At 34.9% G+C, this 72,089-nt stretch overlaps 1 protein-coding gene across 1 annotated transcript; it reads left to right on the forward strand.

The window, feature by feature from the left end:
- The first annotated feature begins 19,363 nt into the window (after nucleotides 1–19,363).
- On the forward strand, nucleotides 19,364–50,109 carry MLYCD (malonyl-CoA decarboxylase). The gene is made up of 5 exons (XM_031951289.1): nucleotides 19,364–20,158; nucleotides 36,876–36,988; nucleotides 40,073–40,229; nucleotides 43,923–44,072; nucleotides 48,671–50,109. Exons 1-5 carry the CDS (start codon nucleotides 19,565–19,567, stop codon nucleotides 49,202–49,204), a joined length of 1,548 nt encoding a protein of 515 aa, XP_031807149.1. The 5' UTR covers nucleotides 19,364–19,564; the 3' UTR covers nucleotides 49,205–50,109.
- Nucleotides 50,110–72,089: the final 21,980 nt, after the last annotated feature.

The following is a 72,089-nucleotide window of genomic DNA, read 5'->3' on the forward strand; positions in this document are numbered from 1 at the left end:
CTAGGAATTATTTTCCTTTTCTATAAAATAAAGGAATTGAACTAGAATATTTCTAAGGTCCCTTACAGTTCTAAATCTTTGAACCTATAAATGTAGTCTGACCTTTAAAAAGTCAATCTAAGCAGTTATATGCATAGCAGTAAAACAGACAAGAGACAGCAAACCATCAATATGTCTTCTTTTCTCCCTATAGGAAGAACTACTTTAGGAAAACATCATCCTAAAATCATTTCCAACTGTAAGAAATAAAAGAAGCAAAATACTAAATGAAATTAAGAAAGTGATTCCAAACACCAAGCTAATATCAGGGACCTATCTGAAATGCTGTCTCTTTGAGAAGCAGAGGAATTATATGTGTGAGGTTGTCAGTAGACTCCTTTCTAAACATTAGCAGTTCTGATTGTTTCTGATTAAAGTAAAACCTGATATGCTATTACCTTCGCTGCCCTTGAATCTGCTCCTCTTCATCTTTTTTTGTTGAATGCTCTAATTTTTAGGAATGCTTATGTACATTTTCCAATTTTGTGGAGTCTTATTCTTTCATTTACCTTCCTAGGAATGGTATAGGGCAAAGGGAACAACTTGGCTGCCGTCCAGACTCATTTGGCCTCCAATAGCTTTACTGCTGGTGCTGGTGAACTTCATGATCACTTTTTTTTTTTGACATCTACTAACCTCTCTAGGAGCAGGTTATATATGGTACATAACTAAAACAATAAAAAGATTACCCTGATCCAACAATGCTATCCTGCCATATCATGATAAGAAACTGAATATTTTCTCTAACAATTGTCCAATCATGATGAATTTCAAAGACAGAAAACATGAAATACAGGATAAAATGATCACTTGAAGAAAAATGATTTGTTCTTTCTATTTTAGGAAGGACAAACTGAAGGTGAAATCACACTTCCATGTTATACTGGCAAGACAAAGTGTTTTTGACTACACATCCCATAAAGGGCCTCAGAGCATAAGATAGCTTTCCTTCAATCCCTATACCGTTTTGTTGCTACTATCACTCCTCTTCAAAAATTATGAATTCCTTTGGCTGGAAAAGAAAGAAAATGCTAGGAGGCAAAGTTAACTATAATTTTGCTATGACAGGACTTTAGAAATCCATTTTTTATAAAATTAAAATATATTCTAAATCATGAAGTTAAAGAAAGCTGGACAATATCATTTCTGATATATTTATCCACTTGGATAATGGAACTCTTTTTTAATAAATCTATATTGGAAGATTGGTAAAATTGTATAATTTAGAATAGAGAACACAGTTGAGATTTATTTTGAGAAAATTTAGATAATATCATTAGCATCGTAGATTGTGGAACTGAAATATAACTGTTGATTATTTCACAAATATATTAATTCTTTAGTAGTTTGATGAATTGTGATCTTTTTTATGGAAGGACTTATTTCTTACAATATCAGAATTTAAGTTGGAATGGACATTATAATAATCTATTCCAACCTATGCTTTCTGAAGAACCCCTCCTAACTTTAACACTTTCCAAAGAAACAGTCATCTAGCCTTAACTTGAAAAATAGTCCACCACTAAAGACTGCAACCTCTCCACTTCTTCACATATAGAATGATTTTTGTCTTTATGTTGTTATAAAACTTCTATAATTCGGGGTTCAAACTTGGAGCATTTATGTAAGATTCTTCTCTCTAATGAAAAGGATGCTGACTTGACTCTGTTACAGTGTTAGGGTCAGAGTTGGGAGAAGAGAGACATGGTTCTATTTGCTTTGTGCTTAGACAAATGATTACTCACTAATCACTCTTACTTATTTAGATAAATGATTACTTGAAGCAAGAAAGAAACAGGTCCCTCTTCTCTGAAGAGAAAGATAATAAATTTTGAAAATCAGATATGGTGTTGGAAACCCAGCTCCCCAGAAAACCTTGATTTCTAACTTACCTCCCTAGAGACTTCATGAGTTTCCCCTTTAGTGAAATCAGAAATTCTTTCTTGAACAAGCTGAAATATCTTGCTCCTCATAAAGCTCATTTACTATGTATATTGTATGGTATATTCTGATCTGTATAATCTGCCTAATTGTTTTTGCTATGTGTTTATATAAATGATTACTTATTAATCACTATTAATTATTACTGAGGTAAATACTAATTGCTATTTGTAATCACCTTTTATATTGCTATATTGGTGAAAAGCAGTGAAAGCTTTGAATATAAACTTGGGGGCATTCTTTCCTCTTTAAGGGCCAGTAACCAGGAAAACAGCTTTAACCAATGAGGGGGTGATTTCCCCGAGATTATCAATATTTATGGACAAAGATATCATTCTAATTTTATATGTCTTCTCATATAATCTACCTAGACAACTCACAAGTTATATTTTAATGGACGATCTACCCAATTTTCTAGTGGCTATTTTTAAGTATTTTCATATTTCATGGATGCCAATGTAACACTTGAGTTCTCTTGCTACATAACCAACCCATCTTTAATTTTGTCCATAGATATCCTTGAAGATGTATTTAGATGAATTCTTTCAAGCAAGCCATCCTTGGAAATATGTTGCATAACCACCACACATCTCATCATCTCATCACCTCTGCCTTGGAAGGAACTGCAATTTTCACTCTTCAGTAGAAAAATTGGCATTAAAAATAGACTTTAGTGGTAGAGAACAGGGAATCATTGGGATGGTTATCAGATCAAAGCAGCATTATAATATTGCAAATATTGTACTAAACTTGAAGTCAGAAATATCTGGGTCTGAACTTGCTTCTGATATTAATTAGTTATATATGACCATGAACAAATCATTTAATTCTCTAATTTTCCTCATCTGTAAAATAAGCACAGGAATACTTGTAGTACCAATCTTCAAATATTGTTGACAGGTAAAAAGAAATAATCTGTAAAAAATTTATCTGTAAACTTAAAAGTTTTATATATAAACATAAGCTATTATTATTATTATCATCATCATTATTATAAAAACACTGTGTTCATTATCCCAAGTGTGACCAAGATAACTTTCCTCCTACTCAATTCTAGGTCCAGCTGGTAGTCCATCTGCATTACTTGTCCAAGATAGTCATGTTAATTAATGACAAGTCCCTCTGAATATCAGCAGATATTGTTTTTTTGGTCTATTTACTTAAGTTTCCCCAAGTTCTCCTTTGTCCTTTCTTTGATACTATCTCCAGTTCATCCTGAATGTTCCCTGTTTGTACATAATGATTAGCATATTGCTTCCCCACTAGATTGTGAGTTTCTTGAGAGTAGGAATTGTTTGTTGCTTTTCTATCTTTTCTATCTATTAGCACAATGCCTAGCATATAGTAGGCATTTAATAAATGCTTATTGACTTGACTTGATTTTTTGTTTGTTTATTCCTGAATAGTCTGAAAGGCCAGTGTCTTTTGAATAACCATTATCTAACAAGTAGAGTGGAGCTGGAGTTTAATTATGTAGAATTGATGGTAAATCTGTTCTATTTCCAACCTACTTATACTCTTTCCAGTTTCATCAATAAATGCTTTCAGTATATTCAGGTTTAGTTGGTCCTCTTGCCAATTCTTTTTTATAGGCTTTGTAGACATTTAATAAATATTTTAATTAAGACTTGCCATGTGGAAATCACTAGTCATAGTGGATCATAAAATATTATAGTTGGAAGGCACCTCAGAGACCAATACCTGCAAAGAAAGCTCTACAACAACATCCCTTACAAGTTCATCATGCAGTCTTTGCTTTATCTCCAGTGAAAAGGAACTTATACTTTCAGAGGTAGGCTATAACCTTTTAGGTAACACTAAACGTAAGGAAATTTTTCCTTAAGTTGAATTGAAATTTATTTCTCTGCAATTTCCATTTATTGCTCCCACTTTTGCCCTAGAGGACAAGCAGCAGAACAAAGTCTAATCTCTCTTCTATATGACAATTCCTCAAAGTAGTGACTATGTTTTCCTTAAGCCATTTTTTCACAGTTCTTTAAAATATTCTTCTATGGCAGTGAGTGGAGACTTAAGAGTCTTTGAGTCCTTAAAGGGATGTTATAAGAGAAAGGGATTAGAGTTGTTGTGTCTTTAAGGACAGAATTAAATATAATGTGGGCAAGTTTTAGACAAGCAAATTTGTGGCACAATCTGAGGAAAATTTTTAATAATTTAAACTGTGCAAAAAGGGGAAATTTTTGATTCAAAAGAGAATTAGGATGTCTTTACTGGATGTGTTAAAGTGAAGACTGGATAATCGCTTTGTAGAATGTACTGATCACTATTTGTTTTATTAAATGGTCTTACTATGATCTCCAAGATTAAATATATAATCTACTGCTTGACTTTAAAAACTCTTCATAGCCTGGACCCTTCCAACTTTACGTCTCTTGTCATAACTTAGATCTCTTCATAAACACTGCTGTTCAGTGACAATGACTCACTAGTTGTTCCTTGTAGATAATACTCCACCTCTTAATGCTGGACATTTTCATGTCCCTCATGTATAGCATTTTCTTCCCCCTCATCTCTAATGCCTGGCTTTCCTGTTTTCCTTCAAGTCTCAGATAAAATCACATCTTCTGCAAGAAGCCTTTCACACTTCTTAATCTTAGTGCCTTCTCTTTAATATTGTCTCAATTCATCCTGCATACATCTTGTTTGCACATAACTGTTGGCACCTTGCTTTCCCTATTAGACTGAGCTTCTTAAGAGGTTTTTGCTTTTGGCAGCATTTGCCCATGTTGCATCTCATGACTGTATTGCAGCCTTGATTCTGAACACATAATATGTGCACTTTGCAGGAACACTGCTAGAAACCCCTCTGTTTGGATTCAAAATGGGATTGAATAAAAATTTCTCAGTTGAAAAGGAGTCAAAAGAGTAAAAAATTTAAGAAGGCCTGTCCTAGACAATGTTTCTAGCAGAACTAGAAATGGAATTACATTGTGCCTCACATTCAATTATAAAATAACAATAAATATATTCTCAATACTACTGAGAGGAAAGTGAATTATATATATTCAAATTATGTATTTCAGGATGCCTCCAGTCTGGCTTTATAGGGCCTTATCTCTAAAAATCACTGGTCCAGATTGAAATGGGTTGTTGTATATTGTTTTAACTACTACCAGAGAAGTATGGATATGAAGAGACTAAGACTAAGGTCATAAATTTCATGGAAACGCTTTAGTTCACCAGAAGATGGAAGAATTTGTGCCAAATGATCAGGAAAAGGTGGAACATAGAACAGGTTGTAGAGATTGGATGGTCTGAGTATCGTAGAATCACATATCTAAAGCTGGAAAAAACCTTAGATATCATTAAGTCTAATCTTTCTCTTCTCTCATTTTACTAATGAGAAAACTAAAGACTGAAGAAATAGAATGATTTACCTAAGATTCCACAGATAACAAACAGGATATTTGGAATTCAAGCCTAGCTACTCTGACTCCAACTGCAGCATTCTTTTTCCCCCCCTGAGGCAATTGGGGTTAAGTGATTTGCCCAAAGTCACACAGCTAGGAAGTGTTAAGTATCTGAGGATGGATTTGAACTCAGGTCCTCCTGACTTAAGGGCTGGTGCTCTATTCACTGTACCACCTAGCTGCCCCTAAATGCAGTATTCTTACCACTATATTATGCTGCTGCCTATATTTTGGTCAGTTAGTCAATAGTGCTTTTATTAAGCACTAAATGCTAGGAGCTGTGCTTACTTCTAAGGACGTAAAAAGAGGCAACAAACAGTCCCTTCCCTAAAGGATCTCACAGTGTAATAGGGAAGACACCAAACAAGTACATATGAACAAAGAAGATATATGCAGGACAAATTGGAAATACTTAAAAGAAAGCACTAGAAATTTAGAGGGGTGAGGAACAGTTATTTTAGGATATGGGATTTTGTTTGGAACTTCAAGGTAGCCAAGAAAGCCAGTAGGTAAAATAAGAAAGAAAAGAATTCTAGGCATGGAAGATAACTAAAGAAATGCCTAGAACTAAGAAATGAACTGTCTTGTTCATGGAACAGCAAGTAGGCCATAGTCACTGGATCTAAAATTATGTAATAGGGAGTAAGGTATAAGGAGACTGGAAAGAAAAGAAGGGCTTGGGATCCTAGAGGAAATGGGGAACTACAAGAATTTTTTGAGTAGGGGAGTGATATGGTCAAATCTGTGCTTTAGTGAAATCATCATTCTGGTTGAATGTTGGATGGACTTGAGTGAGGAAAAACTTGAGGCAGGCTTATCTACTAGCAGACCATTACAAGAGTCCATGCCTGAATTGATAAAAGCTTGTACCAGAGTGCCACCAATGTCAGACGAGAGAAAGGGTCATATTCAAGAAATGTTAATCGTGAAATTGATAGGCCTTGGCAATAGATTGGAAAGGGAGTAAGGGAAGAGGGCAGGATAAAGATAATAAGTAATCAAGGATGACATGTAGGTTGTAAGCCTGAAAGATCAGAAAGATGGTATTTTCTTCTGTAATGGAGAAGTTTGAAGGTGAGAAGGTTTAAGGGAAAAATAATAAATTCAGTGATAAACATGATGAGTTAAGATATCTACTGCACTCCCAGATCTGAAGCATATGTGAAATTGGTGTGAAGTTGGAGAGAAGTCAAGAGATTGAGACAAGAAAGGTAGATTTGAGAATTATAAGTATTAAAATAGTAAGCTTATTAACAGACACTAAAAAGATTACTAAGTGAAGGAGTATAAAGGGGAAAAAGAAGAGAATTCAGGACAGAACCCTATTGGACACCTATCATTAAAAGGCTTGATCTAGATAAAGATCTGGCAAAGCAAAGTGAGGAGTAATTTGATAGATAGGAGAAACAATAGATAGCGGTGTCCCCAAAACCTGTCAAGATGAAATTATCAAGGAAAAAAGAAGTGATCAATAGGGTCAGTGATTACAGGGGAGTAAAGGAACATGAGAACTAAGAAAAGACTATTGGATTTGGCAATTAAGAGATCACTGGTAATTTTGGATATTAATTTTAATTAAGTTTCATGCTACCAACAGAGAGACCTCAGTAGCAAACTCAAGGACACAACATAAGCTTAAATCAGAACCCAACCCTGCACCCTGGACTCTATTCCTTCTTCCCAGTGCCAAGACTCCAGGCTGAAAAAGTTTCCTCAGGTTTTATCAGCCAACTCAGCAAAGTAAAGCTTGAGGAAGAAGTTACAATAGGGAAGGCAGCAACCTGGAAGTGGCAGAACTACTGAAATATCAGCAACAGGCCAGAGAAATGGAAAACAGAGGGAATGGAACTGGTCACCAGAATAGGATAGCGTTTTGTGTGTGTGTGTGTGTGTGTGTGTGTGTGTGTGTGTGTGTGTGAAAGAAATAGTACAATATCCAGCTGGGGCTATTTTTGCTCACCCAAAAATCACTTGGGGTAGTGACCTAGTCTGGTGAGCTATTGTTTTCCCAATGTGAATTGAGACTGAGATGCTTTAACATCCAGTCCCCGAAGAAACCACAAACAGGGGAAGGAGTAATATAAAATATAAAGGAATGGAGGTAGAGAGAGACTGAAAGTACCAGACACTTTAGGAAGAAGAAATCTCAGAGACCTTGAACATAAAGAGAAGAATATATACAAAGAACAACGACAGAAGGAACATAGAATCTCCATATCTAGTAAATGAATACATTTATTTTACCACAAAATGAAGAAAAATGATATAATACTTGATGAAACAGAGGACCCTGTGGAATTTAAAAACATGAAACCACAATATGCTGCTCCAGAATGGTTTAGAAGAGAAATCAGAATTATAAAATCAGAATGTATAGTGTGCACCGCGCGCGCGCACACATACACACACACACACACAAATAAGCAAAGGAGAAGACAGAACCTTGAATCTTCAATGGAAAATTCAGAGACAGAGAGAGACACAGAGACAGAGGCAGATAGAGAGACAGACAGAGATAGAGAAAGAAAGAAAGGGGAGATTAGGGATACGAATACATAAGAGAGAGGAACAACTTAGAAAGAAAGAAGCAAAAAACAAGAATATTAAAAGAAAATATGCTCACCATGCAAATAAAATATCCAGATCTCAAAGATCTGATGAATAGCCATACCGTAAGTATCATAAGTCTACTAGAAGCATATGCAAAGGATTAAAAAAACCCAAAAAACTTAACACCATAATAAAAAAAAAAAACAATAGAAGAGAACTGCCCAGAACTTTTGAATATAGAAAATAAAATTATAAATGAAAGATCACAGATTATCTCCAGGAAAAAAAAAAGCCCAAGGCTGCAAACTCCAAGGCACATTAGTGTTAGTTAGTTAGTTAGTTAGTTAGTAGTTAAATTTAACAATTCAATTAAAAAAGAACAAATTCTCCAAGCCATCAGGAGAAAGGCCTTCAAATAAAATGGAAGTAATATTAGAACACCACATGAATCCCACACCAACTAGTAAACAGAAAAGGGAAATAGTATATTCTAAAAAAATTAAAGCTCCAAATGCAACACAGGGTTACCATCTACAATTATGAGTTTAAATATATGGGACAAAAGATGGACATTCAAAAATAAAGAAGAATTTGAAATATTTTTAGGGGAAAAAATGGACAAAAATACATGATTAGTGGATATAAGCCTACCTTGGAAAAGTTTCTAGTAAAGTGCTCCTAAAGTTTGTCTTTGAATCTATGCTCTTCATTATTTTTATCCAATGACTAAGACTTAGAACATTTTTAGATAACAGAAATTAAGGAAAAGATAGAAAATACAATTTGAGATGTAATAGGAACAAGTGTGAATTCCTACACTTGACTTAAAAAAAAAAACATCAAGCACATAAGATTGAGGTGGCAAGGCTGGGTAATAAGAAATATTAAAAAAAAAACTCAGGGGAGTATAAACTCAATAGGAATCAAAAGTATAATATACTTGTCAAAAAGTAAAAAGTTGATTTGATTTAAAAGCTACATGAATTGAGGTATACTATCAAGAACTAGGTAACTCTACTCTTCCCTGGTTACACTACATCTGTGGAATTCTGTTCAATTCTGTTTATATATGCATATGTCTTTAGCCATAAGCAAAAGTGGTTTATTTGTTATATCCAGAATCATGTCTATCTAAACCATTAAAAATTATTAATCAAAGAGAATTAATTTTGGGTAATGGATAGATTTGGTGAGAGCTTGGGAGAAGAAAGAGATTGATTTTTTTTTATCTTACATCATCTTTGAGAGAAAACAGGTGATTCTAGACTTTCTTTGAGTCCCTGAAGAGAAAGAAAGATTTTAGGAAGAAGTCAATTTATAGAGGAGCTGTCACATCAAACATGTCTGTATCCCCAGCTTGCTATACTAGAAACTTATGGGAATTTCCTAATGGGTGAGATCTGGAATTCTCTCTTTGGTTGAGTTAAGATATTTTACTCCCAATTATTATTCAATCACTCTGTTTATCATTAGTATATGTTCTTAACAATATTACTTATAATATTTGTGTTTCTGGCTGGGATAAATAGATTTGCTATTTGCTGTATATGTTCACTGTGGAACTAACATTTGGTGGGAAGCCTTGGATATATATTTTGGGACATGCATTCTCTATCAAAGGGATAGCAATCAGGAACTTAATTTGAATTTGATTCTCTATCTGTCTAAGAAGGAGGAGGAGGAGAAAGAAAAGGAGGAAGAGGAGAAGGAGGAGAAGGAAGAAGAGAAAGAGGAGGAGAAGGAAGACAAGGAGAAGGAAGAAGAGAAGGAGGAAAAGGAAGAAGAGAAAGAGGAGGAGAAGGAAGACATGGAGAAGGAAAAAGAAGAGGAAGAAGAGGAGGAGGGGGAGGAAGAAGAAATGGGGGAAGAGGAGAAGGAGAAAGAGGAGAAGAAGGAGGAAGAGAAATGAGGAAGAAGAGGAGGAGAAAGAGGAAGGGGTGGGGGAGGAGGAGGAGAAGAAAAGTGGTTATTCTCTGGCACTGCTAACCTTCTTTCTAGCAGAAATAGTTTTTCTTGAAAAAAGAGTAGGCTAAAAAATCTGTAGTGATATTATTTCCTGCTTCTCTTTGAGCTACATCTGGTTTAGATCCACGTGTTTACACACAAACTGCTTAGGCAGTTTAAAAATTTTCAAATCCAAAAAATGAAGGCATGATAGAACTAATCTGTAAATTCCCTAGTAATAAATGATGAATTTTCTTCTCCAACAATATCTATCTAATGTGTTTCTTATTTATTTAGGGATGAGGAAAGAGATTCATATTCTGCCTCCCTAACAAAAGTATTTAAGGAAGTTATGTTGGGTAAAAATCAAATCGGATTTTAGGGATTACACAGATGAAATGAATTTCATTCTTCTTGCTTTAGCAATCACTTTACAATTATGTTTGGCTACTATAATGGTAGCCATTTTCTATAATGAGGTGTACCCCACTTGTGAACTTGAAGCATTGTAGTAATAATAGGAAGAGGAAGTTGAGAAGGAAAGAGAGGAGGAAGAAGAGGAGGAGGAGAAAGAGGCAGAGGAAGAGGAGGAGGAAAGGGAGGAGGAGGATGAGGAGGAGGAAGAGGAGGAGCAGCAGTAGCATTCTACAGCGTAAACAATAAAATTGGCTCCTGTATTGTCTTAAGCCTACAAAAAGACAGCATGTCACTATAATAATTATTTAGAGAGGTGAAATAATGTGAGCTGCACATCAGAAGAACAAGTTCTCTTTTGGCCACTAACCCAGTAAATATTTCTGTTCCTATCTCATGTAGGCAGTTTTCCTAGAAGCTGTAAGTACCCAACTTACCACCAGAGGGCACTCGACCTATGAACACCTGGGCTATATCCTAGTATGAAGCAAATGAAATCCATATTGCCTGGATACGATTATCTGGAAGGTGAAATGGAATCACAGACAGACAGACAGACAGACATACTAAATCCTCAACATTTGCCCATTTAATTTTCACAACTTCCATCATTCCCATGATTTCACTAGTAATCTCATTCTCACTTTCAAATTGGCGCCCATGTGCTATATATTTTCATTGTTTTCTTTTAAAATTCAAATTTTATATTGCAATTATGTCCCTAAAGTATTGTGAAGGTAATATTGAGATCTCACCAGTCTCAGCATCTTCCAACAGCAAGCAACTTTTCCCTTAATTTTCAGAGAGTGGTAAAGAAAGAAAGGTTTACCACAGTATAGTATACAATACAACACCATCATCTGATACAGTAGAAAATAAGATTCAGGTTAAAGTATTATAATGTACAGTATTTATGGCACCATAAATTTCATGTTATGAAAAGTAAATATTATCCAAAATCAATGTTTGTTTTTTTATTGAGATGCTAGCACAGAATTACTAACAAAAAAATGTTTTATATCTTTATTCAATTTCCAGCTCATTTTACAGATGAGAAAACTTAAACAAAGAAGGTTAAGTATCTTGCCCATGGTTACCCAGCTAGTATCTTAAGGCCAGATTGAACTCAGATCTTCCTGACTCCAAATCTATCTACTACTCTATCTACTCTATCTACTGCTCTATCTACTACTACCAAGCTGCCCAAAGTACCAATTTTACTTTGTGTTATACATTTTATGAGCTATTTCATTGTTATTATGCTAAGAAAATATTTATTATCAGAGTTAATATTTTGTATAAGAACTATATGCAGAAAACTATATTTTTAGTGTTGTCACAAGAACTTAATCCTGTATTTCCCATAGGTTCAATACATGAATATTTGTGGTTGTTTTTTTATTTTAGTGTCACTTTCTATGAATGATGCTGCTACAGAAGTTGAAAAGTAAATGTTCTCCACTAGATAATGGTCTTTTCTCTCTGGTCTCACAGGACTCATATTGTGGTTACATTGCTATTTTGAACAGAATACAAAAGGAAACAAGAATATAGTACTACTTGCCATCCTAGTTCTTCAGTTATGGTGAGATAGAATTATTCAACTACATGTATTTTCAGAGTTCAGATAAGAATAAAGGGGAAGAGTGTGTACTGGATATCACATTTGGTTCATAGGCTATGATGAGGAAATCAGGGTAACAACTATAAATTAGCAGAATTTCCCTCATTTTCATCAGCTGGCCTGAGAGTCATGGAGGTTTGGAATCAATATGGATCATCTCTGAAGCATAGATCTCTAATAGTTATAATAGATCACTAGAATCTCTGGTTATAGCAGTAAAGATGATCACTAGTAATTTTTGAAAAAAAAAAGTTTTGGTAGCTTATCATGTCAAATGTCTGATTGTAAGATCCAAGAATTGAGTAGGTTGTGAAGAACTGGAGATATCAAGTGGATTACTTTTTATAGGAGTTTGTTTGAGAATGTAATGGAATATAATATAGCATTACAGTTTGAAAGTTTGGCAGGATCAAGTAGAGGTGAGGTCAGATGGGAGATGGGGGTTTGGGGATGGCATTAGAAGTTTGAGGAAAAGGCTTAGGTCAGTTTAGGCAGAATATGATTGAGAAAGATTGAAAAGATTGTGTTGATATAGTAGATTAATTAACATTACATAATATCAATTGGTAATAGACTCAGTCAACATAATTCTGTGACTTTCTTAAGCAACAATCCCTCTCTCTTCACAGATCATCTCAATATCTGCTTAAGGTTTTGTTCAAAGCTGTGCTTGGAGGGAGGAAATTAGTATGGCATTTATGTTCCTATCTATTACCCCATAAAACTTTTCTCCTCAAAGATTTGAAGACAGCTCCTGAGTTGAAGTTACTGGTGTATAATCTTAATAATGCTAAATGTGGGTGATTTTTGTTCACTTCTCTCTGGGCTTCAGTTTCATCATCTGTAAAATAAAGAAGTGGACTAGATGATCTTTAAGGGTTCGTTCAGATTTTATGTGACAATATTCTGTAATGCTATTGTGTTTGATAATTTGGTTATTTCCTGTCCAAGTCTATCTGTTCTACTTTGCAGAGCACCATGGTTGAGGGGACATAGAAATATAATATAAATAATTCATTCTGAAGCCAAGTAAGGATCTTTGATATGTGTAAACATCACATCTTTTATTAACTTGTAAACCGTTTCCATAATACTGACAAGATTGCTACTAGAAATCCTGGAATTTGTCCTAGGATCCTCTGAAGCTATTTTTCATTATTTATGGAAGTACTGAAGAAGACAGATATTATTTAGGGTGAGTTTATAAGGAAAGGTCTCCATCTAGAAACAGTCTAAAGAGAAGGGTAGAAACTGTCCTAGATGCCCAGGGAACATTTAATGTTCACAGTGATTTCAGCAGTTAGTGAAATAAATCCAACTAAACGTGACAGTAAAAGTTAAACTTGCTACCTGTATTTGATTGATGACAAACACAAATATAAAGTTTGACTTGGGTTGGAATATGTAGTAATGGGAAGGAAGAGGTAATCAAAGTCCCACTTTGGTCATTTAGGGGGAAAAAAAGTATTTCTGAATTTATGTATAATGTTTGCCTCTGTGGACATGTCAAGTAGTACAGATTATTTTACTCTGCTCCTTGTTGTTTCTGCACTCATACAAATTCCAAAGTAGCTTATAGAATACACAACATTTAAGTATGAGTTAACACATGGATATCTTCTTTTCTCTTTCTACAAAGGAAGTCATGTTTTAGTAGAAGAAATAATTGAGTTGAAATTAAAAGACTTGGTTTCAAATGCAAGCTCTGCTACTTGGCACTTTTATGATCTTTATCAGTTCTCTTCTCTGGGTTACTAATTCCTCACTTTAATGAATTGAATGGTTTCTGAGATAATTTCTAGCAGTAAAATTTAAAGATTATATAATAAATTATGATGAAAACTTACTACAAGATGGCACTCATTTATGAAAATATGATCATGAGACTATCAATGTTTACTAAAAAGGAACAACTGAGATTAAATACAATACTTTAGTCTCATTCTATAATGAGAAAGGTTTGGTAGGTAAAATAACCTGGAAACTGAACAGGATTCTCAAAGGAAAAGGCTTGTCATATAAAGCAGGACAGGGTCAAGCAGCACCAGAGGACTAGTTGGTCTAAAGGACTACTCCAGTAGGGAAATGTAGGAGTAATAAGCAGAGATGTTAATTCTTTGCTCATTGGCTAGACCCTCTCCATGGAGATGTTTCCTTCTTAACATTGGTCAATTTTTTTTAAAAAATGAGGAATAGAAACATGTAGGAGAACCCAAGCTTCCTGGCATTCTGCCTATTAGGACCTAACTCCTTGCTACTGAGTGTGTGGTTAACCATGCCCCATTTACCATAACCTAAGCCCTGTGCACTTGTCCTGGTGGGCCAAAATAATTTGTTTTTCTTCCCCTGGTCCTAACCACAAAGACCCTGATATGACCCATTCCAATATGATTTTGGCAGGTCAAGCCAGGCCCATAAGTGTAAACAGCAGGACTATTTTAGATGGTTAAGGAATTGAGGAATGAAAGTAATAGGGAATGGAGAGGAAGGAGAGAGGGATAGGAAAGGGAAGAGGTAAGGGAGGGGAGAAGGAAGAGAAGAGAGAAGAGAAGAGAAAAGAGAAGAGAAGAGAAGAGAAGAGAAGAGAAGAGAAGAGAAGAGAAAGAAGAAAAAGAGAGAAAGAGAGAGAGAGAGAAGAGAGAGAGAGAAAGAGACGGGAAGGGAAAGAGGGAAAGAGGGAGGGAAGGAGGGAGAGAACGAGAACAGGATAATTTACACATATAGGTAGGAAAATCTGCATAGTTTCCAGATGCAGAGAATAAATACACTAGCAAATTTCAGGAGAAGAACATAAGGGAATAAGTAAACAAAATTCCATCAAGGTTTGATTAAGAGCAAGTCTAAATCCCCAAAGCCTTTAGATCAGAAATAAACAAGCAAAATGCCAGCCAGGGTGAACAGTGTTCTAGGCTAAAAGAATTCCAGGATTAGATCAAGATACTCTAAGAGATGAAATTGCTAAATTTTGTGTTGGAACTGAGATTTGTTGGTAATATTTAGAACATAACCTGAGACAAGATCCCAAGAAGAAATAAAGGGTCTAAGAAAGGATAGATAAAATTGCCCCACAGGTATCCAGCAGATGAAAGTTAACTTAATATGTATGCCACCATAATTATTCTTACTGATAATTGTGACCAATAAATATTATACTTCCATTGTATATTTTATCTTATACAGCACAGGTCATTGAACCCAACCACTATTTGAGCTCTTCAAAATTCCATCCAGCCAGAATTAGAAAAACTGAAGTGACAGGAAATCATTATTCATTTCTTTTTTTTAATAATTATAACTTTTTTATTGATAGAGCCCATGCCAGGGTATTTTTTTACAACATTATCCCTTGCATTCACTTCTGTTCTGACTTTTCCCCTCCCTCCCTCCATCTCCTCCCCCAATGGCAAGCAGTTCTATACATGTTAAATGTCACAGTATACCCTAGGTACATTATATGTGTGTAGAACTGAGCAGTTCTCTTGTTGCACAGGAGATCTATCATATCTAACTTTTCTAGTATTCTGTTTACCTCTTTGACTTCTTTCTTATTTTGTGGTTTGATTTATCTCATTCTGAGAGTGCAAGGTTGAGATCTCCTACTATTTTATAGTTTTGCTATTTCTTCTTGCAGCTCTCTTAATTTCTCTTTTAAGAATTTAGATGCTACACCACTTGGTGCATATACGTTTAATATTGATATTGCTTCATTATCTATGCTACCCTTTAGCAAGATATAGTGCCCTTTCTTATCTCTTTTAATTAGATCAATTTTTGCTTTTGCTTGATCTGAGATCAGGATGGCTACCCCTGTTTTTTTTTTTTTTTTTTTTTTTTTTTTTTTTTTGACTTCACCTAAAGCATAGTAGATTCTGCTCCAACATTTTACCTTTACTCTGTATCTCCTTGTTTCAGGTGTGTTTCCTGTAAACAACATATTGTAGGATTCTGGCTTTTAATCCATTCTGCTAACTGCTTCCTCTTTATGGGGGAGTTTACCCCATTCATATTTATGGTTAAAATTACCAATTCTGTATTACTTGCCATCTTGTTAACCCCTGTTTATGCTTTTCTCCCTTCCTTCCCCCTTACCCTCCTCCCCAGTATTAAACTTGTGAGCACCACTTGCTTCTCACAGCCCTCCCTTTTTAGTATCCCTCCCCTCACCTTAGAGTTCCTCCCCTTATTTTACTCCTTTTCCTCAAAATTTCTGTATTCCCTTCTGCTTAGGTTATTCCTTCCCTTTTCACTTTTCCCTTCTTACTTTTCAATGAGGTGGGAGAAGTTTCACCATAAATCAAATATGTCTAAAATTTTTCTGTTTAAGCCAGTTCTGATGGCAGTAAGATACACACTATGTTCATCCCCCTCCATTCTTTCTCTCAGATATAATAGGTTTCCTTTGCCTCTTCATGAGATGTAGTACCCCCACTTTACCCTTTTCTGGGTACAATTTCCTTTCCACCTCTAGTTTCTAGAACAAGGTATACATGTATTCTTTATAGCAGAAATATAGTTCCCAAGATTTCTTTTTACCTTTTTAGGTTTCTCTTGAGTTCTAGATCAAACTTTTTGTTAAGTTCTGGTTTTTTTTTTTCACCAAAAATAGGTGAAATTCACTTATTTCGTTGAATGTCCATATTCTTCCCTGGAAAAAGATGCTCATTTTGGCTGGGTAAGTTATTTTTGGTTGCATACCAAGTTCCTTAGCCTTTCGGAATATATTCTAGGCCCTTCAATCTTTTAATGTGGATGCTGCTAGGTCTTGAGTAGTCCTTATTGTGGCTCCTCTATATTTGAATTGATTTTTTCTATCAGCTTGCAGTATTTTTTCCTTCATCTGATAATTCTGGACTTTGGCCACTATATTTCTTGGTGTTTTGATTTTAGGGTCCCTTCCAGTAGGTGATCGATGAATTTTTTCAATTTCTATTTTACCCTCTGTTTCTATAACTTCTGAGCAGTTCTCTTTGATAATTTCTTGGAAAATAGTGTCCAGGCTCTTTTTTTCATCATATTTTTCAGGGAGTCCAATAATTCTCAGATTGTCTCTCCTAAGTCTATTTTCCAGGTCTGTTGTTTTCCCAAGAAGGTATTTCACATTTTTTCCATTGTTTCATTTTTTTTTTTTTTTTTTTTTTTGGTTTCCTTGACTGATTCTTGGTGTCTCCTCAAGTCATTCAATTCCATTTGTTCGATTCTGATTTTCAATGAAGTATTTTTTCTTCACTCACTTTTTTTATATCTTTTTCTAATTATCTTATTGAGTTTTTAAGTGAGTTGTTTTGTTCTATGGAATTTTTTTCCATTTTGCCAATTTTATTTTTTAAAGAGCTATTTTCTTTTTCCAGTTCACTAATTCTGTTTTTCAAGGATTTGATTTCTTTATTCCCTAGGTATTTTAAAAGGAAATCACTACTAGTTTATACATTACACATAGGATCATAGATTAAGAACTCAAAAAGATCTTATGGATTATCCATTTCCACCCACTTAAATTAGAAATGATGCCTAGGATAAATAAGGGAATTATCCAAGGTGACACTCAAGGGTTCTGAAGCCAGGATTCTGAAGCCTTGGCTTCTCTGACATTCCTTCCTTTGTACTGTTTCGATGTCAAGGATAAGTGACAAAGGGAATTCGTTATGGCCTTTTATCCTCTTAGGAGCTGGGCTACACATAACTTGAAATTGTCAAGAAATAGATACCAGGAAAACATACCAATGAGGCAGCTCAAGCAGACACGAAGTGAAAAGAGACAGCATAGTACTGGTACAGGTAGTCTTAACGTTAGGCCTTGGTATGTGGAAGCACAGTATAGTAGACAAAGTGCTAGATTTTGAGTCACTAAAAAAAAGCCTATGTTCACATTCAGGCGCTAAGACTTATCAATTGCATAATTATGATCAATAACCATGATTTTTGGTTTATGAGTTTATGTTTATGAAACTCAAATTATTAGTATTAATGCGTTTATTAAACATTAACTGCCAAGTATTTTTCTATATATTAGAAATAAAAAGACAAAAAAAGGGGAAAAACCCAATCCTTCAGAAAATACAGGCAAACATCTAAATAAATACTAAACATATGCAAAATAATGAAGATCTTGTAGAAATGAAATAATATAATCCCAAGGGACAGAGTTTGGACATGTGATTTTAAAGATAAAAGAACTTCCCAGAGAAGCAAATTCTATATTCTAACATAGTTCCACACATTCTCTGAAAAAAAAAAAAAAAAAGCAGAATCAAAAATCATGTGGTTAATTACCAAGACACAGCTAGATAGTGCAGTGGATAAACATAGGTGTAATGGGCTGAGACTTGAGTTGATGCACTGAGGTCACAAGCCCATGAGGCTAAATAGTAATTGGACTATACTCTATTAACATACATGCTTGGATAAAGAATGGCCCCCGCCCACTCTCTGTGCAAGTCCTGATGTGTTATATAGGAATTGACGATTTTGCTGGGTGGAGGCAGAGAGGCAGGAAGAGAGGCTGAGAGAGATTGCTGACGGGGTTCTATTCTGGTGGCTGCTGGTCTAGTCTAGCTAGCTTCTTGACTCAGCTGCTGACATTGCTATTGCCAATTCCCTTCTTCCTTCGATCTTTCTTCATCTCTGCTAAGAATAAAGATTGATCATATCCCCCTAACCTGAATTCCTGACTCCAACTGATTTTAAAATACCCGGTCATCACCTTTAGGTCCTGGAGTAAAAAAGATCTAAATTCAAAAATCCAGTTTCATACTTTAGCAAGTCATTTAATACTGTGTGTCTCAGTTCCTCACTTGTAAAATGAGCTGGAGAAGGAAATGGCAAACCGCTTTTAATATCTTTGCCAAGAAAATCCCAAATATAATCACAATGAATTGAACTTAACTGAGCAAGAACAAAAAGGTGCAAACTTCAAGCACAGACACCTAGATAGATTTTAAACTCTTTGAAGTCAAAGACTATCTCATTTTTGTCTGTGTATCCCCAGTATCTAGTACAGTACTTTGCACCAAGGAGGCTCTTAAAGATACTTGTAAATTGGTTGATATTATGTATCCCCTTCCACTCTTTCCTAATAGAAAGGGAGAGGGGAACAGGGGATTTAATCATTGGTTAAAAAGTTATCAGGAATTCTCCAGCTAGAGCGCTTTATTGCTCCAGCTGTAACAGTTAATAACTAACTGGATAAGTGTTGAAATTGGCGTCAGAAAGTCGAGTTCAAATGCCGATTAAAACACATACTTTGTAAACGCGGGCAACCTCTCTCTGCCCGCAGTCCCGGTCGCACCCCCTGCTGTGACCACTTCTGGCTGGGCTGGGGGCGTCGAGGCCACACCTTCCAGTTTCCAACCAGACTCGCTTCCTTTCAGCGGCAGCCTTCCACCTCTCACACACTCCCAGTCTGCCACCCGGGGACGCTCGGAGCAGTCCCAGGGCAAGTTCCCGGCGGTCCGACCTTTGGCCACACTGGGAAGGCAGCCACGCGCCTGCATCTCTGATTGGTCGCCACCGTACCCGCCCCCAAGTCCATCCAATCGGCGGGCCTGGCGGCGCTCGAGGATTCCGGAAGCACGGGGTAGTGGTGGTGGCCGTGGTCCCTAACAGCTGTCCCCGGGCGCTCGGCGCCATGAGAGGCCTGGGGCCCGGCCTGTCAGCGCAAAAATTCCTGCGGCTGCGGCTCAGGTCCAGGTTCCTGACCCGGCCACGGCCGCGACGGTTTGGGGCCCCTGGAGCCACCCTAGAGCGGGCTATGGATGAACTGCTGGGCCGCACCGTGCCGCAAGCCCCGGCCTATGAACTCCGGGAGAAGACGCCGGCCCCCGCCGAGAGTCAATGCGCGGACTTCATGCGTTTCTACGGCAGCCTGGAGGGCGCGAGCCAGCGAGCCGAGCTGCTGAGCCGCCTGGCGCGGGGCTTCGGCGTGGACCACGGACAGGTGGCGGAACATAGCGCGGGCGTGCTGCGCCTCGGGGCGGCCGTGGGGGCCGCGCCGGGCCCGCCGCCGGGTCCCGGAGTCTCCTCGTTGCCCGCGCCTGCTCCGCGAGAGCCCGGCGCCCTCCTCCACGCGGAGGATCGGCTCCGCTACGCTCTGGTCCCGCGCTACCGCGGCCTCTTCCAGCATATCAGCAAGCTGGAGGGCGGAGTGCGCTTCCTGGTCCAGCTGCGCGCAGACCTGCTAGAGGCGCAAGCCCTGAAGATAGCCGAGGGGCCGCACGTCCGGGTAAGGGAGGACGCCGGCCCCGCCCGTCCGAGCCCCGGGGGTCAGCCCCAGAGGCTGCGGAAAGGGCCACGTACCGCGCGCTGGTCCTTCCCGGACCCATGGTCCCAGCCCTTTCCCTTTATCCTTCCCCGTTTCCCCTCTAGATCCAAGATTGGGCGTACACCGCCTCCTCCCGCCCACTGATGGGAATCAATAAACTAGCGGGTTCTGTGTTTGTTTTTTTAAAGCACCTACTGTGTTGAAAGCATTTAGGCAGTGGGAATTAAGTATGAAGGCAAAAACTGACACAACCCCTCTGCAGTTACGAACCCTGATGCGTAGTGCTTTATGTGTTCCGTTAAAATATACACTTATTTCTTCGGAGATAGAACCGAAAGTGACCCAACCATGCCGTCTGGTTCACAATACAGATAAGGAAACTGAGACCTAGTGAGACTTGGGCTTCGCTATTCTTTGGGCATCAGCAGTATCTGTTATGCTCTATGTTTTGTACTGACTAACAATGGCCTGGATTGTTGATCTAGCTCAGCCACCAATAAAGGTAGGAAAGAGAAGTCAATAATAAGCATTTGTTAAGTGCCATCTCTGTGACATATTGTCCAGTCATTCGTTTTTCAGTCATGTTTGATTCTGAGCCCATTTGGGATCTTGTTGGCAGATAATTCTCCAGCTCTTTTTACATTTGAGAAAACTTGAGACAAACAATGTTAATGCCCAGAGTCACATGGATGTGGCTCTGTTTGTACTCATGTCTTCCTGACCATGGGCCTGGAGCTCCATTCATTGAGCCAGCTAGCTGTGTGACATACATGGTGCTGTACTCTACACAAAAACAGAAACTAAAACATTCTACTTTGGAGTTCATTTCTGGAAAGAAACTACATATATACATATAAGTATATATAAGTACAAGTAATCTTAAAGAGGTACTAATAGTTGGGGCATGGGCATTGAACAGCCGAAGAGTTAAGTTGAGAAGAGAGCCAGCTATGGAAAAGCCTGTGAGGAGGTAGTACATTCCAGGCCTGGAGGGAGAACCTGAGCAAAGGCCTAGAGATGTGATCTTGAACCTGAAGGACAGGTATCAAACTTGTGATTTTGTTAGAATAAAGAAATCTTTAGGAGGGAAACTTGTACCAATGCAGTTCAGTATCTTTTCTGCAACTTAAGGGTCTTATAGAGTTTCATAGAGCACTGAGAGGTTATTACCCAGTCCCATATTGATGTCAGAGGCAGGATTTTAACCAGGATTCCTGACTCTAAGGTCAGCCCTCTCCAGAACGACTATGCCAGCTGCTCCTCAAGATTCCTGATGTTTTCTCAATATTGGAGGTCCCTGTGGTGTCATAGAACAAGAGCAAAGCTTTCAGAAATGAATGCCTAGGTGTGATGGCAAGAAGGTTGTGTGACATTAGGCAGGACACTTTATCTCTCTTGGGATTAAATAGAAAGATGAAACTAGATAATTTTTAAGGACTTTTGTAACACATTATACAATACTGAACTTCAGTCTTTGGGATAGAGCCAATCTGATATAATAGAAAACTGGCTTCATATCAAGTAGATTTAGTTTCAAGTCTCATTGCTAATATATTGGCCACATGAACCTGGGTACAATATTTAATCTATCCTATCAGTGCACTAGACTAATTCTTTAAAATTAAAAGTTCATTAGAAGAGAAGTTCAAACCTACGTTTTGTAGGTTGCTTATTCAGGAGCAATGGTGGCAGCTAAATAAAAACTTGTTAATTTGAGTAACTTTGGTTTTTCTTTCTGGAAAAAGATGACACCATTGAAAACAAACAAAAACTACCCAAACAGAGCAGAGTAATTCTCTTTTAATGTCAGTTATGGAATAACCAGTTGCCTGCACCTTTTTGACCAAAGTACAATGATATTTTGTAAAAACTTTTAGCAATGTGTTTTGATATGTAGCCTATACACTCTCACCTTTGAAAATCAGTGATGTAATTGAAAAAAATATCAGATGGCAGAATCAGAACTGTTCATCTTGAATCTTTCCTCAATCATTTATTTGATGTATAACCTTAACAAGTCATATTTTCTGATCCTTAGTTTCTGCAGTAAAATGGGATATTTTCTATGTTCTTATAACAGGATAATTGAAGCAGTCAAACAAAAATGACATCTAGAAATAAAATCCAGATAAACTATTTATATTCTTATACTTGATCAGGTGCACTTGGCCATTTGTTTATTCATTTATTTATTTTCACTTGAGTGAGAAACATGCCTTCCTAATGCATCTTGATAGTGTGTGAAAATGTTTATCTGTAGCTTTTTATTTTTTTACTTTTTAATTGTCTCCATATTTTGAGTCCTATGAAATTCAGAGAAGTCTCTTATAGTTAAAGAGTGATTATCATTAAGAAGTGACAAAAATGAATGATGATTGACATATTTATACTGATAGTTGTCTTGGGTTTTATATCTGTTCTTAAGATTTAGATTCAATCTTTCAATTCTTAACTTACCTACAAGCTATGATTTCTAATTCTGCCAATATGAGTTTGTTCCTTTATACTCAGTTGAGAACTAAAATTAAAATTAAGTATTTAAAAGTCTCTAGCCTACCTTCCATTCAAAGCTATACTGTAGCAGAAAAAGGCTTAAAATACAGGTAGCTCTTTTGAACTGCATACTTCCATCAGGCCTTTCCTTGGAAGATGGATATTTTTCTGGAATCACATACAGTGTTTTAACTGAAATCATGAATCTGGGCCTCACTTTTTATTCTTTCTGGGGTTATACGTAGAGAAAGGCATATAGCATATTGCCTGTACTGATATAAGGATATAATGTGAAAGTTAGCTTCTTTGTATATAGTATAAGTTAATCTTCATAAAATTTGCTTCTTGTAAAAAATAGAATGTAAGGGGGAGAAATCAAGTTAATTGAGGATCCAGACTCCTTGGATTTCAAAGATCAAGGTTATACCATTATATTAGTTATATTATTTAAATTCCCTGAGGCATGTTAAGTTTCTAACTTATATGAAAGTACAATGTTACTAAGTTCTCTGAAATTGTAAGTCATTACTCTCTTGTTCAAAACCCTTTACTGACTTTGTAATACTGCCCCCTTCCTCTTGTCCAAATTCCTCAGCTTGGCATTCAACAAATTGGCCTCAAATGACACTTTTAGTATTATTTCCCACAGTAAACCTATTTGCCAGCCAGACTGATCAACTCATTGTCCCCTGAAAATATTTCTATGAAAAGCTCATTTACCAATCTTTTCGTTTCTATTTTCTCCCCCTTCTAATTAATCCTTTAACTTATTATCAGATTAGTCTTTTTGATTCAGATAACTAACCATGTTATTTTTCTGCACAAAATACTTCATAGGCTTTCTGTTCCCTACGAAATAAAGTGCAGACTTCTTGTCATCACACTCAAGGTCATCATTACATGCTGTTCAATTACCTTGTCTCTCCCAACTTTTTTTTCAAATGGACTCCTTTCTTTATACTTTACACTCCAGTATGTACCAGTTCTCAAACTACTAAGCTTCTTCTCATGATGTGTCCCATGCTTGGAAAGTATTTCCTTTCTCTTCCCCATAGATCTCCCTCCTCCCAACAACAACAAAATCCCTGGGAGCTGCTTAATACTTCAAAAAACAAAAAAGTTTGCCAAGAAAACAGCAGTAACTAGTGATTTATATGCTTACTTTCTAATCTAAATGAAATCTTTATAATTATATTTCTAATTTTTACAATTTATAATTGAGGACATTCTCAATGAGTGATCATTAAGAAACAAACAAGTTTTCATAAGCAATAAACAACAATGAGCCATGTCTTTTCTTTCTCTCTCTCTCTCTCTCTCTCTCTCTCTCTCTCTCTCTCTCTCTCTCTCTCTCTCTCTCTCTTTGCTGAAGCAGTTGGTCACACAGCTAGGAAGTATTAAGTATCTGAGGCCGGAGTTGAACTGAGATTTGGCACTCTCCACTGAGCTATCTAACTGCCCCTACCATCTCTCAACTAACTGGACCATGTATTTGTTATTATCATGCAAGGTGGGCTTAAAGTTGAAAAGGAGCTGAATATGGTAGATTCACTTGGGGAACTTTCAGGATCTTTTACTGACCCCAACTAAACAAAGGCCTATCTTGTCAATACAAATTTATTCGCATTGCAATATGTCAGCCAAATATGGAATATCATGCTTCTAAAGAATTAAAGATAGATGCTGTATAGGAATGGTGCATAGAAAGTGTGAGTAGGCTACAACACCCAACCAGAAGCACCCATATAAGAACAAGAATAAAAGATGTCATCTAGGAATGGGTTTTCTGTAGGTCTCTGGTAAGCTGAGTTTTTAAGGGAGCTAAAGGAATTCAAAAGGAAGTAAGGAGGAAGAGCATTTTAGGCATGGAAGAAAAGGGGAAGAGATAGAGGGAATTTCATGACTAGGGAATAGTAATTTGGCCAGTTTTACTGAAACATCCAATGTTAGGGAGAGTAATATGGAATAAGTTGGAAATGTAAGTGGGCTTTTTTTTTTTCCCATGTCAGTGCTAAAATTGCCTTTTTGCAACTTTGGGTCTTGTTCACAAGAAGATTTAGTTTGCTTTTATGTTCAAGTATAAACTTTGCTATGTAGAGCCATTCACAGTCTGATGACCAATTACATTTTTAATTTATTCCGTATTACTCTCTTTTCTTTATATTCCTTGTGTAATGTTAGGTGGTACTTAATAAATGCTTGTTGAATTAGGTTAAATTTTGAAGGAATTTGGACTGGATTGCCCCTCTCACTTTATAGCTCAAAAATTTATTAAATATTCATAAACATATACAAGAGCTTTACTATAGTAGAGGCTTGTATTTAATTTGTGAATAATGGATGCATCTTAGATCCCATGTCAAAAGAGAATAGTATCATAACATTAGAAGGACCATTTTCTTTGGAATGAGAGGTTCTGCATTCAAATTCTATCTCTGACACTATCTATCAGACCTTAGGCAAATCATTTCCCTGGGCCTCAGTTTGTTCATCTGTAAAATGAAAGGGTTGGATGGGATGATTTCTGAGATTACTTCCATCTCAGAGAAGATGGTCCTCTTAGACATAACTGGTAATTGACACTATTTTGCTTATAAAATTGCTTAAGTGTCATCATAGCACTTTGGAAGAAGGGGATTCCTTAAATTGGATCCTATTTCTTCCATTTACTACATTGTGATGCCGTACAAATTACTTAACCTTTCCAAGTTTCCTGGTCTGTGAAAGTGAGGAGATTGGGTTAGATGACTTCTAAGGTTCCTTCCAATTCTAAGTCTATGATCCTTAGATATTCTCCATGACTTGAACTACCTTTTCTTTCCTGTTGAAATTGTTAAATAAGTAAGTTACATTTAGTTCTACTGATTTTGCTACCACAATAGATTTTACTTTTGTCTTCTCCACTCCTATTGCAACTATCCTGATTAAAGATCTTTTCATCTTCTAATTATCCTTCCCATTCTGTTTTCCCTGTTCTCTAATCTGTGCTTCATATTTTTGCTAAAGAAATTTTCACAATACTGACATTGATCAATAACATTAAGTGGCTCCCCATTTCTTAAAGGATAAAGTAGAAATAGAATTTTTTTCTTGTAATCATAATTTGATTCCAATATTTTACTTTCCTTTTATATCCTACTTTCTCTAGTATTACTTTATGGTCCAACTGGACTATTCAACATCTCTCTTTTTTTTTAAATCTTGCCAGTTGAATGACTTTGCTTATACTGCTTCTCATGCCTCAAATGAACTATACAGCTTCCTATTTTCCTCCTCTTTCCCTCACAACCTCCCCCCTCCTCCAAAAAACAAACTAAAACAGAAAAATTAACTCTTTATGTTAAAATCTCTTCAATGCATCTAGATCTAATTAAAGTGCCACTTCTTCCAAGAAACTTGCTGGTAATAACCTTGTCCTCAGATTTCTTATAGTGCTTGGTTTTTGTTTAGTATTTCTTTTGTATGTTTTCATATTATGTCACCACTTAATTTTTATATATTCTGCTTCATGTTATAGTAATTTGTATATATATAAATTGTGAACTCCCAGATAGCCAGGATTATATTTTAATATATGTGCTAATTGCATCAGGTCATGATACTATGTTGTTTAAAAAAAGAAAAAAAAAAAAAAAAACCTTGTTGAATTGAATCAAGTCTTTTTTTTTTTTTTTTTTTTTTTTTTTTTTTTTTTTGGCTGAGACAGTTGGGGTTAAGTGACTTGCTCAGGATCACACAGCTAAGAACACAGATTTGAACTCAGATCTGAACTCAGATCCTTCTGACTTTAGGGGTGGTGCTCTCTCCACTGTGCCACTTAGCTGCCCCAGCTCTTTTCTTAAAATAGGCTTGTTATTGTTGTTGGAATATCCTCTATCCTGGAGATCAGAGGATTTTGGGACATTTGTAAATAGAAAGTGTATTTTTTTTTCCAGTTTGTGAATCTCTATATATCTCAAAATAACTTAGCACTAGGATATTAGATCCATTAGAAGTAGGTCTGTGATTTCATGACATATAAATGGATAGTTATAAGATTTTTGATTGGACTAAAGATATTTTGGAATTTGTATATTGTGCTTACATGGAGCTACTATGGGAAAGGGTTATAGTTTTTTTGATATAAAAAAGGTGTCAAGATGCGTTGAGAACAAAAATTGTATCCATATGCAAATAATTTTTTATTGTTAAAAGGGAATATTATGTTTTCTACAAACGGTATGAAATATACTTTTTGGATGAGAAAAGAGTCCTATTTTATTATTCCTTGGATATCATAATCTGTCTAAAATTAAAAGAAAGAAAAAACTTTCATTGTATCTGCTGATGACTCAGAGATAAGATCAGATACTTGAATAAGCAGATATTTAGGTGACTGAGTCAGTAAAGGGTGGAGGTTTCCAAAGAATAGAGCTTTATATTTAAGTAGAAAGGTGAGAGAATTACAAGTAGAAGTATCAAGTATCAATTACATATAGAAAAATCTACAAGTTAGGTCTCTTATGGGAGGGGAAGAGGGAAATTAATTTTACAAAAACACAGAAATAAAAAGGACTAATTTATGTGGCTATGCACCTGGTTATATGCAAAGAAATTATCTTTTGATTGCAATAGAAAGAGCCTGTAGAATCTGGTGCTGTTTGTAAGAGAGTTCACTTCAGATTCTGGCTGATGCTATAACTAAAAAAGGATTTTCCTTGCATTTCCTTTATACAACAACATGATCTCTATGTGTCTTTCAACTCTTAATATTGTTTTATTCTGTTCCTTAGAATAAACTTTTATAGTTGAATGGGGCCTCATAGGTCATCTAGTCCAAACCCCTTATTTTAAAGATAAGGCAAATCCTGGCTTTGCCCGAGGTTTCATAACTACTCACTAAACTCTCGAATTCTGGTCATTTCCTATTCTACTATATTGCATTGCCCTTTTGGACTAATTTTGGAAGAGTTGGGGAGTGGTGAAATGGGTAGGTGTTAACTTCAGCCTGTTTTAGGGAGAAGAGATTTTTATGGGTTAAGAAGGTCAATTCTAAAATAAGTTACACCTAGTATCTCTAATTCTCTCTTAGTCTCAGTAGATATTGAAGTGGCCCTCTCCTATTCCAAAGGAACCTTCCCATTTGTGTTCTCAGTTTCATTCTATCCATCGAATCTCTAGCATCTTGTGCTATCAGTCATTCTCAAAACATTCATGAATTGCAGAGGCCCATCTACTGACATTCATGTCAGCAATGTATGGAATAGCACAAACTTCGTAAAATGAAAAAATGGCTATCATGCAATAAAACATGTTACATAGTAAGTATAAATAAACCACAATATGTAACCAGTATACAATTTCAAAGAAAAGAAGTTTAAAATGTCATCAAAGAATTATATGATAGAGGGAAAAAAAGATACACTGATCTGGAGCAAACATGGGGTAACCAGTGAATAATGAAAATGTTTTATTGGTACCCTTGTGATATCAGGGGAAAAAAAGTTAAAAAAAAAAAAAAAGGCCTTTATTGGATTGAATAGATTCCCTTTTAGTGAAATGGAAGGATGTGAAAAAGAGTTGTACAGGATTGTCAAGCTTAGATTGATTATAATCTGTGTCATTAGAGCAGATTTCCAAATTGATAGTCAAAGGGTGGCTTCATTAGTGTATTTATAGTCAGTAACCTCTCTATTAGATCTGTGTCCTCAAATAACTTAGTGACATTTAAAAACTTTTATCTGTTAAGCACAGTGTACATAAATACTTCAGTAAATTTTCATTTGGATCACCATATAAACAGACTTAAGCTAATAATAAGTTAAAATCTTACTCAGCTAGATGTTCCTGAATAGAAGTTTAGATTTGGAAAACATTTTGAAGGACAAAGGATTTAACAGGGAAGCAAACTTAGTTGACAACTTGCTTTATGTGTGGTATAAGTGTTGTGCAGGTTGATGGAGCTGAAGAAGAATTTTACCCCCTCTAATTTTGCTTAGGGCAGATGTTCTTTATTTGAGGTCCTTGAACTTAAAAAAAAGAAATAACTGTATTTCAAAATAATTGGTTTCTTTTGTGGTCCTGCATATTTTGTTTTATGTATTAAAATAATTATTCTGATAAGGGGTCCATATGTGCCACCAGACTGCCAAAGTGGGCCATGACATAAAAATAGAAGAAGAACCTCAGTATTGGAGCCTTATTGCCTAAAGTAGGAACATTTCTCTTTTCTTGTGATAGGAAAGAGCTTCATATTTCGCGTGATAATTAAAAGGACCAAAATAAGACCTCTAAGCTTCAGACCCTAGTTAAAAATTTGGCAAAGTAATTGAAAAGTTAAGACTTTCATTGAAATTTTACTGACAGAAAAAGAATCCTTTTCTCTGGTGTTCTGCTCTAGTAGTTTCAACCAAGTACAAAAATGACTACTGATTTCTTAGAACCAGCACTGAACCAAATTAAGTACTGAGGAGATCTTCACTAGAAGATTGGTCACAATGAAAATAAAAGAGTGGAAGAAACCTTAGAAGTCAGCTAGGTTTAATTACCTTTTGTTATAGATTAGGAAACTGAGGTTTTAAGAAGTTGTCTTAAATGAGGTCACATAGGTAGTAAGCAAAGATAGAATCCTCTGACTCCAGTCTGTGTTCTTCCTGTTATAACATCTTCTATCAGTTGTTTATTGGGACATAGCTTTTTGGTCCAGTACAATTTATCAGACAGATATGAATTTTAAAATGGCACTCAATACTATTTGCCTTCCTTCTTTTAAGAAGTAACAAAAAAGTAGACAGGAAGTACCATAAATCTAAATAATAAAGACCATAATAATTAGTATTTATGTACCATTTAAACTTTTCCAAAATATTTTATTTACATCTGTTAACTCGTTTAACTTTCCTGTGGGGGAGGGAAAAGAGAGATGGGAAGGGAAAGGACAAGCATTTATTGTGTCTATTATGTTCCAGGCACTGTGATAAGCATTTAATAAATATTATCTCATTTGATATGTTATCTCATCAATGTGGGTGCTTTCTCCAAAGAAAAAAATGGCAATCCATCCAAGTCTTCTTTTCCATTACATTTCTTATCCACACCACGGAGAATCAATGTAGTTATTCAGAAGTATAATTTAATATTCTTAATTATATAAGCATATATCTGGCCTCAAAATAGATATTTATAAATATTTTTGTTACAAACTCTTTGTTTCATCAATGACAATTAGAGGGACTCCATATATATATCATATGGAGGATCTCTACCAACAAAATTCTTGTTATGCTAAGTAAGAAAGTATAAATAGTTTTAAATAAAAAACTAAGAAAAACAAGGGACCAAACCTTTACAGAGGTGATCTGTGCCGGCACAGATATAATTTTAGAAGCATTAAATCAATTTTCAATACATAGTGTGTCCCCAAAGTCTCAATTCAGTATTTGATAAATGAGACTATTCTAAAGGATTTGAAAAAAATCATAAGCTTTATCCCACCCCAAAATGACAACCAAGAAAATATAAATAATTATTGACTTATATATGAATCTGTCAATTGACCTGTTTCTTACCTTTTCAAAAACTTTTGAGAATAATCTACTCATGTATCAAGAATAATAGCGATGGAGGTTTGAGAAAGGAACCAACTTGATTTTACAGACATATTTATAGTCACACAATTGCCTGAAGAGTATAGAAGATAACAAGATCTCATTATTGAGATTATTTGTTTTTTAATGACTACAAAAGTATGTTAATTGAGGAGAGAAAAGAGGAGCCTTAAAAATTTTCCTCCAATAAGATTCTACCCTATCTCTATCAAAATTATGAAACATTTAAAAGGCATTATTTTGTTTGACAACTATCTGATTGTAACTGTCATTTGAGATTTTTAAACATGGAAGTAACTGCACAAAGGGGCAAGCAGGTTGCGTAGTGGATAGAACATCTAGCCTGGAATCAGATCTGGCTTCAGACACTTACAGGCTTTGTGACTCTGGGCAAGTCACTTAACTGCCTCAGTTTCCTTATATGTACAATAAGTTGTAAAGAGAAATGTTAAACCACTATAGTATCTTTGAGAAGAAAACCCCAAATGACGAGTCACAAAGAGTCAGACACAACTGAAATGACTGAACAATAAATTGGATGAAGATAGTTGCCACTATCATGGAAACTATCTTGTAGAGAACAAATGGGAAGGAACTATTCTCTGTACATGGTAAGGTTCTATAGATTTGTTTGCAGATGACATGGCACAATATGCTGGCTGCATCAAGCCTCAAATTTGGTAGAATTTCTTAAAAGAGATTTATAACCATCTAAAAGAAGTTGACTTATTAATAAAGGTAAAATCAAGTGGCTAAAGAATGTCTGTTGTCTCAGATTGGTTAGACAGTTGGAATGCCAAGCAAGGTTGCTAATTCATCATCTTAAATCCAAAAGAAAATTAACCAGAATTGGACAGAAAGCCTAGTCTTCTGAAAAAGCTCTGTAAGAAATGCAAATTAAGACAACTCTGAGATACCACTACACACCTGTCAGATTAGCTAGAATGATAGGGAAAGATAATGCGGAATGTTGGAGGGGATGTGGGAAAACAGGGACACTGATACATTGTTGGTGGAATTGTGAACACATCCAGCCATTCTGTCGAGCAGTTTGGAACTATGCTCAAAAAGATACCAAACTGTGCATACCCTTTGATCCAGCAGTGTTTCTACTGGGCTTATATCCCAAAGAGATACTAAAGAAGGGAAAGGGACCTGTATGTGCACGAATGTTTGTGGCAGCCCTGTTTGTAGTGTCTAGAAACTGGAAAATGAATGGATGCCCATCAATTGGAGAATGGTTGAGTAAACTGTGGTATATGAATGTTATGGAATATTACTGTTCTGTAAGAAATGACCAGCAGGATGAATACAGAGAGGATTGGTGAGACTTACATGAACTGATACTAAGTGAAATGAGCAGAACCAGGAGATATATGTCAACAACGATAATTGTATGAAGATGTATTCTGATGGAAGTGGATTTCTTCAACAAAGAGATCTGACTCAGTTTCAATTGATCAAGGATGGACAGAAGCAGCTACATCCAAAGAAAGAACACTGGGAAAGAATGTAAACTGTTTGCATTTTTGTTTTTCTTCCCAGTTATTTATACCTTCTGAATCCAATTCTCCCTGTGCAACAAGAGAACTGTTCGGTTCTGCACACATATATTGTACCTAGGATATACTGTAACCTATTTAACATGTATAGGACTGCTTGCCATCTAGGGGAGGGAGTGGAGGGAGGAAGGGAGGGGAGAAATCGGAACAGAAGTGAGTGCAAGGGATAATATTGTAAAAAATTACCCTGGCATGGGTTCTGTCAATAAAAAGTATTAAAAAAAAAAAAAAAAAAAAGAAAAGAAAAGAAAAAGCTCTGTAGCTACCAGTGATTAATCCAATTTACCCATATTGTGTGTGAGACACTGTGCCATGCACTAGGGATACAAAGGCAAAAATGAAACAATACTTACTTTGAGGAAGATTATATTTTATAGGAGGAGACAATGCACACATTTATAATTTTATTAGTAGAAGGTAGTTTGAAGAAGGGATCACTAGTAGCTGGCAGAACGAAGAAAGGTCTCATGTAGAAGGTAGCTTTTGAGCTGGTCTTTGAAAGAAATTGGGGATTCTAAGAAGCAAGAGATAAAAAAAAATAAGAGTGAATTCCAGGGTTATGGGATAGCATATGCAAAGGCATAAAGACAGAAAATATTGTATGTGAGAGACAGCAAATTATCTTTCTGGTCAGTTTGGCTAAATGAAAGATATGAAAGTAATATATTAAGATAGTTTGAAGGCAAGTTGCAAAGGATTTATTTAAAACTCTTTTTTATTTAAATTATTTAATTTATATATTTTTTTACTTATTTAAAACATTTAGTTTAAAGATCCAGAGAATATAAAAAAATTTTATGAAGACTCTCCAAGGAAAGATTTAGAAAAGAAAATAGATAAGAGTTGCATAATATGAGAAGGTTCAGAGGATTGCCATTTTATTCTTTGGAGGGAACACCCACTCTGATGAGATAATAAATCAAATGAGATAATAATATACAGTGCTTAGTGTAGCTCCTGTCACGTTGTGTGCATTTAGAAAATATTTCTTTCCTTCCCTACTTTCGATTCCCTTCCCCATAGGAGGGTTAAATGAGTTAACATATACAAAGGTCTATGGAAAGTTAAATGATTGTCTGCTATCATTATTTCCATTTCCTAAGCATTTGGAGATAATATTGTATCAAGGGAACTTTCTATCTTCAAAAGGAGAGCCAGCTGGCCTACTGTGGTATCTGTGTTAACAGAATTGGCAGAGGAATGCATAATGAACCTTGTGGAATTCTGTGATCTAAAAGCCAAAACAAGGTTTAGTATCACCAGATATAACTAATTGTGTTTTTGAACCCTGGTAATGATAATAAATAAAGAATAATACCTTGATTTGCCAAGTGACACTTGTTTCCCAGGAATTTTATTGAATTCTGAAACTTTAAATGCCATCTTGAAGAACTCTTTTAAATGTTAGAATTAAGTAGTGGATTATTGTAACCTTTAACCTAAATTCTAAATAAGAACTGGTTCTTATGTGTCAGCATCTCATTTTCTGTTTTTAGTCTATAACTGAAGATACATTTTGAAAAGTGACCCAGACTGTTTTTTCTTCAACTGTCTAAAAAAAGAGAAAGTAGAAATTTTTATAGTAAAGATGTAAGTATGTGTCAGCATTAGCCAGTAGCATAATTAGCAGTTCCTATATAAAGCTCAGTTAGTCTACTCTCAATTGTCTTATGTAATATCTTATTTTTCTAACCTGTCACTGATTTTTATCATAGTTATAATTTATATTGCCTAGAAATTAGTCTTCCTCATTTCTCTCTTTTTCACAGTCCCACAAAATCTTATAAATTTCCCCTTCCCAGATATTGCAGTATATCCATTCTGATTAGGACTATGTTAAGATGAGTATTCTTCCTCAAAATTGGAAGTGGGTTTTTTATAAAAGGGAACTAAAGGGTACTGAAATTCTTATTTAGGTATTCATCCCCCTTTTAGAGTGAAAGACCATTTAATTTAATGTCATGTAGGAATTGATGTCCATGATAACTTGGATATGCTAAAGTTCTTTGAAAGCTTTGGATCCATTAAAGAAAATTTGGAAAAATATATATTTTCTTTATTCTTTCTCCTTCATGATATAAGGGCAAACATAGTGAGATTCAGGTAATTAAATTCTTAATTACTCAGAGTATTCGCTTGAAAAATAAAGAGAAGTGGTACACTATAACTCTGCTGTAATCTGAAATTCTTAAAGGAAAGGTAGAAAGTTAGGGAAAGACAAACGTGACCTGCTTTGTTAATCCAGCAGCCCTTTAATCTTTAACAGGAGTAGGAAATCTTTTTTTCTTGCTAGTGCCATTTGAATATTTATAACATCATTAGTGTGCCACACAAAATGATCAACCTATAGAAACTCAAGCAGTGCGAGGTTGTTGTATCTAGCTTTCAGCTTAAGATCGTCCATGGTACCTTAGCAAATGATTTTGTGGACCTTATACAACCTTCGGACTGAATGTTACTCATCCCAATCTATAAAGTAAATGTTATTTTGTTTTAAATAAAGTTCACCATAATATAATAAATCCAAATAAATATAATTAATGTTTTTTAAAAATAAAGGAAACAAGTCTATATAGTTAAGGCTATTTTCCTACTATAAATCAGATTTAAAAAATAAATAAATAGAACCATCTGGTAACAAATTCAGGGTTAGGTTAAAAGGACAAATTAGTAAAACCAGATCCTCCTGTACATAATTTCACTGATCCCCAGAGCCTTTAGGCACCCTTTCTTAATATCCTGAGGAAAATAACAGCAGTACATCTGAAAGCCTAATGAAGAATCTTTTCCCTCTACTTTTCTTGTCCAGACCTATTTACATTTACAGATTCTTTTTTTAATGTAAATCACAAAATAGAAAACACATCAATTTAAGCTCCAAAAAAATCTCCAAGGTCAGAGTAACATCAAATATTTTCACTACTGTACTACATATTTTGGCCACAGTTTTCCCCAAAACAATAGAAAATGATTGACTCTTCCTAGTAATGGGCATTTGCAGTTTATTTTGTTAAGAATTTTTTTGAAATTTTTCTTATTCTGAACTTAAACCCTAAATAAAATACTATTTCCACATGTGTTTGTATGTGTATATGTGTGTGCATATATAAATAAAATAGGCTTTTATATAAAATTGCAAATGTCTATTCTATGTAACTTCATTTCTTTTTAAATCTAAAACTTCATCATAAAACTTTCAAAATTGTCATGTCTCTCCATGATTTTTACTGATCTTCCATCTATTCCTTTGAGTGTGTATTTATAAAAATATTTCAGTGATCTTCTTTTTTCTTTTACTATTTCTTTTTACTATAATAAAATAATAAAAGTTCTCTAACAAATATGAATAGTAAAGAAAAATATCCCTACAGTGGCCATAGGATTATATATTCAGTAGCATATCTTCTGCATCTTGATCCATCACTTTTCTGAAAGACAGTGCTAAGCAACATATTTCTGAGGTAATATTACATTTTTTCAAAGTTATTTTTCTTTGTGATTTAGTTATTGTTCTCTTTAGTATGCTTACTTTATATCAATTCATACAAACCTTCTCAAGTTTTTCTGAAACCAGAATTTTCTTTCTTTATTATTCTTCTGCTTGTTTTTCTCTTATACTCTTAACCCTCTGGCCCCTAAGATCTTACTTTATCATCAAGCTGAAGCTGTCCACTCCAGTATTACCAATGATCTCTCTTAATTGCTTAATCTAATGACCTTTTCTCAATCCTTTTCTGATCCTTTTTGCTCTCTCTGCATAATATAAGACTATGGAACGTCTTCTCTTGGAATCTCCTCTTAATAAGTTTTTAAAACAGGATTCCTGATTTTCCTTTTCTCCATCTGACCATTTCTCAGTTATTCATCCATGTAATGCCTCTGATTTTAGATGTCCTCCAGATCTGCTAAAAAGGCAACAAGAGATGTTCAGTAATGCTGAAACCAGGTAATGAAAGGCTTTAAATGCTAAGAATAAAAGATTGTACTTGATCAAAAAGGAATATCACTTTAGCAACTTTAAACTCTAGGCCTCAATTTTGATGGTTGGACTAGATGACTTCTTAGGAACCCTTCTAGCTACCTCTAAGTCATGACTCCATGTACCTAATTCCATCCTGCTAGAAATAATTTTCACCTAATTAATCTTATCTCAGCTTTTTTGAATTTAAAATTTTTATCAGTTATATTTGTTTCATATGTAGTAACATCATCATTCAGAAGCCAGTTCTTGAAGAATATGTTTTAGAGAATTACCTTAGTATAGAATTTTAGATCTTCTCAGTTTTTGGCATTTCTTTTTGGTGTCTGAATTTACTGTTGTTGAATGTTTTTTCTCTCTTTTGCTTTCCTGTTCTTCATTCCCATTCTCTCCTGGATTTTGCTTTTTTTTTTTCCAAGAGACTTGCATTCATGATTTCTCTCTGCTTATTTCTGTATGGTTCTTTTTCCTTCTCTCTGCTTGAATCATTACTCTGTTATCCATCATTCTCAACTGATCCTTACAACAAATACAGACAGCAAACAAAACTGTTAAAACTTATATTATTTTAAAGAATCAACTTTGTTTACAGTTTTATTTTAAACTGTTTAATTTCTTCTCACTTGATACCTATAGCAGTTGTGTGAGATTATACTACAAACATTATTATACTTGTTTTATTTAAAAAAATACCAACAATTTTTGGTAAAAAATACCAAAAAATACCAACTCTGGGCTTTGACTTGCCCAGAGCCACATATCTAAGAATTTCTGAAGTCAGAATTTAACCTAGATATTACAGTGATAAATCTTATTATATCATATACTTTTCTTTTAAATTACATTTAAATGTATTTAAATACTCTAGCTCTAATTTCCAAACAAGAATTATGTTAGGAAAAATAGTTTAATGTCCTCTTGTCATATGTTCAGACAAGCAACTTCCATGATTTGATGACCAACATTCTTTGGCATGACCCACATTCTCATATGCACTGAATGATACTGACTCTAATTTAATGGCCTAAATTTATTTATTGCTAGTCTCTTCTTTTCAGGAAATGAATGGGGTACTGAAGAACATGCTCTCCGATTGGTTTTCTACAGGATTTTTAAACCTGGAGCGTGTAACCTGGCACTCACCTTGCGAAGTACTACAAAAAATCAGTGAGTAAGTATCAAAAATTTCTATTTCTGATACCTTGATTAGTTCAGATAAAGGTAAAGCTAACTTCAAAATATATGTTTCTGTAATATGCCCAATAAAAGCAATTAACAGAATGTCTATACATAGTATAAATAGATCATGTGAAAGGGAAAGAAGTTAATCAATAGAAATAAATTTATTAAAATATATAATATACATAATTATATATGTACATATACATGCATACATACATACATACACACAGACACACACACACACACAGAAAGAATATTTTGTTATTGGTTGGTTGGTTGGTAGATTGTTAGCCTTCATTCTTGAAGAAGACCAAAATGATAATATTTTATTAGAATCAATTTAGTGTGCCAATCATGGATGATCAGATTAATATAAGTCTAGAATATTCTGACACAAGTTAGACACAAATAGTATCTATGAAATTTGGGGTGGAATCTCTGACTTTGTGCATCTCACACATTTTTCTGAGTTAATTCAATTCTGCTTTAGTTATAGAGTACAGCACCTTCTCTGATGAGGGCATACCATTCTGGGCAGTCCAGTGTCAATGTCTCCCATGTTGTAAATTAATTCTAAAATTCTTAAGAGAGACCTTGAGAGTATCCTCTTACCACTTTTTTCTGACCACCTCATTAATTAGTGCTTGTCCTGTGTGAGTTCTTCATAAAATAACCTTTTTTGCAAGCATACATTTAACATTTGAACAATGTGGCTCACCCAAGAGAATTGTGCTCTCTGCAGTAGACTTTGAATGTTTCACTTATATTCAGTTTACATATGAATCAAAAGACATCACTATACTATATTACTGTTTCTACCTATCTCATAGTCCTGCTGGGTGTGAGACAAAGCAGCAGATGCGGATACACTGGGAGCTGCAGTCACAATACTGTTCACAGTTGGCTTTCATAGGATCATCTTCTTACTGGTAACAGCAGTAGGATTCAGTAGCCCCCTAGATGACTGAGCAGGCTTTTAATGATTGTACTGCTCATCTCCAGGTATGAAGAAGGGGCTAGAAAAGGTACCCTAAAAATTGCTTACCCAAAGCTGGCTTGATCACTGCAGCAGGTAGGGATCCCACCCACGGTTTAAACACACACACACACACACACACACACACACACACACACACACACAAATTTGTGCAAAGCTAATTCTGCTCATCACTGGAACATGAAATGTGTATATACTTATAGACAACACAAAATCCGGTAGACCTGAAAGACAAGCAGCTCTTTTTGCAAGAGCATCTTGGTGCAGCTATCACATTCAAATAGAAACCCTGAGTGAAACAAGGTTGACCAGTGAAGGCCAGTTTACTGAAGTAGGAGTTGGATACACATTTTTCTGGAGTGGCTATAGTGAAGAGGAGCACTGTGAAGCTGGTGTAGGTTTTACAATAAAAACTAGTATTAAAAAAAAAAAAAAAAAAAAAAAAAAAAAAAAAAAAAAAAAAAAAAAAGCTTATATGCATTCCAAAGGGAGTAAATGACAGGCTCATGACAATGCAATTACCACTTTCAGAAAAACGCCATACCACCATCATCAGGGCCTGTGCTCCCACCATGACAAACCCTGATGAGGTCAAAGAAAAATTTTATGAAGACCTGGAGACCCTTATCATCAATGTACCAAAAGAGGACAAGCTTATAATTCTGGGTGACTTTAATGCTAGAGTTGGCTCAGATTACCAGACATGCAGGGAGTCCTTGGAAATAATCACAGCAATGGTCACTTACTACTGAAGACTTGTGCATCTCATGACCTTCTAATATATATGTAAGAAACCGTATGTATATAAATATTCAAAGCTAAAAATGATCACCTTTTGATATGGCTTTTTAAGAAAGGAACACTATTTTGTAAAATCTATAAGTATTCATTGAATTGAACAGGGAATCCCAAAAGTCTTAGTAAATGAAGTCAAAATTTCATTATTATATATGTAGGCATATATACAATATATATTGGCTCTCAAAATGAAATTTCATGTAATGCTACAATTTTTCTCTTACCCAAAATTATGTATAATTTTGCTATACTGAACTGTAGTAAAATACAATTGTTGCAAATTTAAATTTATAGAATTTTGTCAGTTATTAAATCTAGAAGGAATCTGAGAGATCATCTAGTCCAGTGTTCTGAAATAAAATCAGGGAAAATTCTGCCAAAATAAAAATTAAAGGATTGAAAGACAAATGATCATAGTATTTAAAAATCAGCTTTAAAATGTATTTTACTGCAAAGAATAAAAAGAGATTATGGTAGTTATAGCTATGGCTATATGGAATTCTAAAAATTATACTAACCAAAAATGCTCACTGCACATATTCCAAAAAGTAAAGTCAATCTGAATGATTGCCCAGATAAAATTCAAGGAATTAAAAAGATAAACACCTAAAGAATTAGAAATTACTTCCAAAAATGGGTTTTACTATAAAGGTAAAGAGAGAATTTTGTTGATTACTATATTTGCATAGATTTCTATATTGAAAAATGCTACATTGACTTTTTCTCAGAATATAACATTAATCATAACTTTTTACCAAATTAAGCTTTATTATATAGCTTGGAAACTTTAAAAAACATTTTTTGAGGGGGAAGTGAGGTACAGGCTTCAATCTATGGTTTTATTGATATAAGCAACTTCTGTTGAGAAAGGTCTCTTCTTATTGGACACTGATCAGCAACTATTCTGCAAAACACAGTTTTAAAGAGGAATATAGAATTCAAAGGTGAAATGCTTTGTCCATGGTAACAATCATTATGTGGCAGAAGCAGATCTTGATTCCAGATCTAAGATTATCTTTTTGATCCCCTACCCCATCCTGCCTCTCAGAATAACACTGTTTTGTGTAATTATACTAATATAATATGTAATAATTATACCTCATCATGTTTGTTATAGCTAGAATTTAAAATGTTTTGTATGAATTTTTATATTCCAGATAGAGGTGGGGAAAGCATCAACTAAAACTCTATTTTCAAATTTGTTTGTTTTGTTAATTTAGCTGTATGCAAAAATCATTAACAATAATTTTGCTTGCCATCTCAAAATTTTCTCTTTAGGTGTGAGGCTGTGCATCCTGTCAAAAACTGGATGGACATGAAGCGACGTGTTAGTTCATATCGAAGATGCTATTTTTTTTCTCACTGTTCAACACCTGGGGAACCACTGATAGTTTTGCATGTGGCATTGACCAATGAGATTTCCAACAATATCCAGGTATCCTTAGTGATGATATTTCAGTATAAAATCAGCACAACCAAATATTCTGTTTCTAAAAAAACTCTTTATTCTCTGATCTAGACTTTTCCTTTTTAATCTCTGATAATGTTAGTTCTCTCTTTTTTCCATCTCCCACCCTACTTCACTCATACATATTGGCATCCTTTCCCTCCATTGTGTTCCACTTCAGGTACTAGTTTCTCCAAAGAGCTTTCTCTGACCCTCTCAGTGAGAAATATTTTTTCCTTTAATTTCTCAAGCTCATTTGGTAGACTTATGTACATTTAATCATTTTAAACTTTTATCATAATCAATTGCATAGCTGCTGTTTCACATTTATTTGATAATAAACATTTTAAAAGTAGTTATTTTGTTACTTTTCATTTTTATATCTCTGGGGCTTTGAACATAGTAGATATTTAACTTTTCAAAATTAACTTGTATTATTTTGTTTAAATGTATCCTACTATGATGTATGTAAATTAAAATACCTGAAAATTCATTCAGTAATCATAAGGGATATCTGAATCCTCAACTAGGGTAGGAAATTTCTAATGAAGGATGAGTAGTATCGAAGACCAAAGAAGAAAGAAAACTTATAAACTAGTTCTTCAACATTGTAGTATTTATTATGAGCTGTGGGCAGGAGAGAGCACATGAATGAGAATAAAAAGGAGGTAGAACAAGAACTATATATGGGTGTATACAAATCATAGACCATATGATCAAAAAAGAAATTAAATGATGCATTTCTAGTATAAATCATAGAACTGATAATTATGACAAAATAATTATATTGAGATCATTTCAATTATCTATACAGTTTTTCAAAGTGTCTCCTCTAATAAAGCAACTGATAAATTCTTTACTTTTCTAATTAATAACATCATCCTTCCCAAAGTAGATGAAGTGACAAGGACAACACCTTTTTCTACACTTAATTCTATAGGAACCTTAAGAATAAGTGAAGTGAATATCATCGTAGAATGAGTAGTAGATAAGAAGGGGACATCCATGTATAGTCCATTATATACCCTTTGCTTTAGAGAGTGGCTTTCAAAAAATTCAAAGATATAAATAAGGTCATATCTCCTGAGACTCTTAACTCAAATGATATAAAATCTTCAAGATAAAATGCTAATAGTACAGTTACAAACGATTCTATTTTAGCAGAGCAAGAAAGGAACATCTCTTAAGAAGCCAAGTGATTTCATGGTATGCTTGAACAAAGATTCTAAAAAGATTTTACCAAAAAATAAATAAATAAGATATAGAACCTGGTAATTAACTTATTTAGACCTGCTTTCCTGCACTATATCACTTTGTGAAATAAAGATAGACATATGAAAAAGTTAAGTACCAGTGTAAGTAATAAAGACCATTTTTATGGACAGTAAAAGAAAAAGGGGAAATCACAAATATATAAGTAACATAATTCTGCAAGATTTTTCAGGAAGGTGATAGCATAAAATGATCTCAAGACAAATACTTTAAGATTGAAAGTCCAAAAAAGAAGAATATGGAAAGGATGGGTCTATTACTTAAGAGTTGATTGAAAGATATTGTTAAAGGACAGCAAGAAGATGGGTCTACTTCCCCTTTACTTAAAAGAATATGATTAGGATAGGAAATACAGGGTGAAACGTTTAAATTATTGCCAATGAAAGATCAGGGAATTGAAAGTCAAATAACAGAAACTTAAGGGTGGCTGGGTGCTTTTATAAATGACAGTTCACCTAGCTCTGATAAAATTTTCAGATTTGACAAACTGGTGTTTTTGAAAAACTATTAAAATGGATGAGTAATGAGAGAAGAGAAACAATTATATTTTTAATAAAAGGAAAATTATAGATTCTACAGACTAAATCACTGAGTCTAAATTTCTAAGGAAATTCTAGAGTAGATTATTAAGTGGATAGTTTGTGAATATTTTAGGGAGTTGGTGATCATTATGAAATATTCATTAAGAACAAGTCTGCTTTCCTTTTCGATGGATCAGTCAATAAATACTAACTCTGGTGTGTCAGGAACTGTACTAACTGTGGGGTTTCAAGGAAAAGGAGACAGTACATAATTTCAAGTAACGAAGTATAGACAGCATTACTAGACGAGTAGATTGAGAAAGTGTCACAGATTGTTACATGTGGAAAGGAGAGATAATTGACTCCAGCCTCCTCATTTTACAAATTATAAAACTTCTTGGAGAAATTACTAGTATAAGGTCACCTGTAGTGTGAGAGCTTATACTTGATAACAAGGATTCCTCCTAGACAAGAAAGGATCTAGGATACCTAGATTTCAGCAAGGCATTTGACAAAATTTTCCTAAGCATTAAACACTTATCAAAAATGTATAGAAAGACAGAATGGGAGAATGGGACTAAGCTGGTTAAAGAAAAAACATGACAAAAAGTATCTGGGGAATAATAGTCACAAGCAAACTAGAATACATTCCATGTATACACTCAGAACTTTCCTATCTACTTGTCTGTATTTATTTTGGAATGCCTTCTGTTCCTTATACCTCTCAGTAATTCCAAATCCACTTTGTACTTCAGGCCTCTGCCCAAATGCGCTACCTCTTCTATGAAGTTTTCCCTGATTTGATCTCCTCTTTTCCCATAATTAGAAATGGACTTTCTTTTCCTTCAAGGGAAGCATTTTCTACTTATATTATTATTTTATTATGAAAATAATTAAACTGTGTGTTTTTAAAGGTGTCATATTCCCCTTGCTAGATTATAAACTCCATGAAGGTAGATTATGTCTTAATTATCTTTATGGTTTCCTCAGTGCATGCCACATTGTCCTAAGCAAATAAAGTATTTATCAATTATCATTAAATGGAATTAATCATAAATCTGTAAACAAAATCAGAAATATAGTGCTGTTACTTATTTGCATAATATTGAAATGATTTATTAGGAATAAGGCAAAGGTAATTTGAGATTAACTTCATCTAGACTTAATGTTCAGTAGCATCAAAAACATTTATCAGCATACAGATTTTCATTTACAAACATTTCTAATTCAAATTTTCACATTTGAGAAGTAATTTTTTTTAAAAAAATCCAGAGATAAGTAGAAAATATATCTAGAGCCGTTTGGATTAGAAAAGAGAAGAGTAAGGGTCCAGAGTACTTTTTTAAAGATTTTTATGAAAAAATTTCTAGCTGATCTTTTATCTACAAAGGATCCTCAAGAAAGGGGGTGAAAAACGAAGTTCCAACAAAGAATTTTGCTTTACCTACAATGGAATTTAAAATAATAATGTGTAAACATTAGAGCAGAGAGAACAAGGAAATTATGGAACTCTTCTGTAGAGATATAAAAAATATGGAAGGAAAGGTCGATTATAGATCATGGGATTTAGAGTTACAAGACTTGTTAAAGTTTATTTAATCCAACACTCTTATTTTATTATGGAAGTATTTTGATGGTAACAGTACAAACCTAAAACCCAGTTCTCTGATTTCCATCCCAGTAATCTTTCTCCTATCTCTTATTGCTTCACTAAGAACAGGAAATATTTTGCATCTATAAATGTGTTTAACTTAGAGATGTCATTTTGGTGTTTTATTCAACTCCCAGGCCATAGGTATTTTACTCTGTAGCTCAAAATTAAAAGATTAAAATTTTATGTGTATGTCAGTTAAATTTTATTCACAAAACCATTATATGTGTTTTTCAGGCAATAGTGAAAGAGTTTTCTCCTCCAGAAACAGAAGACAAAAACAAAATTGTCACTGCAATTTTCTATTCTATCAGTTTGACCCAGCAAGGCCTACAAGGTGTTGAGTTGGGAAGTTTCCTTATAAAACGAGTTGTTAAGGAGCTGCAGGTATGTGTGGCAAATATGCTCATGTTGTTTTGAGTGTCCTCATTTTCATTGAGTGGGTATTTGTTTGTAGTTTTATATCTGTGTTTAAATGATATACATGTCTTTATCAATCTAAGAATGATCCATATGTTTGAACTATCAGCCAGTGAACACTTTAGCTTTATTCTTTGTCAGATATTTATGTAATGTTACTTTGTAACTTGTTAGCTAACTAAAATAAGAAAATTTGAGTAATAGTAAGCTCTCACTGCTCTTTGAAAAACTTATCTCCTCTAGTTTTAGCTATCAATTTCTATTGGGTGAACCCCAGTTATATTATCTGTGGTACTAATCTTTCACCCAAACTCCTATCTTGTCTAGACATTTCCATTCAAATGTGCTACTTTCACATTAAACTCAGTATGTTTAAGCCTAAACTCACCATCGTGTTGTTAAAATAGGTTCCTCATTTTATGTGTTCTCAAACTTCATTTGTCCTACTATGCCTTCTGTCTTCTGAAAATCTGACAAGCACACTATATTAGACTCTCATCCAAGGTATTTTGTAAAATATTGAACATTATAAGACTAAGACCAAATCTTTGATGCACTCATTTCACTGGAGAATGGATCTGATCACTCGGACAAAACCTGTCTTTTTGTGGCATTCTTTCTCTTTGGAATGCCTTTTCTGCTTTCTGTCTCCTTCAGTCCTATCTACCCTTTCTCTCAGATTTATTCCTACATTTCCTAAGTCTTTCAGATACCTCATGCCCACTGTTTTCCCCATTATGCTTTTCTAGACACACACACATACACACACACACACACACACACACACACACGATAGACATTTATTATTTACTTATATTTACTTATTTATATTGTCATTTAACTTTACATATGTGTGTCTCTTGATTTCACTTTTATAGAGCAAGGAACAAATTAAATTTTTTTTTTTGCTCACTAGCACTCAGTAAAGGCTTTCTAAGTACTTGGTCCATATTTTTAAAGAATTCTGGAATCCATGTCACTTCTTGTTATTATAGGAATAGAAGTCTCCTATATAACACTCCTGGGTATTAGGACAGTTATCTCCTGCATATTTTCTGTATTTATAACTCCTTGGCAAATATTTTAGTTTTGTTTTTTCATTCTAAATTTTTTTGACTTCTGTATAGCACTGACTATCCCACACTCTGTTTAAAACACTGATAGTTCTCTTCCTTCCTGCTGCTTCCCTGATTCCTTTCAGAGACTAAGAAATATTTTGAAGGGGAACTAGGAAAATGAAATATTGTATAAGTGGAAGAATGAGTCCCCAGAAAAAGTATATGTGTCAGCAGTGTTAAAAACTGCTAAAGGATCAAAGTCTTTGACAACTAAGAAAAAATTGAATTTAGCATTTAAAAACTTGTCAGTAACATTGGAGATAACAGTTTCAGTGGTGTGAGAGTGGCAAAAAAACAGACTGCAAGACACTGAGGAGTACATGTTAATGTAGTTAAAGGCAGACTGGAAGCAGACAGTTTTTCAAAGAGCAAATGATTCCTGATTCTTTCTGAGTGTTTGATACTTACCAGAGAAAAAAGAAAGTTTGACATAGTCAAATCAAAGTTTTTAAAGATAAGAAAATGAGTATATTTGTAGGTAGCAAAGGAAATCTCTAAGGTCTCTTCTGTCTCTGAAATTTTTTTGGCACTAAACCTAACAAATGAAATCTACATTTTAGATTTATCATTCTAGGCCCTAAAATCTAGTACCAACCTACCTTTCCTACTTTTTTCTAATATTATACACTTTCTAAGTTACTTTACGTTATAATTAAACTAGGCTTTTTGTTTTCCTCTAAACACATGCCATATTTTTTAATCTTTATTCATGTTGTTACTTTTACTTCAGTGAACCCTTTCCCTATTTCCTATTCCTTTTCTTCAAGGAATTAATATTTCTTTCCTAAGACTTAATATTGAACTTTGTTTTTACCGTTTTTAAAGATACGCATTCTTTCTTGTCTTGATAGGTTATCTGTGTATGTGAATGTCAGTATAATGTATCTCTCTTTATTACTCATAAGCACTTTAGGAACCCAGGACTTATATTATTTTTGAAAGTACTCTTCATTTTTCCAATTTAATTTAATGTAATTTAATTTTTTAATCCAATTTTAAAAACCATTTATTTTGTACCTACTGTATGCGTACCTACTGCACTATAATAGATGCTAAGCAAAGACAAAACTGAAACAAATTTTACTATAAAAGGATCTTATATTCAGTTTGATAGTTTTGGGGTTTTTTTAGTGAAGGGTTGTTATTTAATTAATAACCTCTTTTTAGTTCTTCCACAAAGAAGATGATCCACTTTGTTAGCTGTTTCTAATAAAAAAAATTAGCTTAGATTGATTCCTGCCAGAAAAATGGTCTATGCTTTTTGTATTTCCTTGCAAAATATGGTGATGTAGTCCTTTCCTTAAAAGCAGCATATGGTAATAGAAAAAGAATAAGATATAAAATGATAAACTATAAACTAACTATATAAACACTATAAAACACTAACTATATAAATATATGCTAGTATGCTAGTAAGGATAATCCTTTTTGATTGACATAGATCCCCTGTATCTTTACATGGTCATAGCTTATAGTAAACTAATTTTTTTTTAAAGAATATCAATTTAGACTTCCAGTAAATCAATGACTTCCTTTTTATACCTTTAATCAACTGTCCATTTTACTATCTATATATGTCATTAAAACAATCCATAAACACAGGGAGCTATATAATTCTAGTAGAAAAAAATAACTTTAATATTGAAAGTTTCCATCATAGGGTACTTTTTAAATTTAACTGCCTATGTATCTTGTAGAGAACAATGATGGATAATATTTATTTATTTCCTTTCCCTTACTAATTCTGAAACAATATCCTTTCATATTTGTATCATTAGTATCCAGAACTAGGTATTTAATAAATGCTTATTCATTATTTAAAAAGCAACATGATTTCTGATTACATCTAGAAATATAAAAGAGTTTGATTATTTTCTAGTATTAAAAAAAAATCTTCCACTAATGAGAGTGTGTAAATGGGTACATTTTGCTGTAAATTTTGGCCTTATAATGATAAATGGCAACAACAAGTAGAAAGTAGTGGGATGGTTTGTTGGTGTAGTGGATAGAGCACCAGCCCTGAAGTCAGGGGGACCTAAATTCACATCTGGCCTCAGACACTTAACACTTCCTGCCTGTATGACCCTGGGCAAGTCACTTAACCCCAATTGCCTCAGGGGAAAAGAAGTAGAGGGTAGTGATGATGTTTCAGGATAGGAAAAAAACAAGCAAACAAAAGATTGTGGGTATGGTGAAAACAATCCTAGATTTGGAGGTAAATAAAAGACCTAGGTCTGACATTTATTTTAAGCAATATGACATGAGACAGTGCTTCTGTGGGTTTCTGCTTACATATCTATGATATAAGTGTACTTGTATTTTACCTCATATGGTGATTGTGAAGATCAGATGTTATGTAATATATTTTGTATGTCATGTAAGTCATTGTAAATCATGAAGTGCTGCATAAATGTCATTTATCATTACTAATATTTTGTGCTCTTCTTTTTGTCCTTCCCTTTCCTAGGATTATAGCAGTGGCAAATAGGTAGACATTATCTCTAGTAGCCTCTTGAATATGTCTGGGTACAAAGGAGAAATCAGGAAATCTGTAGGCAAATAGCTTTCTTCTTCTTCTAATAACAGTGGAGAAGATAGCATGTATGAGGATCTTTAAGAGTTTATAAAATTAATAGGGCTTCATGTCTCTGGTCAAAGGAAGCTAAGACAGAACTAACAGGGCTTAACTGATATCTGTCAGTAAGTAGTGGCAGTTACATTTAAGTACTTTCCCTAACCACTGAACACCTTACTATTTTCATTGTTGTGCTACATTAAGATTGTTTTGATGCTTGGCAATGAGGAATTTGTACTTAGGAATTATGTATCACATTAGCATATCTATAACCTTTAAAGTCTTACTTCAATGCCTCATTGCAACATGGAAGTGACCCTGGGTTCTTGAAGTTTTTGCCAGTGGACAGCTTTTGAGTTAGCTTTGATAGCAACTACCAATTTGGAAAGATTTTGGAAAGGACCCAGCTTTTCTCTGGATCTATTTTATGAAATGTTTTTCTGGTCATCTATAGAGAACCTTATAACCCGGCTGGTGTTCAACAACTTTTTTTGACCTATAATAGCTGTCAGATAAGATTTGCAGTCAGTCTCAATTGAAGAAGTACCTATATCAAAAAAAAAAAAATCATAATGGCCTAGAAAATATAATCATATATAACTTATTTAAATTAAAATAGCCATCTCTTTAAAAGGTGCTCATCTTCCCAGTTATATAGAAACTTGTTTATTCTCTGGACTCATTTAATAACAACCAATAGTGATATTCACCAATCTTTTTTCCTAAAAAAAATGAGTTCAAAATGCTGAAAATATAGTCTAAATTGTTGATATGCAGTACTTTAACACAATTACATATTTTTAAGTTTGTGTAATAAGAAAATATAAATTTTGTTCATTTGGATAATAGGTATCTTTTTCTTCTATTTATAGAGGGAATTTCCTCACCTTGAAACTTTTTCAAGTCTGTCACCTATACCTGGATTCACCAAATGGCTTCTTGGAACACTGAGTTCTCAAACTAAGGAACTTGGGAGAAATGAACTCTTTACAGATTCTGAGTGTAATGAAATCTCAGATATCATAGGTGGTCCCATTAGTGAAACTTTGAAGATACTTTTAACCAGCAATGAATGGGTGAAATCTGAAAAACTGGTCAAGGTATTACAATCCCCTTTGATGAGACTCTGCGCTTGGTACTTATATGGAGAAAAACATCGTGGTTATGCCCTCAACCCAGTGGCAAACTTTCATCTGCAGAATGGGGCAGTAATGTGGAGGATCAATTGGTTGGCAGATTTGAGCCTCAAAGGCACAACTTCATCCTGTGGGATGATGGTCAATTATCGATACTTCTTGGAAGAAACTAGTGTGAACAGTGCTGCATACTTGGGAGCCAAGAATATCAAAGCTTCTGAGCAGGTTCTAAATTTAGTTTCTCAGTTTCAGAAACTTAGCAAGCTTTAAACAGACACTTCTTGAATTGGAGATTTTTTTTTTCAAATCAGGAAGTAATGGTGGGGTTTTACGTCTCAAAGGAATCCTTTGTAATGAAACAAATTGAACTGTGTTTTCTTTCAAACAATGGATTTATAATGACAGGTTTTGTGTCCTAATTTACAGTAATTTTATTTCTTTGCACTAGCAAATGGATGATATTTGCAGTCTACCTGTCAGCCTGATAAATATACAGATAAACTACATACAGACCTACAGAGGGAAGAAAGAAGTTTGGTGTACCTATATATTTAACCAAGGAAATTACTAGTCATCATTAATATGTATGAAATAGCCTTCACCCTTTTATTTATTCTCAGTATCAGTGCCCTTATCTGGATATCACTTTCAAAAGGATGTGAAAATTTTTCAACATACTTCTTCAGCTTTGGATGGAGAAAGTACCATGACAACCCAAAAAGAGATCTGGGTGAAGACACTTTTTTTTCTTTTTATTATATAAGTAAATTCACATCATGTATAATTGTGTTCACTAAGCTTATTGGGAAAAAAATAACCATACATGCGAGTTCTTTTTTAAAAGTCATTTTTTCCATTTACTTGAAATGTTAATACTGGTTAAAGGATTGAATGGAAAAACATCCTCCATTTTATGAGTTGAATTTCAAAGGCCCCACATATATGAAATGGATGATAATTAGCTTGCTGGCAAAAATGGAAATATTTAAGTACATAAATTCAATCATTTTCCATAAACAAAAAAATGAACAGAATTGCTACTGGGGTATAAGTTGATCATTTAAAAGGATATATTGGGAAACTTGAGAAATTTTGTAAGAGGGTGTGTGAGCTCATAATGAGCTCATTAGTAAATAGCAGGTTTGCTGTATAAACTATTAAATATTGAAAACACAGCTCTCCAATGTGTGTTTATTTAAGATTTTGAAATAGTAGGACTAGAAGTACCCCTTAAATTTTTTACTAATGCTCTGTGGAGTAGGATATAGAGGTGTTTAAGGAACTTTTCTCTAAATAGTCCCTAAATTTCTTCAACTTCATCTGCAAACTTCCAAAATACACACACACACACACACACACACACACACACACACACACCACTTTGATCAAAGAATGGTATTAGAAAGTAAAGAAACAGGAAAATATGGCTAAACATTAGCCTAACCTAAGTGATGTCTTCTTTAGGCAGGATAATAATACTATTCTCAAGAAATAAGAATTCCTTTTATTTGGAATAAATATGAATTACTTTCAAAGATTTCTGAGGAGAGAAATCCTATAATAAATGGGAAGATTTAGCACTCCTTGAAAGGCTAATCCTTCTTATAACATATCATTTGTCATGGGTTTTGAATCCCAAAATTTTGTATTGAGGAGGGTACTACAACCCATACAGAGTATAAAGAAAAAGCTATCTCATGGGCCCTATATGTTCCACTTTTCCGAAGCATTCTATTTTTGTATTTTATGCATTTATAAACGGTGAGTGCTACAGTGGTAACATGTCCAACTTATTATCAAGTATAATTTTCATGTGATATTAGACATTTCAGCCTTAAATCATGGAGTTAAAAGGGTAGAATTTTTCTTTTCTTTTCTTTTTTTTCTTTTTTTTTTTTTTTACAGAGACAATTGGGGTTAAGTGACTTGCCCAGAGTCACACAGCTAAGAAGTGTGAAGTATCTGAGACCAGATTTGAACTCAGGTCTTCCTGACTTTAGGGCTGGTGCTCTGTCCACTGTGCCCCACCCATCCATCTTTCAACAATACTCTCTGTCGCTGTATATATTTAACAAAGTTATTTTCTGTCTCACTTGGATTTTTCCAAATGTTGGCCCTTGCCCATTGTAGAATTTAGATAATAGGTGATTATTCTGTATTTTCATTTATACCTGGATATGTGGACCTAGAGTATTCTATTTGGACAATGATTTTATATTCAAGAGTAAGCAATTCTTTCCAGGTGTACTTTTCTTGAAATTGAGTCATCAATGCTGGACATTGTTTACATTTGTTTCTCATTGAAAGTCAGATGGGCTGATGGTACCATCTTCAATCCAAAATATATTTCAAAACTTAATCACAGACTCTTGAGTTGGAAGAGACCTCAGAGATTATTTCCTACAAACTGGACCTAAGAGGAATCCCTTTTACGACATCTCTGACAAATGGTCATCTAGTCTCTAAATAAAAATCTACATTGTAGTGAAAGGTCTTCCTACTTTTTAAGATAGCCCATTCTACTCTGGGACAGACTGGAAAGTTTCTTAAAATGTTTCTGATGTAAAAATATCCATCCCTCCAACATCTACCCACTATTTCTAGTGCTACCTTATGGGACCAAGTAGAACAGCACTACTCCCTCTTTGACTTTACAGTACTTCAAAAATTACTTTTTTTCCTTGACTAATTCTTCTTTAGTTTCAACAGCAGGATAGTCTTTCTGCATTCCTGCAGTTTGTTTCTTCATCATACTGGCCACCTTCTTCTCTGGATCCCTTCCGTTTTTCTGAGGACCTCAGATTTACAGCTAGAAGGAATCTCAGAAACCACCTCATCCAAGCCCCTCATTTTATAAATGGGGAAATGGAAGGCCAAGGAAGTGACTTGTCTAAGATCATACATATATTTAAATATCAGGGACAGGACTTGAATTCAAGTCCTTTGATCCCAGGCACTATTCTTTCTATTTCTATTTATTTCCTTTTCATTTTCTGCCAGAAAGGAGAAGTAATTTATCCGTGGTTCCATGAGTAATAGGTGGCAGATCTATATCTTCCAACCTCAAATCCAGCTTTCATCATCATCCTTCATATATTATGATGCCCAGAACAGAACAAAAACAGAAATCTGATGGGATGGAAGAGGCCGGTGGGGGAGGGATTCAGTGTCTATCATTTGTTCCTAAAATTGCATGGGCTTTTTATTCATCATGCTGCACTACATTGTTTTTAGACTTCCTGATGTCTAGCCACCTCTTCCAACTTTTACTTTTGAAACTATTTGAACCCAAGTATACTTGACATTTACCCTTATTAGATTTTGCCCATTATTCCACTGTGAGATCCTGTCAATCTTTCTTTGATACTGACTCCAGCCTTCAGCTTATTGCTTGTACTTCTCACCTTTGCAAAAAACAAGCAAAGCTTCTATGACCTTAAGAAATCGCTGAGGATGTTAAAACAACAGAAGATGGAAGACAAAGGTGCTGGTCTTCACTTGAGAGCCCTTTCCAAGTTGAAACTGACCTATTAACAACAATCCTCTGGGAGTCTTAATCACTCAATTCTGAGTGCACTTAACTAGGCTCATCCCAGGGGTCCTCAAACTTTTTAAATAGGAGACCAGTTCACTGTCCCTCAGATTGTTGGAGGGCTGGACTATAGTAAAAACAAAAACTTTGTTTTGTGGGCCTTTAAATAAAGAAACTTCACAGCCCTGGGTGAGGGGGATAAACATCCTCAGCTGCTGCATCTGGCCCATGGGCCATAGTTTGAGGACCCCTGATAGCCTGTGTCCCCATTTTGTCTGGGATTACATAAGAGATTTTTTTGTTTAAGATGTTTTCTTAAAATCTAAGGATAATTTGTCTGCAGTGTGGCCCTGACTAGTCTGACATGACATATTTTTAAAATCAATTATTGTAAACTTTCTGTCTTTATAACACAGTAATTTTTGAAAGAAATGCATCATATAGCTCTGTGCACCTTTGATAAATTGCTGGGCCTATTGTCAAGATGACCTGGATTCAAATTTGGCTTCAAATGCTTACTAGCTGGGTGACCAGCTAGTCAGTTATACTCTTCCTGCCTCGGTTTCTTCATGTATAAAATGGAAATAATAAACCTACTTTTCAGGGTTGTTGTGAGGATCAAATGAATAATATTTATAAGGCCTTAGCACAGTATCTAATACAGAATAGGCACTTAATAGATGCTTGCTTCTTTTGCTTCCTTCTTTCCTCCTTTTCTTCCCTTACTCTTCTTATGTGAAAAAGAGAAACAAGCAAAAATGTCTGATATGAGAACCACATCTGAAAATGTCTTCAGCATTCTGCCCTAATATTCCCTTCAGCACATTTAATATTGGATGGGTAGTTTGGTTCAGTGAAAAAGCACTGGATTTGGAATCAGAAATTATGTCCAAAGTCACCCACTGTCTTTGGCAAGTCATTTAACTTTTCTGGTCCTCAGTTTCAATTGAATGATCTCTAAGGTTTCTCTGAAATCTAAATTTGTGGTAACAAAATCTTGTTTTAGAATATTGCCAGAAATAAGAGTCAAGATCATTATTTGCAGTTCAGTTACTCTCCTTTTTAAATATGTCATTCTGTGCTTTAATCTTATGCTTGTGGAATAGATGTGTTGCTACTGGCTGAACAATGGTACATTAGGTGCTTTTGAAATAGATTGCCAGACCATACCTGAACGATGATTACTCAATCCACATCATGTTTTAGAGAGGCCTAAGGGGATATTGGAAGACTAAAATATGTTCTTAACTTGTTCCACATATTTACTTACAACTTAGATAAAAATATAGATGACATATTTATCAACTTTGCAGATGGAATGAAGCTGGCAGGAAAGTTAATATGCTGGGTGGTGGAATCAACACCTAAAAGATCTTTAGAAGACAGAATGAAAAGTTAAATCTAAAATTAAATTTAATGAGAGTATATTAAATTCCTATAAAAGTAGTTCCTGGATTTCAATTTGTACCAGTATAGGGTGAGAAGAGCTACTTCTCTGAGGGAAAATAGATTTAGAGTAATAGAATCAGAGATTTAGTGCTAGAAAGAACCTTAGAGAGAATCACAAGCACTCATCTCGTTTTAAAGCTGAATCTAGCATCCCAAGTGACTTAGTAATGATCACATAAATAGTGACTGAGACAAGATTTGAACTCACATCTTCCTGTCTCTAATCTCTGTCCACTAATCATATGGCATGACAAACTAAAAAGTCTTAGGCAGTATTAAGAGCTATAATGACCAGAATGAAACAAGTGATTGTCTCTCTATAGTGTTCTATGTTGAGATGACATCTGGAATGTGTTCAGTGCTGAGCATCACATGTTTAGTGAGGCCATTTGTCAACCTGGATTAAGTCCAGAGAAGGATGACTAGAATAGTGAGACCATCATGTGAGAAGATGTGGTTGGAAGGACTAGTAAAATGACCTTTGTACTGCCTTTTCAGATTCTTTTTTTGTTTTCTCCTTGAAGAAATAAGACAGTTGGTGTTGCAGTGGGTAGAGCAACTGGCATTGAGACAGGAAGGCCCGAGTTCAAATGTGTCCTGGCACACTTTCTAGCTATGTCTCTTTAACTGTAAAGTGGGAAAACAATAGCATCTATCTCCCTCAGTTATTATGAGGATCAAATGAAATAATATTTGTAAAGCATGGGGCATAGTGTATTACTATATAAATGTTAGCTATTATTATCATCATTATTGATAATTAAAAGTCTATCTTAAAACCTTAAATCTGGCCCTCTTGTTACATGTAACTTCTTCTGAAAAGAATGGCAAGTATTAATACAGTGCTCAAGGATTGTGATATCTCATTTTATCCTTATAACAATACAGATACATACTATGATTCTGCCCACTTTTCAGAGGAATCATATTAATTGAGATAGTAATTTGCTCAAGATCTCATTTGTCCCTGGCAGCATTCAAACTCAGGTCTTCTTGTCTCCCAAGACCAATACTCTAACCACTGCTCCCCAAAATGATGATGACAGTCATGAAACTGAATATAGAAGTTTTTATGTTATCAATAAATATTAGCTGATTACTCCTAATGATATCCATTTTTGAATCGTCTTGAATTCATAGCTGCTTGAATAACTGATTCATATCGATATTATTATTCTGTTTATAATTGAAACCATAAAATGTAAGAAACTGGCAGCTAAATGTAAGGATAGATCTTGGCTCACTTTAAATTAACATTTGCAGAAATGTTTTCATCACGCACATGAGAGAAACAAAGAACATTTCATGAGACATGGGGAAATGATAGAAAAATATATTGGAAGATAAGACTCAGGATCAAGAAACAAAGAGTACCAAGGATGTATATCATTTATACTTTAGAGAGTAGTTGAGAGGAGCTGGACATGGTAAATGTTGAATAAAATCTATACACAACAAAATTGACTATTAAAAAGACTGGAGATTAGTTACTGATGGGAGTCATTTCAGAATTAGCTTTTTGTATACAGTCACACTACTGATTAGTTGGAGCAAAAATATCATTCATCACCAAATTAGAAAAATAAAAATGGGATGAGCCAAGCAAATAAAATAGCTCCAATGTGACATCTAAATTGATATCCCAAACTGGAAATTGATAAAGTGATATTAATATGGAATATCATCAATCTTTGTAGAATTTGTTGATCTTAAGCAACAAAAAGCACATACTACTATAAGAATGTCAAAGGGAAAAGAAACAAGTTTCAATATCAAATGGTTGTGCCACATTAACAAATCTGGTATGCAAAAGCAATTTTAGTTTAAAATGTACCATCATGACAAATATATGCTGTTGTCTGCATCAGTTTAGTCATTTACAAAATGTTAAAGTGTTATTGTTAAAACTGCTAGTACTATCCCTCTATATTTACTTTTACTCAACTACCTTGTGTTTATTTTGTATTCTGTAAATCCTTAGATATAGTATGGATTATTTCCTGCAATAGAATGTAAGCTGCTTGTGAGTTGATAGTTTTGTTATTTAAAATTTGTATTCCCAGAACCTAACACAATGAGTAGGCTATTTTGATTGCAGAAATTAGTAAGTAAGAAGTAGTACAGGGAATAATTGACATTGAAAAGCGCTTGGCATGAGACCAAATTATTCAGCTCATCCATACAGCATTTAAGGATGAAAATGAAGTGAAAGCAATAGATAGATAAAAAATCATGGTGACCTTGGAAGGAGTGGAATCTGTCATCATTTCTATAACAAATGATATTCATCATTGACAGCAGATCTATTATATTTGTAGAGTCACAAGTTTCCAGTGTTCAGTATGAGGAAGTAGAAATCGTGATAAAGAAAAGCAATGACAGAAAGAACATCTGGATGATACTAATTTTACATCAAAGAGATGCATACTTGAAGCAATAAAATGTTGAGTACATGAAAAGATATATTTTAAGATATTTGAAAGTTGAGAAGGTACCACATAAGTGGGGAAGGGGAAAGCATGCTTAATAAAAAGAGAAGACACATCAATAAATACCAATCCAAGTATTTATTTTTCTCAGCTTTATTATATGTATATATATTTATGAGATTTTATTTTGTTCAATTATGTCCAACTCTTTGTGTTCCCAATTGGGGTTTTCTTGGCAAAATTGTGGTTTGCCATTTCCTTCTGCAACTCATTTTATAGATAAGAAAACAGGCAAATAGGTATCAGTCTTGCTTAAAAATCACATGACCCATAATTCTGAGGCCAGATTTGAACTCAGGAAGATGTCTTTCTGACTCTAGACCTGGCACTCTATCCACTGACTCACCTAGCTGCCCTTTTTATTAGAATATCATATTTTTTATATCAAGAAGAGCACACCATTACAATCCAAAATTGCCTGCAAAGGTACAAGATGTCATTTCATTTGTTGATTTGATTCAGCAAAGCATAACTATTTACAGCCTCTTCTTTAAGAAAATGTATGCCTTTTATGTATTAGAATTATACTTGATTTCTCAGCACAAAGATAATTTTTTTCTCTGATCATCTGGTTATTAATGTAAAGCAAAGAATAAAAAGAAAATGTGCTTGCCAAAGATATTTTCCCTGTCATGTAAGATAACTAGTAGAAAGTACAAATGGAAAGAAAAATTTCTTGCTGATTGTGAGTTCTTCCAGATGCTTTAATTGCAGATGATATTGTCTTGATTACATGATACAATTCAGGGCATTTGCAGAGCCTCCTGAGTGGCATTCATAATCATTTAAGAGTTCAGTAATATACAGGGGGAAAAGTTAGTAAAGAATAGGTGACTATTTAAATTATATTTAAATAGACCACTAATAAATGTATTTCTGTACATACATATATATGTATACCTAAGTACTTATGTGCCTATTTACCCAAGTACATATGTTAACCATATATTTACCCTTATAGTACTTTCCTAAGTACAAAATTACCTATATAACAAAGCACCTAAGTGCCTATGTTCCTAAATATCCAAATACCTGAATCTGTAAATAACTAATTATCTTATTTTGCAAGTGCCTAATACTTAATTGCCTAAGTACCTAAATGTCCAAGAATCAAATTGCCTAAGTGCCTAAGTACCCAATTACCTAAATCCAAGCACTTAGGAAATTAGGTACCTAATCATTTAGTTACTTGGTATATAGATACTTAGGTAATTAGGTATTTAGACACTTAGGTACATAGATATTTAGATACTTAGAACATTAGGAAATTATTTGGCTCTTAGGTAATTAAGTACATGTGCAATAGCATTTAAATATGCTACTTACTAGCTGTTAGACCTTAGTCAAGTAACTACCTATTCCCTTCAAACATTGATTCCTATGATTTAGGTACTATCAAGTGCCCATAGGATGAATAATTGACTATTGTGCTAGAAGCTAAAGAGCATAGACAGGCTCTGTTCTTTGCCCTGAAGAACTTGAAATCTAATGGAGATTTTACTTTACACTCAGAAAATTGGCAAAAATGAAAAAAAATATAGTTCCAGTCGATGTTGGAAGGTTATAAATAAGCAAACTTCTTGATGGATCTGTGAATTAACATAACCCATTTTGGAAATCAATTTGAAATTACATAAAATAACTAAATTGCCCATCTCTTTGACCTAGAGATCCCATTGCTAGGCTTATACTTCAACAAAATGATTAATAAAAAGAAATTCCCACATGCACCAAAATGTAACAGCCCTTTTTACAACAGCAGTAATGCACATCTACTGAGAAATGGCTAAACAAATTTTTGATACATAAACATAATGAAATATTACTATGCAATAAATACAGCTGAAGAAACAATATGATGACTATAGAGAAACATGGAAATATTTACATGAACTGATGCAGAATAAAGTAAGCAGAGTAAAGGAAATTATCCATACTGGCAACAACAATATAAATAAAACACAAAAATACTTTTTTAAACTAATGTTGGAAAAGTTAAAAGAAAATACACAGCCCTAAAGAAGAGTATTGGGAAGAACCACCTTCTTCTACTCCTTTACAGAGCCAACAGATCAATGAGAGTGAAACATTGCATATACATATTTTTTTTTTTGGTGTTCTGATCAAATTTGCTTATTTTCCCCTCTTCTTTCTCTGTTTTTTTTTTTTTTGTTTTGTTTTATTTGATGGTTCCCTGAGGGAGGAGAGAGGAAGGAATATAAGAGAAATTTAGGTGATATTATAAAAGATAACAAAGTTTATTTTTTTTTAATTAATGGATGTGATATGGTTAATCCAAATAAAAATATTTTCTGTTTTCAAAGGTTGTGGTAAATCATGGATTTCATAGTGGAAGTGGCCTTAAAGGCCACCTGCCTTCAATGATAGAGATTGAAAATCAACCAAACTGCTGAAACTGAAGCAAGCCAGTGATATGCATGTCTAAGAATACAGTATCATAATTACCAGTCTTAGTGTGAGGGATGTAGAAAACCCTTACCCAAAATGACTACTCAGAGATCATTCAGTAAAAAGAGCAGAAAAGTTGTTTATTGAAAACCTCTGGAGGATGAGCTGTCCCATCGAGATAAGAAAGAGAAAGCTCCTGGTAGGAGGGCTAAAGAAGTAGTTAAGATACATAGCTTTTATACAAGAGATTACATCACAAGTAAAAAAGCACTGAGAAGGGGAGAGGGAGGCATCTAATTGGTTGTTGCTATTCGGAAAGACTGGAATAGACAGTTACATCATAAACTGGGGAGCATTGAGAAATTGGTGCCCTCTCCCCTAATTGAATGTTAAACATTAGTGCCAAAGGCAGATTAGAATGGAAGGCTTCTATCAGACCTTCAAACTTCAGATTACTGAGCTGATATCATGTAAACTAATAGTCAAAATATTGATAACATTGAACAAGGATAAATGTCATCATTTCTGGTTAGGTAAATATATCTAAAGTTTTAAGTAAATATTGGCTTGCACACACACTGTACTTATGTAAGTCACAGAGATACAGAAATAATTTAAAAAAATACAGAAAAAGAATTTAAACATTCCTGTAAGTTCTTCACCTTCTCTCTCCATTCCCAACATTAGCAACTTAAATCTACAAGTTGTAAGGGGAAAAGAGGAAGTACCATTATAAACAGTAGAATGTAGAGGTAAGAGGGATCTTGAAAATCCTCTATTTCAATCTACCTTCCTAATTTATTTTATTGATGAGAAAACTGAAGACCAGAGGAAGAGATATGATTTGTCCAAAGACACAGGTCTGAAGCATCAGAGCCAGAATTTGAACCCAGAGCGTCTTCAAAATTAGCATTCTTTTCTGAAAGCTATTTTAAATACCACACAATCTTGATTTCTTACTTTTCTCAGATTTTTAAATTCCAGGAGTTATGTATGGGTAAAGAAAGAGAGGCTGGCCTTCAAAAACAGGCACACAAGACTTAAGGAGAGAATCACTTATTTTCTGCTCCATTCAATTAAACAAAAGTTGACAAATATTAAAGCTATTGGATTGTAGAAATAAAAGTTCCAGGGCCTGTCACATAAGGTGAATAAAATGAGGGGGAAAAGTAACACTAAAGGCAACCTACTGCCTAAAATCTCCAGTAGTTCTCTATTATAACATCTCGGTTGAAATATTAAATTCTCTGGCATGCAAAATTCTTCTGAGGCAGACCTTTCTCCTCTTTACTCTCTCCTATTTCCACTTACCTTTACCCCAATTGCTAATGCCTTCTACTCTAAACTTACCTGAGTATCTCATATAGAGAATACATCATATTCTCCATTAGAATATAAGTTCCTTGAGAGCAGGGACTTTCAATTTTGTCTTTGTATCCCAAGCGCTAAGCAAAGCACCAGCCATTTGAAAAACAAAGCATAAATACTTATTGATTGATTTGAAAGATACTCTTTTAAGTGAAGCAGATAGGGAGAAAGTGAGGTGTGGACAGCAGTGTCCAAGAAGGAGAAAGGCTAAGTGCCCCTAGTGTCAGGGCTTCTGAATTAAAAATTACCAACCACAAAATACACTGAACCACCTTAACAACTCTTAAATCTCATCTAGTATGTCAGGCCCTGGGGAGCCCAGAGGGTCAATGTTTCTGTGTTCACTTTGGTAAGCAGCTTCAGAAACTTTAGGAACTCTCAGAAAGACATAGTCAGACAATTAGTCAGAAAGAGATTATAGAGCATCTTGAGCTGGTACTGGTCCCAAGACCTTGTGGAATTGTCCATATGCATTGCAGATAATAATTCTGAAGCAGAGTGAGGCAATAGCACTTGCAACTACAGGGGAACAAGGGCTCAGTCACATTTTCAGAGCTGAAGAATACTAGTGCTTGTGGTTTCTGGAGAGCATGGGCCTTTTCTGGGTAAAGACCAGGGCTCAGACCAGGAGGATAGTAACCATACCTCTCCTCAGATCACACCACCTTGGAAGTACTGAAAATTTACAGACCTCAGAATTAGCTTTGAAAATGGACAAAAGTCTAAATCGTACTTCTGTGGTTCTGCCCCAACCCTGGGAACAGAGCCATTATTTAACATAAAGTTAAAAGTTGAGAAAGTCTGGAAAAAATGAGCAAGCAACAACAATAATGACAAAATAACCTGACCATAAAAAGCTATTATTGTGACAGGGAAGATCAAGATATAAAATTAGAAGATGACAACATAAACATAGCATCTTCTTTGATGTGGATTTGTCATGCTGGGCCATCCTGTACCAATGTTTTTCATGTCTCACAATCGATTCTAAAGTTCTTTAGGGAGACTTTGTGTGTTTTTATATTGCTTCTTCTGATCTCTGTGTAAGCACTTGCTTTGTGTGAATTTTCTATAAAATAGTCTTTTAGACAAATATATAGTTAGCATTCGAATGACATGGCTAGCCCTCTCTCACTGCATCAGTTATTCTCTCTGAAATAGCCCAGGCAATAAAATTCAGGACAGCCAAGGTGTTTGCAATTTAGAGAGCAGTTTATTCACTGTCAGGGATGGATCTCTGGATCAAGTTCCATCCCGAACCCAAGTACAGACAGGTTTATAAGCAATTCTTGTTCTGGCTTGTGGTTACAACAGTGACTTGACTTCTCGTTCGAGGAGGGGGATGCTAGGGAGCTTACAGGATGTCTGACATTGTTAGGCAAGCATTCTGTCTAAACATAGTTGAGCAAGCACTTTGTAAAAAAAAAAAAAAAACAATTAATTTAGTTTAAGCAACATTTTCGTATAAGCCTGAGGCCCCTTGACCCAGGGAGGAAGGGGCCAGTCTTTTGTCCATTTCACTCCCCCCCTTTTTATGTTCATAGTTGTGACTCATTTGAGGCCAATGGGAAATAAGTCATCTTGAAGGTGAAAAGTTTCAGGGTCTGTAAGAGGTGAGGCACTTAATTACACAGGGAGCTATGAGGAGGAGGAGAAGGAACAAGAGGACTGGACCTGCGATTAGAATGACTGATACCAGGACATTGAAACCTTACAACTGGCCTCCTGGTCATTCATCCACTTATGCAAGGAAGCGAGCGATTCCCTAATGACGCCCGACTGACTTGACAACCTCCGCTAGGGAGTCCACTGATTTTTCTAAATGGGTGATGAGACTCTCTAGAGTAGGGGTCCTCAAACTTTTTAAATAGTGGGCCAGTTCACTGTCCCTCAGACTGTTGGAGGGCCGGACTATAGTAAAAACAAAAACTTTGTTTTGTGGGCCTTTAAATAAAGAAACTTCATAGCCCTGGGTGAGGGAAATAAACATCCTCACTGCAGCATCTGGCCCATGGGCTGTAGTTTGAGGACCCTGCTCTAGAGTCTGCATCAACCTGAGAACTAAGAAGGCAAATGTAAAGCCAGAGAAACTGAGGCAAGATAGAAATCAGAAAACTCCCAACATTCTATTAATTGGAGAGTTTGATTGACTGGAGAGGACTCTATTCTCAAAGTATCCAGTGGTGAATATGAGTTAGACCAAGGCAGGCAGAGTCAGAACATTGAGAGTGGGAACAAAAATCTGGTTCTGACAGTGTGGTGGGAGACACTGGACATTCTGATAGGACCCAGGAAGTCTGAACTCCCCCTTATCTTGAGTCTCACATTAACAATTTATAACCTTAGGGCTAGTGGCCCTCAATCTTCAAGGAACCAGGGTGGCAGTTACAACTAAGGGGATTGAGCAGAACAATTTAGGGAAACTGAGTCAGGACAATTAAAGATGACTGTGGCACAACCTTCCATACTCTTTCTCCTCTGAATCCTGTGTAAAGCAAATAAACCAAAATAAAACTAGAAAATAAAAAATGCAAGGACAAATCTCTCCCTGATAACCCCAGAGTTAACAGCAGTACAAAGGCTCCCTGTTGCAAGCATGTCAGGTCCTCTGCAGTTGGGGCACCATCTCAGCCAGAGAATCCAGTTTGAGATGGACAGTTCACTGTGAGTTAGGTGGTCTGTAGTCATTTGTTCTCTTAACTCAGTCTCTGCTTACAGAGTAGCAGGGCTCAAGGGCTCAAGGCCCATTCAGAGGGGCAACCCTCTCCATGGGAGAAAGGTGAGGCTTGGAGTAGCTTCACCTGTCCCTGCCCAGAGGAACATGATGCAGAAAGGACCAGATTTCTGAGCAGATTATGCACAGTTAGACCATCAAGGCAGGCAAACCCCAAATTTTTAGATTCCTGATATCAAACTACAAGGTCTTTTGAGATTGCTGAAATACTAATTAATGAACTGGGGTTACAGGACTGAAAAAAAACAGATCAGAGAGACTGCCAGCTGATTTCTGGTTGTTTCTAAAAAAATAATAATAATTCCAAGAACTGAGTCCACCAGGGCAATTCTGACAGAATAAGTGGTTCCAAAGCTCAAATATCTGAACTAGTGAGATAGGGGATTGGGTAGAAGTGCCTAAGGCAAAGTGAATAGGAGCTAGGGGTTCCCTTTCTTTCAGGTATTTTTAGAAAAATATACCAGTTTCCCCAGTGTTCTATCTTTTCCTCCTTTTTTTCTCATGGAAAGGAATTATCAAATGACCATTCCACATATAAATCCCAAGAGTGAATCAAAATCCCTATATATAACAGACTAGTACAGTAGCATTTCCTAAAAATCCCTCAAACATAACAGCAACAGCGACATAGTTTTAATAACTCCCATCCCAAATCTCAAACACACAGTAACAGATGACCCAGTCAAGGTTTAACAGTCAGTCATCAACTATTCCCACAATCTCCCATATCAGTCCATCAAGTGTGAGGAGACAAAGCTTCTCAGTCAAAACTGCATCCTCAGGAAGATGGTCAGTGACTCTCAGTCCATGCAGAGGGTGGGTGTGCCATGCTGACAATCAAAGCTGATCAAGGTTCCAGAAGCAAGTCAATATCCATGATTTGACCCATCTTTTTTTGTTTTTGCTTTTGCTTTTTTGTTTTTTTTTTCATTAAATTTATTTTTTTATTTTGTAATTTTTTTATTGACAGAACATATGCCTGGGTAATTTTTTTACAGCATTATCTCTTGCACTCACTTCTGTTCCAACTTTTCCCTTCCCTCCCTCCACATCCTCCCCTAAATGGCAAGCAGTCTTATACATCTTAAATATGTTATAGTATATCCTAGATACAATATATGTATGCAGAACTAAACAATTCTCTTGTTGCACACGAGGATTCAGAAGGTAAAAATTACCTGGGAAGCAAAACAAAAATGCAAACAGTTTACACTCATCACCCAGCATTTTTCCTTTGGGTGTAGCTGCTTCTGTCCATCATTGATCAACTGGAACTGATCTTCTATTGATTTGACACAAATCTAACAAATAAAGCTTAGAACAGTCTGAGATAAAAAGACTGGTACACAAGACTGCTGCAAAATGTGAAGAGCCAGCAGCTTCCTATGTGAAGAGATGACTGCTCTACAAGACAGGCACCAGCTGTAGTCTCAAGTCTTAACAGCAGTTAGGTCTCACAGACTACTGTTAATTGTCCTCTTATCATTTAGAAACCTTAAAAAAACCACAAATATCCAGTAACAGACAGATGACCAGGCTAAATACTTATTTGCCCAAGCATTTAGGATACAATGATTACATATAATCAGACTGAAAACAGCAAGGTATGACTTAATTGAATTACATTAACGATTTCCATTGACCATTTCTCTGACTATAGAAATCAGTTATGAGAGGAAAAATTGCAAGAACTTAACTATAGCATAACATAAGCAGTCAAAATTCAACCTTCAGCATATACAGGATAAAATAACTTTAACCCAGTTTTATTCCAATAAATTGTCCCACTAACTGTCAGAGGGTAGAGCCTTATAACTCCCAAATAGCATTAATTAATTAACTATAAGCCCAAAGAATTTTACCTCGAATAACAGATTCTATTAATCAAATATCTGGTAAACCCTAAACAGATATTTACCATAATCTTATAATGATAACAGTAAGAAATAGAACAATTATCATATTTAAGTAGATGTTCCATAAGTGAACATTATACATACAAATCAGTTTGCTTTTAAAATACCCAAAAGATAGAAAAATATCACAAATTGCATATTGTCCATAACAGAAACATTTTCAAATGGACAAAGAAAAACTATTATTTTCAGAGGCCCTTTAAATAACCTCAGGATGACCCAATACAATCAATTTAAAACTTATACAGAATGTCCAAATACCACATAAGAGAATCTGAAAGATTTTTTAAACTTTTAGAAATAATCCTACCAAAGTATGTATCACATTTATGACCATATTCCTCAAACAAGAAAACCATTATATATCAAGAAACAAATATTCAGTTAATTAACCTAAAAGTAAGCCTGTCCCTTTAAATCAGTTTGCTGTACTGGCAGTAACTTCATTAAAAAAAAAATAGCTGGAATACACTTAGGGGTGTGAGGGGAGAAGAAGATTCCATGTGACCACCCTTCCCCCACTCCTGCACTCCTGGACAAAAATTTCCTCAGGTTCCCCACTCAATTTCTTACACAGGAATCCTTCTCAAAATGTAGCCCATCAATTTCTTCCCAAGTGTACCTGATTCCCAACTTTCTCCTTCTTTTTCCCAACATACTTAAACAATCTCCAACAACTTTCCTAACTAGACGCTCCACTGCTAAAGTAGCAGAAAGCATTGGGGGGTGGGCGAGTTGAATCTTTATCTTTGAAGACAAAGGATCCTCTTCCCATTTCTCTCCCCCCCCCCACCTCTTCTTCCTGCTGCCAAAAACCTCTCTCTTACTTCCTAAAATCATGCAAACCTTTAATTGTTCCTATAAACCAATCCTTCATAAATCACCTGCATTCTTCTTTCCAGTCCTCTTCAAAACTTTTAAGATTCATAATATAGTGAATAGCTAGATAACTCCATAAAACATAACTTACAATGTTAACAAATAAAATGAATCAAACCAAACTTCTTTTTTTTTCTAAGAGTTTGCAATTAGCATCTCTCTTATCTGTCCAGGCAGAGCTTGAATTGTATTTCTCTTTCCCATCCTCTTTAGTAATAAAGGTATCACTATTCAAACAAATTCCAAGATCTTATACTCAGAATAAACAAATCTAGCATGCAAAGGCAATAGCAAAATTATTTCTCACAATTTTCAGAATCATCCCAAAGTTCCTAATCAATTTTTTTTCTTCCTAAGTTTCAATCAGATAAGGTTTTATTGCCCTTTACTCTAAGAGCAGGCTCTGAAAACTGCTTTAAGGGAAAAACTTTCCTGTCAGTTTAAAATGGCCAAGTTCCATTTACTTACAAATTAGTACAACAGATTAAGAAGTTTAAAATCACAAGCAAATTTTCAAATAACCAATTCCCAAATTTCTTAATCATTGTTCTTAGAACTTAACAGAGTTCTTAAATTAACAAAATAGACAGACAAATCACACAGAACACATACAACTAGAAGAGTGCCCCAAAAAGGTGATCAGAATCAGATCAGACCAGATGTGTCCAGATTTAGATACCCAGGACCAGCACACAGCATTCCGTGGAGGTCGGCAAGGGGGCTTTAGTGCTGGGTCCAGCTTACCCCACTTGCTACAGATACAGGAGTACTCACCAGACCAGACAGGTGGCTACAAGATAGTTAGATAGCTGCAGAGGCCCCTCAAAATCTTATTAACCAGAACTGGCTTTTAGGATGCTCTGTGCCAATTTTGAACTGAATTAAAAAATTTGGATCTCACTAGCCTGGTCCACAGAAAGAGATTTCTGAAAACTGGGGCCAAGGAACATCTATCTCTCTGTGGCCACCCCCTACGATCCATAACCTCTTTCGCCCTCCAGGGAGAGGGACTGGCCGTCAGACTGAGCCAAAGGCTTATCTCGGTGGAACCTCCAAATGAAATAGCCCAGGTAATAAAATTCAGGACAGCCAAGGTATTTGCAATTTAGAGAGTAGTTTATTCACTGGCTGGGATGGATTTCTGGATCAAGTTCTGTCCCGAACCCAAGAAGAGACAAGCTTATAGACAATTTTTGTTCTGCCTTATGGTTACAATGACTTCTCGCTCGACAAAGGGGATGCTGGGGAGCTTACAGGATATCTGACATTGTTAGGCAAGCATTCTGTCTGAACATAGTTGAGCAAGCACTTTGTAAAAAAAAAAAAAAAAACACTTCTCTTAGTTTAATTAACATTTTCCTGTAAGCCTGAGGCCCCTTGATCCAGGGATGAGGGAACCAGTTTTTTGTCCATTTCACTCTCTGCAATAGAATTTGAATCCTTGAGCTTGAGAAAGGTCCTTGGTGTCCATTACCTTAACTTGCCAGGTAATATTTAGAATCTTCCTAAGACAATTCAAATGGAAGGAATTCGGTTTCTTGCCATGGCACTGGTAGATTGTCCAGGTTTCATAGGCATACAACAATGAGACCAACACAACAGCTCTGAAAACCTTCAGTTTGGTAGGCAGCCTAATGCTTCTCTCCCACACTTCCCTCAGGAGCCTCAGACACTGAGCCACTTATGCTAATGTGTGTATTTACCTAATCATCTGTATGTATCCCTGGAAAATATGCTGCCAACATATTCAAGCTATTCTCCATTTTAAGAAAATAACACTTTAAAAACAGGGTTGCCCAAATGGTAAAAGAGACACAAAAATTCACTGAATTATTTAAAAACCAGAATTGACCAAATGGGGAAAAAGGTACAAAAATTCACAGATGAAAACCACCCCCTTAAAATCAGAATTAGGCAAGTGAAAGGTAATGACTCCATGAGATTTATAAAATAAAATTTAAAAGAAATTTTTAAAAAGTAGGAGAAAGTGTGAAACATCTATCTAGGGAAAAAAAAACTGACTTGGTAAATAAAGGGCGGTGGGTAATTAAAGAATCATTGGACTACCAGAAAGCCATGATCAAAAAAAAAAAGCCTAGACATCATATTTCAAAAAACTTACCAAGGAAAATGGCTCCAATATGTTAGATACAAAAGGGAAAATAGATATTGAAAGAATCCACTGTTCAACTCCTGAAAGGGATCTCAAAACAAAAACTTTTTGTCATAGCCAAATTCCAGAGTCAAGGAGAATATATTGCATGTAACCAGAAAGAAACCATCAGATATCATGGAGGCACAGTCGGGATCACAAAAGATCTAGCAGTTTCTATAGTAAAGGAGTAGAAGGCTTGGGGTAGTCTATTCCAGGAGGCAAAGGAGCTAGGATTACAACCAGAATACCCTACCTACCTAGCAAAACAGTATAACCTCCTGGAAAGAAATGGTTATTTAATGAAATAAAGTACATTCAAGTATTCCTGATGTTCAGACTAGAGTTGAATAGAAAACTTCAATAGAAGCATAAAAAGGTAAACATGAAAGAGAAATCACAAGGTTAAAATCTTTACATTCCTGTATAGGAAGATGATATATGTAACAAAGAATTATTAGGAGTTAGGAATCAACATAGACAGAGGCATGGCTATGAGTTGATTTTGTTAAGATGATCTAAAAGGGAGGGTGGAATTACAAAAAGGAATATACTGGGAGAAGAGAGAAGGGAAAGCTTTAAAAATAAATCACATTAATTTATAAACTTGTTAGGGGGGAAGGATTTGGAGGAGAAAGAGAAGGGAATGATATATAAACTACTTACAAAAGTTTAAAGGGTTATCACTTAGGCTAGATTAATACAGTTGATTTGTCCCATATAAGTCCAGAAGAGCAAATGGATGCATGTTGAAAAGGGGTAATTTTAAGGTAAGGAAAAACTTCAAGCAATTAGATCTATCCAAAAGGAAAACAGGTAGTCCTAGGACATAGTGATAGATTCTGACCTGGACTAAACCCTAATATACCCTCAACCTTCTCCTTACTAAATTTCTTCAAGTAAAGTCTGGATGAGCATTTGTTGGTTATAAAATAGGTGGGACTTTTGTTCCCTAACCTCTGAGGCCTCTTCTACTGCTGAGAATCTTTAATTTTTAATTTATTTTTTGATCAAACATACAGTCTCTAGAGTGAACATATGGTCATAATGGTAACAGTGTTGGGGCTTGCTCCTTCTTGTAAGTGAGGTTAATTGAAATTTTGTAGATATATTCTATTTCATCTGACATGTTCTCACTACTTGCTGCTCTCTGGGTCTCAGATGAAAATGTGAATGTCTGCCAAGAAAATTCAATTTCATCTGCACTATTTGATCTTTTACAATTCTGAGTTTACTTTTATATTTGACTAAATTTGGCTTTTTTGAGGGAGGCAATCTCTATCTTAACTATACAAACATCACAGTTTCAAGGGGCCAGCCTAGTCTACTTTGTCAAGACAACAAACATTTTTAAATTATCATGTGTTCAAAGCATGGATATAGTAATTAGCCTGGATTTCTACTTCTAAATATCTCCAGTATCCACTACTGGAGCTATTCAGTCCTTCCTATAGGTTCAGGCCCCATCCTCTTCCTTTGTTATCAATATGGCCCAAGAGTGAAAATAACGCAGCCCAGTAACTCAGTTCCCCATTTGATGGGTCAGTGGAATCCCTATATATGTATTCAACAAAAAAAAAAAAATAAACACTTATAACATGCCTATTATTTGCCAGACACTATACTAAGATTTGCCAAATCCCAATGTTGAATTTTTCCCATTATCTACCGTCTTTCTTCCCATTCTTATCCTGCTGAACAGATAGGTCAGATTAAACACGATTTCACTTAATTTATAAACTATATTCAGCTGGTTCCGCACCATGCATCATATTCACCCAAACACCCACAGTTGCTAGTTAATATAATAAATATGGTGTTAAACTTAGAATTGGGAAGATGTGTGTTCAAATCCTGACTTAAACACCTATATCTGTAACTGAGAAATATTTAATTAATTAAAATATATTAAAAAGAAATAAATATTTTATAAGAATTATGCATTTGAAAGAAAGAAAATTCCATTTATTGATTTCAAAAACATAATCTTTATACAACTTAGGCTAGTGAGGGGAATTTCTTTTTTATGTTTTTTTTTATCCTTCATTTTCCTCTGTTTCTTCCATCTTCTTGTCTTTCACTGAGACTTAGCTCTTCCCAGATAACACTGTATCCCAGGTCTTCTGTTATGCTAATTACATTTTCCAATTCCAAGTTACTAGTTCCACTGAGGAGAGTTGGAATACTCCCTATTACCCAATGCCACTTCCAGATTCTACCTGTATCCCAACCCCTTAAAAATTCTCTTTTGAGATTCACTCTATCAACACCTAATACCAAATCTAAATTCTGGAATCCATTAACCACTGATCCCCCCCTGTCAGGACATTTTTCCTTCCTTCTCTATGATTTTAATACCTGGTTTATAGTCTTAATTTCCACCTCAATTAGTGACTTTTTAGTAGGGGTTACAACATACATACAACATACAATATACAACTCTCTCCAAAATACCCTAATTTCTCAGTTTCTCAATCTGTTGAAGTTCTTAGCTACCTGAAGTATCTACAGAGATGATCACATTCTTGATCTTGCCCTTACCTACAAATATTCCAAAATTTATTAATACAATCAGAATTTCCTATCATTGCATCTCTTATTATTCCTTACTCTTCAAAAACATTTTTCATCTTCACTCACTGTGGACTGTGATCTCTCCACATCTCAGTACCATTCCAACTATCATCCCTGTCCTGGATGCAGAATAAATTCAAGTTTACACTATATTTTTAAATATCTTCTTTTCTTGTCCCATTAATTCAATATTCAACAAAATAAAATAAACATTTACTATGTCCCTATTATTTCCAGACAAATCCCAATTCCAGTGCTGAATTATTCCCATCATCTGCCTCCTTTCCTCCTATTCTTATGCTGCTGAACAGAGCTGGAAAAAGTCATGCAACAGAGTTGATTTGGTTAACTATAATTGTATATTTTCTAATCCCATAGGGAAAATCAAATGATTTTCTATTTATTTTCCATGATGTCTATTCCAAACTTTCTCGACCCTCCTCAAATCTCCCACAGCATTTTCACCCATTCTTTCAGCTGAAGACTTCACCTCATCTTTTAGCAAATTAACTGAAGTCTAATCCAAGTCTATTGACTTTGACTTTATCACATTTTTTTCTTCATGGTAGATTTTGGAAGACTTGGAAAAATTTAGAATAACTTGTAGGAAATTCCTTTATGTCAGTTTGCTGGACTGATATCTGGATATGATATCTGGAATAACAGAGAAAAAAAATAAGTTTTATAAAAAAATATATCTTGCCATCTCTAGAACCACAAAGGCTCTAGTAAAATGTGCCCCCAAACTAGCAGGTCTACAAAGGACATGTAAAATTAGTTGGGGTTTTATAGACTTAGATATGGGGTTTAACCTTGGAGCAGGGGTTCTTAATTTTTTTTCTACTTGGAAACTGTTTTTGCTCAAGAAATTTTTATAGGACTCTGTATATTTAGGCATACAAAATAGATATATAAATAAAACACTCATAATGAATCATAATTTTACAATCCCCACATTCAGTTACAAGACACTATATGAAGTCATAAAACTCAATTTAAGAAGCTGGGCCTTAGTGCACCCTATCAGGATCAAAGAAAATAATAATGGAACAAAGAATAAGGTGACTTGCCTCCTTGAGTGTCCTAAAGAAAATAAACCATTCTTGTGACTATTCAGTCATTAACTTGAGGGTATGATTATGTATATGATTTCATATTGTAGCGATTTTTAGCTTAAAGGAGAAAAGCTGCTTAAAATTAGCTAGAGGAGCTGGACTTTCTTAAGTTATACTCTCTTCCTCCTCTCTAAGGTTCCAGAGTTAACAATAACTAAAACTAAAAGACCAAAGAAATTCAGATTATTGGCAGGGTCCCCATTAATAAAATAACAAGTTAAAAGAAAATTATAGTAAAAGGGTAAAACTTTTTAAATTGGATTGTACTAATGGAATCTGGTTCAGGAAGACAAAAGATTTCATCCAGAAGATGTGACTAAAATTCATGCTATTTAAGTGATAAGCATAGAAGAAAATTCCTACCATGAGTACAAACACAGGAAAGGCTAATGGTCTTTTGAAGTTCATTCTATTTCTTAAATTCGTCCTTCGATCATTCATAATCCTAGAGGTTTTTTGGTAATCAAGAGAAAAAATGATCACTGAAATCATAATTTAAATCTGGGAAAATATGCAACTTTGGCTGCTTCATTTAGCA

Source organism: Sarcophilus harrisii, chromosome 2, assembly GCF_902635505.1.
Source record: "Sarcophilus harrisii chromosome 2, mSarHar1.11, whole genome shotgun sequence".
Classification (NCBI taxonomy): domain Eukaryota; kingdom Metazoa; phylum Chordata; class Mammalia; order Dasyuromorphia; family Dasyuridae; genus Sarcophilus; species Sarcophilus harrisii.

Excerpts from the sequence above, each read along its gene's own strand:
- MLYCD (XM_031951289.1), top strand. The coding sequence starts at position 19,565 with ATGAGAGGCCTGGGGCCCGGCCTGTCAGCGCAAAAATTCCTGCGGCTG. Across the intron at positions 20,159-36,875 it reads CCGAGGGGCCGCACGTCCGG|GAAATGAATGGGGTACTGAA; the intron begins GTAAGGGAGGAC and ends TCTTCTTTTCAG. Across the intron at positions 40,230-43,922 it reads AGATTTCCAACAATATCCAG|GCAATAGTGAAAGAGTTTTC; the intron begins GTATCCTTAGTG and ends TGTGTTTTTCAG.